Below are 72,089 nucleotides of genomic sequence, written 5' to 3'. Positions count from 1 at the left end.
GAAGGATGAGCTAAAATAAATCCAGTTGTATTATCCAATGCTTCTTTGAAGTGAGGGAGGAGAAGAACAATACCAGCAAAGCAGCAAAAAACCATGTGGGTGATAGTTCCTCTTGTAAAAATACTATTATAAACATATCCAGAGAATGTTAGGGAAAAAAAGTTACCAGTTATTTCTTTAAAAAGACCTAATTATATTTGTTAAAATATCATTATATCTTTGTTACCTGTTATTTACCAAGTTGTTATTGTGTGTAATGCAATACAGTAAGCACATAAGAGCATTACATTAAGCCCCACAAACACTATCTGAAATAGATACCATTACACCCATTTTAAAGATCAGGAACTCAGCCTTAGAAACATTAAAACCGTTGCCAAAGATCACTCAGAATTGAAACCCGTGCTCTTAACCACCATAGTAAGATGATCACATTTCTTCCCATGTTTCTATGTTCTAAGCAGCTACTATTTGTATGGAGCCAGGGGTTGGTTTGTTATTCAATAAAGAATATTAACATGACCTATTCTTTTATTATGTCAAGACAAATGCTGTTCAAATTTACTTGGGAATTTTCACAACAAATTTTTGTTTTTTCTTCTATTTTGTGTTTGCTCCAATAAACATTTCATTTAGGCTCTTCTAGGGGTAAATTACTTGGTTTACTCAGAAATTCTTCAATAGTTCTTCCCTTGTTTTCTTAAGTATTTATAACAGGTGCTCAGAAAACATAAAAGAGACCCTAAGTGTCAACATCATAACAACAATAATTCATTAGGTTTATCCATCCTTCCCATTTCCTCCAGCCAAGTTCTTCCTCCTCTCTGGTTTGTCCTGAGTCCCTCCACCAGAGTAATCTTCCTGAAACATTACTTAACTTGATCACATACTATAGTTCTTGTTTGTTTGTTTGTTTGTTTGTTTGTTAAGTAGACTCCATCCCCAGCATGGAGCCCAACAAGGGGCTTGAACTCACGATGCTGAGATCGAGACCTGAGCTGAAATCAAGAATCAGATGCTTAACCAACTGAGACACCCAAGTACCCTGGTCACACACTGTAGTTAAATTGATATTTTATTACAAAATACCACATAGACAAAGGTAGATAACATATATATTTAGCATTTAAAGAATAAAATGAAACCTAACCAAAAGATCTACGAAATGAGTTAAGAAACAGCACAGCCCTAGTACTTTAGAAGCCCTTATGTAGCCTTCCCAGATCATATTCTGTCACTCCTGAAAGACGTGAACACTGGCCTGCATTTTGTATAATCATTCCATTGCTTCTCAATTGAGTTTTGTCACCTCATATGTGATTTTAAGAAAGATGTTTTTAGTGTTGCCTCTTTTGAACTTTATTCAAATGTGTTCATACCGTCTTCTTTGGTGACCTATTCCTTTTTTTCAACACCATGATTTTGAGATGCATCCATATTTGCTCCTCTAGCTGTGGTTCATCCATGTTCTCTGCTGTATAGTATTTCTTTGTAGGACTCCTTCAAAATAAATTTATCCATGTTATTGGTGACATACATTTGAGATGATTCTCGTATTTTGCTATTATAAACATCCTGATATGATAAGTCCTGCATAGGCCTCCATTGTACATGTGCTGGAGTTACTCTGCATCACATATACAGGAGTGGCTTGTGCAAGGACTCTTCAGTTTATAATTTCAAAACATATACGCCCATGTGATTTCTCTTTTCTCTATATCAGGGGTCAGCAAACTACAGCCCATGAGCCAAATCAAACCAGCTACCTGTTTTGTAAATAAAGATTTATTGGAACATAGCCACCAATTGGTTACTTATTGTCCATGTCAGCTTTCATGAATCAAGAGCAGAGCTGAGTTGTCACAAGAGACCTTATAAACTGCAAAGCCTAAGATATTTACTATCTGTCTCTTTACAGAAAAGTTTGCCAACCCCTGTTCTATATCCTTGTAAACACTTGGAATTTTCTGACTTTTAAAATCCTTGCTAATTTGGTACATATGAAATGTTTCATTGTGGTTTAACATATAAACTAAATTGAATTTTATTTAATTACTAATGATGTTTATCATCTTTTCATATGCTTATGAGCTTTTCCTGTTTCCTCTTATTTGAAATGTTTATTCATGCCTTTTGCCAATTTTTCTATTAGGTTTTGTTGGGTTTTCTTCCCAACTTTCTGAGCCAAAGGAATTCTTTACACATACTAGTTAGCAAACATTTCTCAGTGACATATATTGGAAATATTTTGTCCCAGTCCCTGGCTTATTTTTTACTCTTTTTATTGATGGTATCTTTTGCTAAACAAAATTATTTAATTTAAATGCCTATTAAATATCTTAAGAGATGTTTCCATACCCTAATATCAGAATATAAAAATATCCTGTTATACTATCTTCTCAAAGTATCTGTTTCAAATATTGCATTTCACATTTAAGTCTTTAACCCACCTAGAATTAATTTTTGTGTCTGGGAGGAGACAGGGCTCCAATTTTATTTTTTCCACAGGAATTACCACTTTTCCCAGAATCATGTGTAACATTGTTCCTTCTTTTCCCACTAATTCACAGTGCCTGTTCTTCCAAAGTTCACACTCCAAATAGGAAAGGATCTTTCTAGATCCTTTATTTGGTCCCTTGGTCTAACTGTCTTTCTTCTGTGACAATACACACTGTTATAGCATATGGTTGTACAAGTAACATCACATTGCTCATCTCTGCTCTTCCATGTATATTTTAGAATTAGTTTATTCAAGTCCATGAAAAATCAAGTTGAAATTACTTTGAATTTTAGAAAATTTCAAAAGAATTCACTTCTTTGTAATATAGGACCTGAGAACATGATATATATGTTCCTATTTAGACCTTATTTAATATCTTACATTAAAATATTGTGATTTTCTCCATAAAAGGCATGCATATTTTGATAGGCTTTTTGTTGTTGGTAATGGTGGTTAGTTGTTATCAACTTAGGGGATATTAGAAAGAACATATTTTTCCATTTTATTTTAATTACCTTTCCTGACTTTTATAGGTACACAGATATAGAATTGAGTTTTGTATTTTGATTTTTGTACCCAATAAACTTGTAAAACTCCCTTATTGGCTTAACATTGGTTAGAACCAATGATATGGGCATCTTTGGCTTGTTCTGGATTATTAAAAAAATGCTTCTTACATTTCACATTAAGTATAACACTTTCTGTACACATCTGTGTACAACCTTTTTCAGATTAAGGAAGCTCCATTTTATTCCTAGTTTGCTAAGATCTATGATCATGAATGAATGTTGAATTTTGTCAAACTTTTTTTTACTATTTTCATTAATATAATTAAATACTTTTTCTCATTTAATCTGTTAATGTAGTAAATTACATTTTTTTCTACTATTAAACCATCTTGTATTACTAGTATAAACAATCTAGCTCATTAATTTTTAGCTCACTTCTGTTGTATTTATGGCTATAAAACCCATACCAAAAATTACTTTAGTTTCTACACCAAATTTTTATTATATAGTCTTTTGTTACCAATTAGTTCTAAATACTTATAACTTCAATTATGATTTTTTAAAATCAATTAGTTCTTTGAAAATGTGTTTGTAAGTGTTTTAATTGTTTTTTACTCCTAGATTCATACTTATCAATTTCTAACTTCATTGGATTTAGGAAATATGAGCTCTATTATATCAATATTTTTTTTCCAATTGTGGAGTGTAATGTTCCCAGAAACTTGTTAACTGTACTGCTCAATCTTCTATTGCTTTGCTGATGTTTTTGTCTGCTTTGATGTATCAGTTACTGAGAGATGTATTTATAAGCTCTCTAATACAATTTGAGACTATATTATTAGGTGCATATAAAAATAGAAGTGTGAGGGGTGCCTGGCTGGCTCAGTCAGTAGAGAATGCAACTTTTGATCTCGGGGTCATAAGTTCGAGCCCCATGCTGGGTGTAGAGATTACTTTAAAAAAATAGAACTATTATATCTGAGAGGTGACCTGAAGCCTTCACATTTAGGAATGCTTCTTGACTTTAAGTTTACTTTTTCTGACATAAAATAACTACACCAATTTGTTTAGTTTACCACTAACTGGTAAACAAACTTTTTCTGTCCTTTGACTGTAAATCTTCATTCAAATATTTTAAATATATATCCTATGAACTGAACATGGCCAATTTTCGTATTTGCTCTAAAATTCAATCTGAGATTTGTTTTTTAACTGGAAAGTTTAACTTATTTACATTGATTATGATATGATTACTACACTGTTTGGATTATTCTATAATTTCTTATGTGCTTTCTACTTTTTTCAACTATTTTTTAATCAAGGCAATGGGCATTATTGAAACTTTTAAAAACAAAGAGAAGGGGCATCAGGTGGCTCAGTCGGTTGGGTGTCTGCCTTCGGCTCGGGTGGTGATCCCAGGGTCCTGGGACTGGGCCCAGCGTCAGGCTCCCTGCTCAGTGAGGAGCCTGCTTCTCCCTCTGCCTGCCGCTCCCCCTGCTTGTACCTGCTCTCTCTCTCCGCTCTCTCTCTCAAATAAACAAATAAAAAAAATTTTTTAAAAAAAAGACAAAAAATTTTAAAAATTTTTCCATAGGCAAGATGTACTCATCACAGAAAATAAGAAAACACAGATAAGGAACAAGAATTTTAAAATTCAATTAAACTTTTCATATTCCTTACCTTCGTGTATACCTGTCCAAAATTTTATTATTTTTCATATGTTCACTCAGATTGGGTATGATGATATCTATGTACATATGTAGTGTTAAAGTTTTTAAGGATGAAAATTACACTCTGAAATAATATTTAAGATTTCCTTAACAATATAAGTTAGATAGGAGGAAAGAGATTAACATCATAAAATACAAAATAAAAAGACTGCTGTAGTTTTCTGAGTATAAGATAAAAGCATGGTTAAACGTACATTTGAGCACTCAGCACATACTTATCTTTGATAAATATGTCACTAAAGTAAAAGCCAAAAAGTCACACTACGTTTAAAAGCAAATCTTCATATCCCCACCATTATTAATGTAAGACAGTGTTTTTAGTCATAATTCAAGCAAAGTCATTGAACCTTGGCTCTTCAATGATACCATAAATCTCAGTTGTGCAAAACAGAAATCAGTTCACTTTTGCAACATCTTGACAAGTGATTGGAAGGTGAATTAGTTAATCTAAGGTGTGTTCATCTACATGTCATCAAATTAAATTGTGGCAATAGTTTCACTGAATTAACCAGTTGTTTAAATGTTGCATAAACATAGCCTTAGTTTTAAAATTAAGACCTGGCAGCATTTCTTTTGAGGGTTGCCAAGTCTGGAGCTATTAAAGGCTGTCCCATCCCAAGAACTTTCTACTTGTAGTTGTCAAAGATCTTTTTTCTTAATTAAGCCAAAATAGCTTGATGTCTGAGTTACTTCCTGATTGCAAATTAAGTGTCTTTGGAAACCACTCTACATCTCCCAGGCCTAGAGGCCAACCCACAGTGTTCTTAAGATTTATGTGCACTCTAGTGGGGAAAGTAGGAGGGAATACCACAAGGAAAAAAATGCACTGGGCCATGATGCAAGTGTTGCTGAACAGGACTTAACCACAGGAGGATATGTGCCCATTGCAGGGTCTGTCCCTATCAAGGGCAATTTCTATAAACTGTCAGGCCAGCCCTGTTTCCACACTGTGAGGAGCTTTGAGAAAGGCATTCCGTGTCCTTACCTTGCAGAGTGTACCTTCTTAGTCCTGAACACCCACGCTGGTCCGCACTCTGTTCAACAGCCCAGTTCTTCCAGTTCAGGGATCCATGCAGTTCTCTGAAAATGTCCGCATACCACTTTTTTAGACCCGATGCTCAGCATCCTTTTTATTTTCCCACTTCAAGTTTCTTCCTTTCCCTTTTATTCATTTCAGTACAGCCCTTTGCAGCACATAAAATGTGTTCGGTGCTAGGCACATGGCTAAGTTCAGGGGATATCATGTTAAATAATTTAGAAATAACTTATGCATTCTCAGAGCTCATGCATACATAAGCTCAGAACACAGATAGCAAAGGCATTTTCCACATTCACTTTAAGCCTTCGGCCTTCCTGGATAATCATCCCTCCCCATACAAACCCAACCCAGGAGGCTTTATTTTTGTAATGACTTGAATAAACAGCCTTTCTGCAGAATGTGGCGAACCAGGACTCAGACAGACAGATGTCTTGGGCAAAGGCAGCAATCTGCTCAGGCACATCACATCAGATGTGGGGCATGCAGGTGAAGGACTCTGAACATAAGGAGTGACTTCACTTTCTCTATGCTAAATACAGCTGCTTCTATTCAGCTGCCTGGTGTTGTTTTTCTTTTCCCATTTTGGAAAGCTCTCTCTCTTCAATGAAAATTCAATGGTGAATCATCGAGACCCCACAAGGAGAGAACTGTTCTCCATGGAGGACACCTGGGCAGAGGGCCACCACAGCAGCTGCCCACAGAATGGGTCTGCTGGGCACACAGCCATCCCCCCCAGGCCGGCTCTGACCCAGGTTACAGTAATGCTAACGATTTTCTTTAATCCAACCAAAATAAGAGTAGGCAATCTTAAAGCTTTTAAAGAAAAAAAAAAAATCTAGCTCTACCTTTGACCCAGGCTATTTTTCTTCAAATATTTAAAGTTCAAAGGCACCATGTGCTTATACTTTTATTTCAAACCAGAAAATCACCCTTATTGGACTTGATCACCCTTGTATTTTAATTTGCAGACTTGCTTAATAATAAAGCATGTACTGCACGTTAGCCTAATATATCATGTATATAATAATATCAGAACCTTTTTTGCACTTATTAACTAGGAAATACATAAAATACTGACCTTGTGGGTAAATGTCTTTAGCATCCATTTTTAATCATTATTATTTTACTAAAGAGTTGCAAGAGTGAGGGTTTAACATGGCTCCTGGGAGAATTATACCAGTCTTTATGGAACACATTGCTCACAGCTGTGGTGAAATAGCCATCACTAAAAATCACAGCACTTTTTATTCCATGTCAATGACATCATTGGTATAATTTAAGTGTAATTCACATGTGGGAAGCAGTTGTCCACCAATGTGAAATTATCCTCAAACTGAATTCTAAGCAGGGGGTGGGAGAGACTGTAACATAAAGCAATTTTATTATTTCATTTGCATTAATCATTAATGTTATTTCCAAACACTGTGGATAATATTATCAGAAGCCATACTTCCCCTCCTATTATAGCAGAGGATATTTTTCAGATACTTCTGAAGGTATTAATAGGAAGACACCTTTCCATAAGACCACTATACTGGCTGGGAGTCTTCAGATTTTCAATTATACACGTTCTAAAGTATCCATTCCATAAAGATAGACTTTCTGTTTAGAAATGTGACAGTGAGACAGTTAATGCCTAAAATCTAAACTGGAGTCCTCTGAGAATCTGATGAGAAATCTGAAACATGTAATTGGAAGAATACCAATAACAGGTAGATTATTATACAGAGTATTTAGATCCTTATTGGCATAGAGAAAGAGAGAAACAAGTAACAAAGGCCCATTATTAAGTCTGTTGTCTTATCTCTAATATTGCCTTGCTTCATGATAATCTGAATGTCACCCTATATCCTTTCATTGGGCAAAATTAATTTTTAGATTATTTTATAGGATGAAATGAGCCCCAAATTGCTTTTTATCTAACAATTGTAAATATCTATGCCCCCAAAATGGGAGCAGCCAATTATATAAACCAATTAACCAAAATAAAGAACCATAACTGATAATAATACATTAATAGTAGGAGACCTCAATGCTCCACTCATAGCAACGGACAGATCATCTAAGCAGAAGATCAAGGAAGAAACAAGAGCTTTGAATGACACATTGGACCAGATGGACTTCGTAGATACATACAGAACATTCCATCCTAAAACAACAGAATACTCATTCTTCTTGAGTGCATATGGAACTTTCTCCAGAACAGACCACATACTGAGTCACAAATCAGGTCTCAACTGATAACAGATTGAGATTATCCCCTGCATATTTTCAGACCATAATGATGCTTTTTACTTAATAAGAACTAGCTTCTCTTTGATTTTCTTTCATCTAAACAGGAGAAAACAAACCTGTTCTAATGGAAAAATATGATCAAGGAGACAGAGGAGAGGACCAGGTAAGGGCACTCATCTGCAAGGGGCACATTCTGCTTAAGGGGACTATTTGCAACTGGAAACACAAAGCTTCTAATAGTCATTCAATGAGACATTCAGCCCCATACACAAACCTCTGATATGGGATTGCTCTGGAGATACAGACATCCATTGAAGTTTCACTGATTATTGTGCCATGCCAGACATTGTTCTAGGAGTGGAGTTTTACTGGTAAAACAGGACCAAGTTCCCACTCTGCCAAGGGCCTTACCTTCTGGTGGAAGACATAAGGACAAAGAAAGAAAGAGAGGGGGAGAAAGAAGGAGAGGGAGGGAAAAGAAAAGAGAAAAGAGAAGGGAAAGAAAGGAAAGGAAAGGAAAGGAAAGGAAAGGAAAGGAAAGGAAAGGAAAGGAAAGGAAAGGAAAGGAAAGGAAAGGAAAGGAAAGGAAAGGAAAGGAAAGGAAAGGAAAGGAAGAGAGGATGTAATTTCAGGTAGTGATAATACAAAGCAGTAAAATAATGCAAGAACTAGAGCTTATCTAGGGGTAGGGAGGGAGGAGAGCGAGGTGATTTTGAAGCTGTGGAAGGGAAGTTTCTCTGGGAGGTGAAATTTGAGCAGAGACCTTACTGAGGCGAGAATGAGCTAGGGGGTGAGCAAGGAAGCACAGTCCAGGCCTGGCTGAATGAACAACAACTAAAACTATCCTCAGGTGAGAATAACCTTGGTATGTTCCAGAAACAAGAGGAAAGAGACCAAGCGTGGTGCTGCCAGAGGGAGAGTGACACAAATCAGAGCAGAGGGGTGGGAGATAAGGTCGGGGAAGGAAGCAACTCCTGTGGGGCCTTGCAGACCACATCACGGTGAAAACTCTGGATTTAATATCAAGTGTGGGAGAATCTGCAGATAGATTTTGAGCAGAAGAGTAGAGGAGTCTGGCTTATGTTTAAAAAGATTCGGGCTGCTTTGTGGAGAACTGATGATAGGACTTCAAGAGTGGCATCAAGATTAGGTAAGAGGTTTGTCTATTCATCCAGGAGAAAGACGAAGATAGCTGGAATGGGGTTGTGGGAACGGAGGGGTGGTAACTGGTGAGAATCAGCATATATTTCAAAAACAGAACTGACAGGACTTCCTAATGTGGGAGGCGAGTTGCAAATTGTGAGAGAAAGAGAAGAGTGGAAGGGAAGCCCCAGTGACCAGGTGAGAGGTGGTGCCACCAGCTGAGATGGGGATTTGAGACCGTTCCTGGGCTCAAAGACTCAAGGAGCTCATACGTCATAGGGAAGAAACCAACACACACAATACCTGACAAGTGTTGCAACAGAAATATACTCAGGAATTTCCTGATCTCTGGATTTTTCTATAACTTTAAGTGCTTCTTCCTTTGCCTTTAGCATAAATAGGTCACTGAATAGTTCGTCCTGTTGAGATAGGTGGTATTTTAGTATTGGCTGATTGTATAATTGGTTTGTACAGTAGCATATTATTTATAGTTACATATCATATAAATATCTATTGCTTGGCACCACAGAACATATTCTCCTTGTCCACGTAAATATATGGGAAACTATGCTTCTTTTTTGCCAAATTTCCATACTGGTCCTAGGCAACCATGATTACCTGAGATAGAGTCATAGTATCCTTTTTTGTACTCTGTAAGATTCATCTATATTCCACAGAGCAGGGTAGGAAGAGAGAGGAGCTTCATGCACTCATGGTAAGGGTTTCATCACCCATGGAAAGAAACTATAAGAAAGGCCACATGATAATAGGAGAATTAATCCCCCACGATTCCAGAGTAGCAACTTGGAGATTCTCAAACATTGGAGGGTGTGTTAAAATGCAGATCCCCAGAAACCATCTAGAGAATTTCTGATTCAGTACATTGAGAAAGGGGCCAAATAGTCTTTCTGTTTATTAAGCCTCCCCTGGGTCTGATGCTAAAGTTATACTGATCACCCTTGGAGAAACACTATCTATCATCTATAAGTACTCTTGTTTTATCCTGGGCCTTCTAAATAGTACAAAGATGAATCATATCCAGCATAAAGTTTTAGAACTAAGGATGACAAAAGATGAGAGATGTTTTAAAGATTCTCTGACCTAAACCTTTTATTTTTTTAAATATCAGAGTTTTAAGAAACAGAATGCTCTTAATTTCAGATCTAGTCACACATAAAACACATCTTAAAGAAGTAACTATAGTTACCAAATATGGATCGCCTTAGGATATTTTAGTTATTTTTAATGGAGGCGAGCATGCTACATTTGAGTGATTTTATAAAAGCTGATTTAATTTTTTTTTTTTGCCTAGGGCAAAAATTTTAGAAAGAGTTTTTGTGACTGCAATCAGTATGTTCAAATTATGCATAATTTTGTTTCCAACATTCTTGTCTTGGATCACAAGAAGTCAAGTATAATTACTAACAAGATGGAGAATTCTACCCTCACCTTGAGACACTTAGCATGTACTCTCATTAAAACTATAGGAAAAGATCCAAAGTTACAAGAAAAAAATATAGTACATTTTATTGTTCCCTTTACAGGCATATCAATTTCAGTGAATAATCACAAACTTCAGGAAAATGCTCATCAACTTCTAATGCCATAGAATCCTTTTGGGACAGACCCATCAGCATTTGTTATAATTAATTATTCATGTTTTCATTAACTTCCTACGGTATATTCTCATTAGGTGAAATAAAGATTGTGCCCAAATTCCTGTTCTTCAGATAGGTCTTGGTTTTTAAAAATTTTACCACTGCATTAAATAATTTAATGTTCTAGGAAAAACTGTTCAAATGAACTTTATTTTTAATAACTTACTTAAGAAATACCTGAAAAAATCAATATACTTTATATGAATTATTTTTGTGTACAGACTCATAAAATCATAGACGAGAGCTCTTAATATTGGATGATAATAAAAATTCAAAAATGAATTCACAACTTTTAATACAGGTGAGCCTGTGTCTCTAGCACTTTCTCTTATAATAGAAAATATAGATTTTTATCAGAACTCCAGTAAGTTTGTTTCCATGATGGGTCTTTGAATGTAAGAAACACTCTAACTCAAGCATCACTGGGAGGACTTGCACAGAGTCCCCTAAAGAAAGGAAGCTTCTGAGATGTTCCTAGGGCAAAGGTCTTTGAAGGGCACCCTTTAAAAAAAAAAAAAAAAAGTTGTTTGGGAAACCAAACTAGCCAATTTGGGACACTTTAAGAAAAATTCTCCGTACACTGTACAAGAGTTAGAAAAGCATAAAAACTAGCATTACCTAATAAACCAAGGGCTAAAAGAAAATTCTGCTACCACATGTAAAGCATCTCAACAGCTGAAATATAATCTCTAGTATTAATATTTCATTTCTCTGGGCTTCTTGGACAAATGTATCCCATTCATGGTTCCCTAATTAGGTACAGCCCTAGACAAAATTGTAAAGAAAGCCAAGCCTGTCTCCTTTTCTGCATCTTTACCCTCTTCTGACTAGCAACCACGTAGGTTCTCCTGCAAGCCTTTTGGACTTTTACAGAACACTGATTCTAAAATGCCAACGACACCTTATGTGATACTCCTGGAGGTGAAGGTGTATTGACATTGCAGAAGAGAACTTTAGGGAGACAATCATGTCTGAGCACATAGTTAGTTAATCTCTAACAGTTAGATTTCAATGAGCACTCTGATACTGGGCAGGGATCTTAACCTTTATGAATCAGAAAGTAAGGTGACTAATTTATACATCTACATAAAGACAAGTATTTTTTCCTAAATTTGGACCAATGAAGAAAGGAGGGGAGAAGGAGGAAAAGAAAGGAGAGGCAGTGACTACAGTCAGCCACCTTCAAGAATTACGAGGCAAATTCCATGCAGGCTTCCCCTATTGATTCCAATCTACCAAGGAGAAACCCCTTCTCCGGAAGGCTTTGGAAACTTGCTTCTTCTGACTCTAGTGGAAAGCAGTGTAGCATAGTGGTTAAGAGGGGGCACCATGGAGTAAGCTTGACTGGGTTGCAATCCCAGCTTCGACTTGGGAAAATTCCTTAGCATCTCCATACCTCGGTTTCCTTGTCTGCAACATGGGGATGATAGCATACAGGGTGGTGGTAAGTAATAAATGAGTGAACACACAGCAAATGTTTAGAAAATTGTAAGAATAGTGAAAGCTTGACAGGGGTGGAATATCCAACAAGGCAAATAACCAGAAAAGAGACATTCTTGATCCTCATGAGGGTGTTAGATAGAGGAACAGTAGTGCTTGTGAGAAAGAAAGAATTGCACTTATTTAATTCACAAAGAAGAAAACTAAGGAATATTTCTGGGAACAGCTTCTAGTTTGCCCAGTAGAAGCAGAAAAGCTCAAATGACCAGCAAGAGAGCAGGAGGACTTTATTTATGTGGGCTGTAAGGATGAATGCTCTGACTGAAAAAGGTGTTCAAGTCTGAAAGAATTGTGGGAGCGGAGGAGGTTGCCTGCTGCAGACATGGTTGTGCCAGGGGCAAACGGATAAGCAAGGTACCCTTGAAAGCTTCTGCAAGCTCTATGTCAGTATTTCTGAGGGAATCTTTCTGTATATCCGTATAAACATAATAGAAATGTGTAAAGCTTTGGGCTAAAAACTTAAGATTTTAGAACGAAAGTATTTGTTCTGCCTTTACTACAACAGGAGCACAGAGTCATGTTGAAGCTGACCCGATATAACCAAAATACTTCTTCATTCTCTGTTTGAGAATGATGCATAATGATACAGTAAAAACTGTAGCTTGATAGAAATCCTTATATTTAGGAATAGAAGCAGAGTTTTTAATGCAAGGGACTTGATTCTGAGAATATTCATGACAATTTGATTCATGATAATTTGATAGACTTGGGTAAACATCAAAAGTGTAAGAGGATGAATCCATAAATAAAAGCAATAAATAACTCATTTATGAGTGCTCTCATGGTTTGGAGATGCAAATTAAATCTTAGAATAGTGTATAGGCCAACTGTTCATCCAAGAAGTAGAAGAAAAATACTCTGTAGAAAAGCTCCCAGGAGGAATATATGAGTCTTTCTAGTAAGTATGCCTAATGATTCTTTTTGACCTCATGGCATAAATCATAACAAATTGAGTTATGCAGTAACTTTTTGAGATGGCATAATAAAAGACCTATTAAAAATCTCAGGATATGTATAGTATGTTGTCATAACACATAGATTAAGGATCTTATATTAAGGTTATAAAATGCTTTTGTTTGTTTTCTATTTTAAGATTAAATATTATTTTCCTCAGGACAAATAGTTGAGGGTTTCCTTAATTCCAACATTCCACTGGTCAAAAATCCCAGCAGCAGAATGTTTCTGTAGTGAACTCACTTTATCTCCCTGAAACATGAAAAGAAAACAGCAATGTGGGCGTTAAGTAACAGGAACTAGAATCTACACAGGACTTTGCAGTCACGCAATACTACTGTTCAGCACTGTGTCAGTCTTCATCTGTTTTACTGACCAACACCATGAGGTAATGTGCGCCAAAGCTATGGCGCGTATGACCTCCCTGTCAGACTTCTAACTACCTTGCATCCTCCATAACAAACTCTCAATCATTTGGATTTCTGCATTTCTGACAGGGTGGGCTATTTTTTATGTGTTGAGATTCCCAGTAGGGTCTTAGTAATACCGCTGGCTACAGAAAAAGCAGGGAACAGACATTGAAAGAAGAGAATGTGCCCTGAAGTCCTTAAAGGAATGGAGAAACTGGAGACCATTGAAAGGATCTTTTGCTGGGAAAGGATACACTACTGAGGAGAATCTGGAGGAGGTCAGAGCCCTGAGCCTTCACCCTTTCTTCCCCAGTCCACCTCAGGGCTCCCACCTCCCAGTGGCTCCCAGCTACACCTAGGTGATTTCTAGGGTATCCAGTTGTGTTCACAATATGAATTCTCCTCAGAGCACATATTATTCCTAGTGGGTGACTTGAGAAATGGGTAAAATAAAAGATAGCATATGTGTAATTTGTGGTTAAATGAATAGAATGTTCAGATAACATTGTTTGTTTTCAATTACAGTAATATCGCACAGTTGGCCAACTTGAGAGACACAGATGGGTGGTTATCTTCATTTTTCTAACTATTTTCTAAAGAGTTAGGACATGTTCATAGCAGGGCGTTTATAAAGAAAGATTCTACTCTCCTGTTCTCTAAGTAAAACATTACACTTTTTGTGAGAAAGGCGGGTTATCTATATCTTCTAAAATGCCTTAATGAATGTGAAAAGATATGGTTAGGTTACAGAGTATGGCAACATTTGCTTTTGGCACCATTATCTGGGGATTTTTGTGCTTTTCTTCCTCCTTTGCCTTATCTCTTTTCCCTTTTCACAGTTCACACTTACACAAACTGTGTCATTCATTGTAATGATAAAGCAAGTACTGAGTGTTTAGCTTTCATTCTTGCCCTGGGATGTTAAAACTGACAGCTTAGCACCTCTATTACTTTTTATCGGTGAGTCATTGCCCTTGCCAACACTCAAGATAAGAAAGTCTCACACTTGCCAGAGGGAGGAAAAAAAAAAAAAAAAACAGGAAAACTGAAAAGAGAACTGGGGCTGGGTTACACTAACCACAAAATGGGCGATAGGAGGCTGTTTTAAAAATCAATGGGAATTGTCATTCACCAGGACAAAGTTATTAATGAGAAACTGTCTGGTGTGATTTAGGTCATTTCCAATAGAGTCAATTTTCAACTACCCAGTTAACCAGTGTAAACCTCTGAAGGAGTACAGAAATCCAGCACTTGATCTCATTTTAATTCAAATGTTAAAAGACCTCCACTCAAAATGAATCTGGCTCCTTCACACTACATCCTTATTTATGAGAGATTAGCCACAAGAACAGAGAATCAACATTTGATACTAATAGATTTGTGTGGGTGTGTATGTGTGTACACAGATAAACTACCTCATAAGAAGATCAGAGAATTCAATGACACATTAAAACTGTTCCTGGACCACTGTTATTCACTGACAAATCTGAGGAGATTAAAAGATTTTTATGTTCTTTTTCCTCCTCTATTACAGACCATCATTTCTGGGACTCTGCCTCCATTCCTACTGTCTACATACATACAAAAGAAGCTGCACAGGGGTGTGAGGAACCTGGCTCATTCAGTAGCCACTCCATGGAAGTTCTGTCCTATGGTTCATAAAGGGTTTGAGAAGTCAGGGAAAATAGTAAAGTGATTTAAAGTTCCCATGTAGAACTAGTTCCTCTTTCTATTGACTGAATGGTTGAGGTCATATTGAGATGGAGAATAGCCATATTTAATGTGTGCTAAAACCATTTCATGTCTTCATAGTTTGCTCCCTCAATGACCATGTGAAGCTCTGAGCAAGTATAAGCCACATCCATAAAACATCCTCTGCTGATTGATTTCCACTTACAATTACTTTGAAGTGAAATAAGAATTTCGAGATGCTTGCAAAGCAATCTGTGTGAAGAAGTCTCCTAATCTATAATTTCTCCCCAGTTATTCAACTGTCTTGCCCATATCTAATCTGATAGCATTGTTTTAGTAATTACCTTTTAAGAATCTCTCCCAAGTTTCACATTCATCATTAGCTTTCATTAAGCTATCAAATTCATTATTCATTACAAGGAATAAAGCTACTTTCTGGTTGCACTCGGATTCATTTGGTTAACATAATATTTAATTCATTTGTGTAATTATAGATATAAACAAGCCTGGAACTACTATGGATCAACATCCTATTAGAAGGAGCAAACATGTGAAGGATGTACTGGGGAGGGGCTGATAGCCTCTAGATTTCAACTACTTGTAGGTATTAGTCAATAAATCTTACAGAAGGAAGAGAGAGTGACAGCTAATCCAGTGAACTCGTAATGGAAATCAAATTTTTAAATTTAAATTTTTTATTGTATTCCCAACTTACAGATGGAGAGACTGAGGTACTGAAATTTTAAGTAACTTAATTAACATCACAAATCTGCTAAAATCCTTAAAGGATATGCAGGAAACATGATTATATGGAAATTCTAAGCATTATCTAGGAAGTAGCAGAGGAAAATGGCCAATTACATTCCAGTGAACAGTGGATGTGCTCAAAGTGTGAGGGATAGTTAAAAGGGGATTCAAGGAAGCCTTCTTCAAAAAGAGGAATGCTTAAGTTGAAGTGCAAACCAACCAGACAGAAGAGAGACAGAGGCCCATGGGGATGAAAGAGAGACAAAGGCAATGAGGGCAGCATGGGAAAAGAATTGCCAGTAGTTCCTAGAATAGAAGGAACATGATTAAATAAAATGAATTAAAGAGGCGAGTAGAAGCCCAATACAAAGACTATGTTATGCTAGAGAATTTAAACTTTGCTCTGAGAACAGTAGGAATTAGGCTTTTGAGTCACAGGCTCAGATTTGAGCTTTTGGCTTATCACGTTGAGTGCACTATGGAGAAAGGACTGCAATGCCAGCTAGGAAGGAGGCTGTAGCAGTAATCCAACCAAGAGCTGATGGTGGTCTGAGTTTGCATTGCATCTATGGAGACGGAGAGGAGATATATATTTAGTTGCTAGTTTCATTAGGACTTGCTAATTGATTGAATGTAGAGGTGATGGTGACAATGAGGAAATATTAAGGGTGAATGAAGTTTCTGGAGTAGTTGACATCTGGATAGAGGGAGGTATCATTCCTCGAAATAAGAAACTCACGAGGAAAAGGAGTAAGGCTCAGGGATGAGGAAATTTAATTCTAGACATGGTATATTTGAATATCCAGTTAGAGAGTGGTTGAATATATAAGTCTAGAGCTTAGGGGAAAGATGTGGGCTAGAAATACGGATATGGTCAATATCAGCACAGAGGTGTGAACAAAATTCACAGAAAATGAAATAAAGGAAGTGGAAAATGGGGAAAGAAACTGAGCCAAACGTCCTCAAAATGGTAGCCCATTTCTGACTATCTCTGTCATATGGGTGATATGTCAATTAGTAAGTCACCACACTTATACATAAAGGCATTTACTTTTTAAAAACTCCAATGCACTAAGCCTGACTTTCCTTACATGAAACAGATGGAGAAGACTGAGCTGGAAATTCCATAGCATGACTGTGGTATTTCTTGACCACTCCAAGTAGGCAGAATGATCATTCAAAACCAAGGTGCCATCATTATAAATATTTCCTAGTTGTACATCATCAAAAAAAAAAAAAGTGGTGGAGTTAACACCAATGGTAGCTTTTACAGGTGATTTGCTACAGTGGAAATTAAAAAGCACTGGAATTGGAGTTAAAGTCTCCACTCTACAAAATATCTCCACTCCTCAATAATGAACAGGTTTAAACAGCCCCTAAGGAATGCTTTGGCAGGGGGAAAAAAAAAAAAGAAAGGAATGCTTTGGCAGACAGCATAAGAAACAATCACTGCAGAAGTTGAATTTTAAAATAAGCTTCCTCTTTTTACCACAACAGGTTAGTTACTTTCTCTGGGTATATATCCTCACCTAGAGGTGCACGGTATTCACAGATGAACTCTGGGGTTTAATCACCTATAAGAGTTAAGTTAGAACACAGACTTCACTGGGGAAGTCCCATATGCCTGAATCCACTCCCCACGCCGACCCCACGCAGGTAGACAAGTACTTCTAGCCTGGTAGCGTTCTCAATCAGAATTTGTCATCACTCAAAGCCCAGGTAGACCACGGTGCCTATGTTAATCTTTTCCTTAAAGGCCCTACTTTTCATTTTGCCTTGAAATAACTGTGACTGTTTTTATTATTTCTAGCTATTGCATACACTCTATGATTGCCATCACAACTTATTAGAAGGTAATTTCCCATAATTTGCCCCCAGCTCTATCCAGTGCACTAAAGCTGGCTATTTGTAACGCAATATACCATTTCCAAAAACTTTTACATTTTACTGTTTTTATTTTTTGAGCCGATATGTACGGGAAAAATCGACCAATACTAATGTTAGAACAACTGTATTTTCACTGAAACCACTGTTTCATCTGTGGACGGTAGGATAATTTCTAATTTTTAAAAAAAATTTGGAATTTAAAGTTTTCCTGATAACTGAGCTAACTTTACTCCCCTCACGTTTGCCAAAATACCTCCAACTCCGAAAGCTGGCCTAATAGTTGTTCAGTTGTTTGCACACTCCCTTTTTCTCTTCAACTCCATTTGATATATGTTTCCCAAGACGTAGTGGAGACTGCTGGCCAGAGAGGCTGGAAAATATAACTCCAAATTTCCTACAATCTCAGCTCCACTTTCTCCCGCGCTCCCGCCGGGGTCTGGAACCCTGTTGTTGTCACGTGGACTCGGGGCGACGGGGCCCGGCCGGCCAATGGACGCGCGGCAGCCCCGCAAGCCCCACCTCCCGACTCCACCGCGCCGGGACTTTGCGCACTAACGCAGGGAGGAGGCGAAAAAGTTTCTTTGCGGGCGAGAGGGACTTCGGTGCGCCGACGCCACTCGGGCTGCAGGGCAGCCGCAGCTGGCCGTCCTCTCTGGTTTCCCTCTCGCTGCTCCGGGGCATGAAAGGGCTTAGCTGCTGGGCGTAAAAGAAAGGAGTTTGCCGGCGACCGCAAGAAAAGGGCGCCTGCACGCGGCTCCAAGCGCGGGCGGCCACTCGCGGCTGCAAGTTTGTGCCGGGCCGCCAGCGCGCGCCGGCTGCGGAGCGCCGGGCAGAGCGAGAGGCCGCAAGAGCGCGATGGGCGCACCGAGGCTCTGCGCGCCGTCGGTGGCACTGGGACTGCTGCTGGGTGCGGTGCTGGGACGCCTGGGCCCGGCCGAGGGCAGCGGTCGCGGCGGCCCGGGGGCGCTGGGGCAGCCTTCCGGGGTCGCCGCCGAGCGCCTGTGTCCCGCTCCCTGCCGCTGCCTCGGGGACCTCCTGGACTGCAGCCGCCAGCGGCTGGCGCGCCTTCCCGAGTCGCTCCCACCCTGGGTCGCTCGCCTGTAAGTATTCTCCTTGAGGGCAGAGGGGGGAGCCGCTCGAGATTCGCGAGGGGCCGGGGCGCTGGGCGCGCGGTTGCCTTTTCTGGGGCAGTTACTCCTGACCCAGGCCTCAAACGGCGCTCGGTGGAGATGGAAAAGGAGCCGTCGAGGCCTCAGTCGCCCTGCCCTAGTGCCTAGCGGGCCGCGCAGTGGGCCCTGGGCTTGCCCCTCGCTGGCCGCAGGTGGGCGAGGGAAGGGAGCCACTGACAACTCGGAGGAGTAGAGTCAACGTCCTGAGCCCAGAGCCTGCCAAGTGGATTCAAATGCGCGCCCCTGCGAGGGCGGGACAGGAGAGGTGGCAGTCTGTGGGTTACAAGAGTTCGCAGTTCTCCCAGAGTGTAAGGTCCTGTGGCTCAACTACAGTTTCTAACTGGTTCAGGCCCCCTTTCCTGTTCCCAACCAGTAATTGAATGAGCTCCTTTCGTTTGAGAAGGCTCCTCAACAAAGGTCCGTCACTGTCCAAGCTATAGTAGGCATCGTTTTGTTGTTCTCTCCCCCGTGCTTAATGTCGCTATAGGAAGTTCCGTAAAGCCTCAACCACACTGTAACACATCCTCGTTCCAGTAAGAAGTTGGCGAAATTAATCAGTAGATGTGGAAGGAAAGGAGCTAGAGGTTTCAGAACGAAGGGCGTGATTTCTGTAGTTTCTCAGCAGTTTAGGAGGACTGGGCGCTGTTATGCAAGTTTTTGGATGCTAGATGTGAAGTCTGAAAACCTGAATCACTGCCAACTGCATGGAAGAACAAGGAAGAAAATGTAGTTTAGTTAGAAAGGCTGATTCTTTCCAAACGTCGTCTCCTTATTCTCTCCCAGCCCTAGTTTTTTAAAATTGGCAGACTATTGTAAAATGTAAACAATTACAACTTGTGTTTCTTTAGAAAAAAAAGTTATCTTGTCTAAAAGAAATTAAAGTGAAGTCCATCCTTAACCCTTAGATTTGGGCCTAGCAGAATTGCAATGGAAATTCTACATTCTTAAAACAATTCTACTAGAGTATCCTAACATCCTGCTAATAGTAGTAGGAAGTTTGGTTCCATAGTTAAAGAAATTGTGTTTTTAAATCATTGTGCTAATCAAAATCTTTGTGAATTATGGGATGGTTAGCCATCAAAATCATATTCTTTGTGTTAATAAACCTTAGTTTAATAAAAAAAGTGGAATTAGAGTTTTAGATTTTCTAATCTCTTATCATGGGATGTCTTGTTTAGTAGTTTTTTGGTTTTGTTTTATAATTGAAGGAGATAAGGGCTTTAACCTGAAGCAGGAAGACTTTCAATTAGTTGTGGCTAATTCTGTTCAATTGCCTCTTGTGGAGGTCATGCTGCCTTATTCATGAAATGTGAATGGCTCTATTGACAACATATGGAACTGAACATTTGAATGACTGGAGGTGAACATGTGTGAATAATAGAGAGATGAGAAAAAGAAAATGAATAGCTCTTCCTGGGGTGTGTTTAGAAATGCTTGAATGATTCACCAAATTTAGCTTATATTAGTAGTTTCTCATGTCAAGTAGCCTATTAGGTCATGCCAGTGTACAATATATATTTTTTGTGTGAATTTGGATGTCTTTAAAAAAATAACTATTGGTATTGATTAAAAGTTAAGTTAAACCGAAAGGGTTTTGATACCTATTTAAATATTGTCTTAAAAGTAGCTGACCTAATTAGGATTTTGTTTTGCAGATAATTTGGTGGCACACTAAAAACAAATTACAGTTTATTTGATTAGCACAATCTTTAATTACATTTCCGCCAGCAGTAAATTGTCTCAATACAAGTCCACATTCCTTAAATATATGTGAAAATAAGTTCCACTTGTATAAATAAGCACTAGGTCTGTTGTCAGAAGCCCCACTGTGATCACTCATTGGACAGCTCTGTCATTCTTGTACTTGTGTGACTTTTAACCAACTTTGTAGTTGTCACCAAACCATGTGGTCTAAATTCTTTATTGTAAATGTTTCTTTTGTTTGTGCCTAAAGCTCTAGAGGTCTCCTCTCTCCACCTTTGAAAGCAGAAAAACACGTGGAATTGGGCTTTTAATTCTCTGTTACTCGGTGTTTGGAACAAGAGGCATAAGATAGCTGTTTCTTAAATTTTACATAATTATAAAAGTGTTTAGGTAGACTGGTTAAGAGTTCAGAAATAAGTAGAAAAATACATATTGTTCTTTCCCATATCCTAACTTTTTCTTGGGTAATTAAGATAGTAAACATTTGCCTTAGGGCTAATTTATGAGAGCACCATTTAAGCAAACTTTATCTTTTGTGTCATTTGTTGAATTTGCAAATTAAAAAAAAATTTCTCTACATGTGTATTTTTTTCACTTTTAGTTGTAATTTATTGCCTTAATCTCACATGTGAAAAATTGAATAGTTTGAGCTGTAAAATAATAATGTAGTTCTCTTTTCAAAAAGTGACTTGTAATACTTTGATGAAAGTGGCTTTTAAAACAGTAACTATTTGAAGCTTTGCTTACAACTGCCGTTAAAGGCAGACTTGAGTTTACATCTAGAGTTTGTGCTTACAAAGAGTTCTGAACCCAAAGAGGAGTTGCTTGTTGGAATATGTTACTTAGCCAAAAGAGGGGAAAGTTGCTCAATTGCCAGTGAGAGCTTAATGTATTAAAACTTCACTGGAATTTCAGAATTATTTATCTTATCACGTAGAAATGTTTGCATGAGCTGGGCTGAGGCGAAAGTCCGAAAGGTACTTTCTGCTGCTGTGCCTTCTTTAGCGTTCTCCTGTTATAAATCGTCTGGTCGGTACCAGAATTGGGGCTGGGGTGGGGGGTCATGGTCCTTATGGTTTTCACAGCTGTTTTTCTATATTTTCCAGACTAAAACTTGAACATAGCAGGCTGATTTATGAGTCACTTTGGATCAGTGTCTTAAAACAGCTACAGCCTGGCTTTTTGTTTTTCAGCTTTCCAGATTTCTGCTGAATTAGCAGCTCTGCAGGCCCCAGTGGGATTGATTAAGGAGCTGTGCTGGATTTGCATTTTAAAATTTGACTTGGAAGTCAGATTTCCAAATGTGAAAAGGAGCAAAATGGTGGCTGGAACTAAATGTTATAAATTAATTATTTTCACATATATTTATTCACTTGCTAATGTGCAGGAGGAGAGACTTTTTTTTCTACCTTGTAGAGTTTGATTTTCTAGCATTTGGCCAGCTGAGTTCTAGGTAAATCGTTAACACCTCCCCGCCTTACCACTTATCCCATTTATTAACCTCACTACACAAAGTTTTTTGGAAAGGTTTCCTGGGGAAGATGTTCATTAATGGAACTCTGAAAATGAAGAATCTGCTTTTCTTACTGAACGTTCTCATGGGTTTGAGAAAATACCGACATTGTACAACTTGTATTTGTTTTTAATGTGGTCTAGCCATAAAAACAATATAGGGAAGATTTAGGAAAATGTGACATCCTTTAACTGGAAAGTAATCATTTCTGAAACATAAACTGTATTAAATCTAAATTTAGACACATTAAAAGTTTCATGGCTTTAAGTATTTAGCAGTAAAAGTCACTTAAGGGGTGATTTTTTTTTCTCCTACATATAATGTGGTTTTAATAGTACACAAAACTCAGGAATGGAAGTGTGTTGCAATAACTAAAATATTTAAGGTTGCCAGCTCCCACTTCTGGATCAGAAATGAGTGGTCTCCAGCACGTGCACATTTCTCGGAAGGCAGTTTCTCATTTTAAAAGTCTTTTGTTGGAGATCTCATCCCATTACTGGTTGGAAAAAAGTTAAACACTCTCTTTTCTCATAGGATTGCCCTATGAAATAATCCTCAAAATGAAGTGTGGTTTTCGTTTTTTTCTAATTAAAAAGAAAACCACCTGTATTAAATGTAAATGCCAGATCGGTTCCCCTTTTCCCTTTAAACATTGAAACAATAGGGGATGCAGTTTTCTGCTTGTTCAATGTTCTTTAGTTAAGTGGATCCAAATGAGACTTTCTGTTGATTCAGGCAACCTCCCAGGTGAAGGACTCTTTTCGCTGGTTGTTTTTGAAACCCTGTGGGAAATCTGTGACTGTCTGTGGTGCTAAAAGCACACAGGTTTTGTTTGAATCCTAACATGAGCTGTTGGGCTCACGGGTTCCTTGATGAACTCCAGACAGACGTGAGCTGGGCTGTGAGGGAAAGTGTCTGGCTCCAGCGTGGTGAGCATGCACAGCGGTGGTTGTAATTGCAGGATTTTTATAGTTTAAAGACTGTGCCAGATTTTTTTCATGTTATAACTCTACCAGAACAAATCTACTCATGTCTGTTACTGTCTGGTAGGTCTTTAGGCAAACATGTTTCAAATAAAACCTTTGCAGATTTTTTTTTTTTAGGTGAAATAGAGAAATCCAGGTTTATTCTCAAAACAAGCATGCAAAGATTGAAAGGATCCCTGATTTCTAATTGTTAACTTCAGAGACTAGATGAAGTTACACTGTTTCTCTGGGTGTTATTTTTCTGCCTTTCATTTTTGGTTCATGCTGTGTGCCAATCCAGTTTGGTTCTCTAAAACGCTGGTTAGTTAAAAGCCTTCATTTTTAAACACTGAGAGAATTCATTTGGTAGGCGTTGGTGAACCTCTTTGGGGGGGAGAGCTTTCAGCCGTACTGTTTGTAAGTCTGTTTTTCAGTAGCTGTTCTAGCCATTTCACTTTCAATTCACCACATGGCAGGCCCACACTGAGTGTGTCCATGCAGAAAGAAATGTAAGCAAATATTTACCAGGCTTTCTTTAACATTGTGGAGTCTTAAATGCCAAGATGATGGCCTAGTCTAGGATATTGTATATGTAGGAGTTTTGTTTTGCTTTTTTTTTTAAATAACGATGTCTTAGGGAAATTGTTAATAAGTTAGATGAAGTCTCTAAGAAGCAGATTTATTTAATGATTGCAAAGAAATCTGATCATAGGTTCCTAGATAGCCTACTTTGTAGGTGGTTTATGTGGTTTAAATTATACATTATATTATCTGATACTCAGATTTGGAGAATGCAGGAAAGCAGAATTGTTGATTTTGACTCTCTCAACACATACACACACCATGATACCTTAAGTAATTTGGTGCCTGAACCCAGAGAAACAAATATGTATGAAGAGCAATTTCTATTTTGTTTGCCTGTAATAAAAACACTGATGCTTAATTTTATGATAATAAAAAGGTTTCTTTAGACGTTAGAGTTTCAGCAGCCTTCCTAATTAGCCACTTTTCATAGGACATGACTTCATCATATCAGGTTGGAAGTGAGGAGATGGTAGGAGATGGGAAGGGTGAGGCAAAACAGCCAGTTCACAAGAGATCTGTTCACCCTGTGCCAAAACACATCTCCTGAAAATCTGTGGGCTTAAAGCCCTTGAATCTGCCAGTTTCCTGAACTAATTTTGTCCTCAGAATTTGTATTTTTGATTTTGGCAGTTTCGTTGCCATCTAGTTTGGGGATAGGATGAACCAATTATTTCTTACATTGTCACTAGTGTCGTAGAGGAATTTCATAAACCCATTCTGTCTTGCACATCATTAAGCACTATTAGTGATTTTTGGAAACTACTTACAACTTGACTTTTGTTTTCTTGTAGGGACTTGAGTCACAACAGATTGTCTTTCATCAAGGCAAATTCCATGAGCCACCTTCAAAACCTTCGAGAAGTGTGAGTTTTACTTTCTATTTGAGATTTGAATAAAATATGCTATTTAACCGTAAAGAACATTTGGATTACAATAAATTATTTAAAAACTTGGGAGGTATTTTTAAATAACTTTATAAAGTTTTCACCTCTGTGATTTACAGATGACCTAATCAGCCTTTTTCTGTGTTTTTGTTTTTGTTTTTTTTTTTTGGCACTTAAAGGAAACTGAACAACAATGAATTGGAGACCATTCCAAATCTAGGACCAGTCTCAGCAAATATTACACTTCTGTCCTTGTAAGTGAATGTTAGCAGGATTTTGCATGTATGTTTGCAGGGACCATGGGTAGCAGTTCCATATGGGCTAGAGTAAAGGTCTTACAAGCAAAAATATGAATACTTCCTTCTGTAGATAATGGAGAAGCGTTTTTTAAATTGGTTGACTTGTTTCCCAGCCTCTTTCTTTCCTAAATTTTAAGTAGCATTGTAACAACAAACTTTCCATATTGCTGTCATTGCTGACCTGGTATCCCAGGTTCAGAGACACTGCCTTCACTTCATAGAGACATGTGTTTGATTATGTCCTGCAGACTAGGACTAATTCTGCTTATTACTCAGTGGCTGGCATGGGATCTGTGGGTTAGGTATTACACAGTTCCTAGTGGAGGGTGATCGGGGCTGTTTTGTGAGAGAAAGTGGGAGTTGGTAATAAGGCACTGGAGTATTCTCTTTTAAGTGTGGCACCTGTAATAAAAACCGAGGCTCAGAAACATCAAAAATATCAACTTTATACCGTTAAAATTAGGTATGTGATTGAAGTTATAAGTACCATTGCATGTTGTTTTGCAAAGATGAGTTTTCAAATAAAATTAAAATTCTGCTAAATTTTCTGTATTTTTAGGACAGATAACATGTTTAGTGTCACACATTGAAGATGTTTTGGAATAATTTTGACTTTCGGCACTTAAGGGTAGCATTTAGAATGTGCAGTATTTGATTTCTAAAATTTAAGAAGCTTGCCACCTTAATCTTGAATAATTTAAAAATATATCTAAGCCACCGAGGTTAAAATGTTTTCCTTCCTTAAACAAGAAAAGCCCACCATTGTTGGTTGCTTCTGGGAAAGGTGTCGTGGGGGTTAAAATTATATAGTAAATTTCAGGAAAGCTGTTCAATTAATTAAAGTGATCACTACCCAATTGCTTACATCTGGTGATTTATAGAGGGTGGTTTTTACGGAGGGCCCAGGTCACCTAAGTCATGGGTGCAGCCGCTGTGTCTGCTTTCCTCTGTTTGAATAAGAACTAAGTGACATTTGATACTGATGTGGTTTTTCCAAAGATCAGACACAGAAAGGAATGAAAGAAAAAGGAGTTGGTATTTGACAAATAAACACTAAATTTAAAAAACATTTTTATGCTAGCATTAATACCTGTTTTGTCTTTCACATTTGCTTAAGAATTTAGAGTCTAAGTGGAGTACTGGTTTTGGTATCTTAAACAGCTTTAGCTATTCTCATTTGACCAGTGGAGCCTTTCTAAATCCCAGGGAATGCTGCTTCCCCCTGCTGTTCTTGCCCTAAGTATTATTGGCAGATTCTGTCAGCATGTTCAAGAGAGTCTTGAGTTGAGGGTCATTGCGTGCTTCATGGCTGAGAGGGTCCACAGTGGAGTTTTGGAATCTGGGTGGGGTGGAGAAAACAGTCTTCCCCTTGGCTTGGTATAGAGTTGAAATCCTAAGAACTTGTAAGGAAATTAGAAACTTCCATTGGAAATAAATAACCTAGTGATTTTACACTTCCAAGCTTTTGTATATAATTAGAAAACCGAAATGCAGTCTGGAAAGATGGAAACCTTCAAAATTTGAACCGTTCTCCCTATTTTCATTTGTTTCACTTTAGTGAGTGCTAAGTAATCTTTACTGACCTTGAATAATCTCACTTTTCTTTCTCCTTAATCTGTTGCATTGCGTCTGACCAGGGATTATTTTGTTCATTTTATGTAATGGTAGATCCTATTTATTACCTAGACTGCATAGCATCTGCAGAGGGTTATTTATGTGATGGGACTGCTTATTCAATATAGGTAGTGAAAAATTGTCTTCATACCTATGAAATATGTTGAAAATGTATTTCTCTGGCTGTTTTCTTCTACAAATGTGTTTTCTCCTGTAGGCCTCTTTGGATATTGCAATACACAGTCATTGTTTCTAAAGCACCATTAATTTCTGTCTTGTGTTATATAGGGTAGAACATTTTCTTTTATGTAGAAGCACTTGAACATCAGAGCTAAAAATCAGTACTTATATTTCTGAAATTTCAAAAGAAATCGTTAAACTACATACCATGGCTTAGGTTAGAAAATTGCTATGGCACCACGGTTAAACACCATGTCTTTCCAAGCAGCTCTCAGGACTGTTTGACTTTTATTTGATCAAGGGTTTTTTTGTTTAGTTTTGTTTTTCACATTTCGTGGAGGAGACAGATTTTTGGGGTCATTTTCACAAGTTAAATCATTTGAAAATATGTTAAAGGAAAATCAGTTGGAGTCTTAAGCAAAAGATTTAATGTTGGTGCTCCATCCGGTTGCTGGTCTGTGCTGTGGGGACCCTTCCCAGCTGGAGGCAGGGACGTTCACCTGGTGAGACCTTCTTCTTTGCTCATCTTCAGGAGCATATGACACCCCATATCCAGAGAAGAACATCTGATAATGTGCAGACCATTTCTGATAATGTCAGGGAAGCCTGGTAAAATACCAGGGTCTTGGGATGGTGGTTGAGTGAGCATTGAACTCCCCCATTAACATAAGTAAGTTGATTTTATCAGATGTGGTAGTTTTGGCTTCCTGTGAGGTGGCATGAACCATGCAAGCATTGGACAGTTTTGAAAACTGTGACTTGAATTAGGACAGGTTTGACTCCACGAGTCCTATAACATTATTGTTGAACAAGAGAGTTCTCACTGTTCATTAAAGAAAGCTGGTTAGGGTCTTCGTCTTGACATTGATGGTTTATATAATATTGCCCAACATGTAAGTACTTGCCTGTAAGTTAGAATTGAAAGGATTTAGGTCCCCGAATGTCAAAGGAGTACCCAGATTACTAGTTAAAAAATGTAGATCTCCTGACCCTATCCCTAGAGATTCTGAATTAATGGGATCAGGTGGGACCCAGGAATATCCATTTTAACACATCTACCTTACCGGTTCTGATTAGATATTGCATAAATATTTCTGGAACTACTGATAGACTCCAGTTTGTTATAATCAAATAAGCCTTTTCTCATTATTTCTTATCTCAACGGTAGAGCATTTCCCCCACATCCATCATGTTCTTCATCGTCTCTAATTTTTCTGGAAATGGCAATGTCATCTTCCAGAGTGGTTATTATAAATATTGATCACTTTGCTGGAGCGACCCCAAAATGTGTGCTCTACCAATGGACAGCCAGTGAAGAGATTTAAAGCTGAGTGAGGTGATCAGTTTTGCTATTTGACAGTGTCATTCTGGCTTTAGTGTGGAGGATGTCCTAGCGGTGCCCGAGGGTGGTGTAGAGAGGGCAGATGACTGTGGTTGGTGGGGTGGGGGACCACTACAGGAGCCCAGAGTGAACAGCATTGTGTCACAGCAGTGGAACAGTGATTAAAGCAAAGCTCAAGTTGGATGGCTTGGAATTATTTGCTGGGTCTTCCCTTTGCTAGGTTTGAGATCTTGGGCAAGTTACTGTCTGTGTTTCTTCATCTACAAAATGAGACAACGTAACAGGGTCCACCTCATAGGTTGTTGTGAGGATTTGGAAAGAGAATGCAGATAAAACCATCTGGCATATGCTGAGTGCTCAGTGACTATGAGCTGTGATCATGATGATGATGATCACACACTCAAGTGAAAATCATTGAATAAATGAGCAGTGCCAGGCTCTGTTTTAAGGGCTGGGGACACTGCAGTAAATAAAGCAGACAACTCACTCTTGTGAAGTTTCCATTCTAGTGAGGAGTAAAAGAACAATAAGTAACAAATTTTTTTAAAAAGATGATTTCAGGTTCTTGATAAATGTTGTCAAGGAAAAGCGAGGAGGACTAGAAGAGCCCTGGCAGTTGCCCTTTAATGTGGTCCAGGAAGGCTTCTGAGTATTTACCAAATCCTACTATGTGCTGGGCACTGGTCTAAGGTTGAGATTCAGCAGTGAACAGAGACGAAATCCCTGCCCTCACAGAGCTGCCTTCTCATGGAAGGAGAAAGACAAAAAGTCAAATAAATAAGAGATGTGGTCAGAAGGTGGTGAGTGCTAGGGTGGAAAAAGCAGAGAGGAGGCAGAGGAGTGTGTGGCAGAATGGGGTTTGACAGTTTTAAATGGGGATGCAGGGAGGGGCTTGCTAGGAAGGTGACACTTGAATCAGGGAAGGGGGAGGGAAGGGTCATGTGCAGCATCTTGGGGGTGAAGGTCATCTCCTTAAGCCTCCCCTGCCCTGTCCAGGCCCATCCTGCCTATTAGTGTCCAACTCTTACATGGTAATGAAATGGTTTTGTTTGTATTTTTCTCCCATGCTATACTTTAGGGCTTGTGGCTGCCTCTCCTTTTCCCCAGCACTTAATGCAGGTGTATGGCATATAGTTGGTGCTAGGTATAACAATTAAGGAATATTTACGGAAAGCCACACGCACTTAGCATTATTCAGGTAGCTCTCCTCTTAAGTTTGTGCTAGTGGCTAAAACTTACAGTGGAAACAGAGCATGCCTACATTTTACTTATGTTCAGCTCTCCATGCTTGGTAAATAATAATAATAAATTTTAACAACAGCAACAATAATAAGTAAAAGAAGTAGTTTTAAGTAGGGAAGGGATTCAGCTCACCACTCTCACCAGTGAGCACGTACACACCTTGCAGTGTGTTTGCAATGCAAGTGTGTGGGAAATAAAAGTCCCCTTTTGTATTTCCCTTTTTTAAAAGCTTGAGTATCTCAACCCACCAGGGATGACTTTGGTCTTCAGAGATACGGGTTTTTCATTGACCCTGTGCCCAGCACACATGTGAACTACTTCCATCGGGTCCTGAACTAAAAATTCAAAATAAAAAAAAAATAACACAAAATCGATCTGTTCCAACACTTAAGTCAAAACTGGCCCTGTAGGACTCAGAGAGGGAGAGGGAAGGAGAATATGTTTGCATAAGAATATTTTGCTGGTGTTATAAGGGATCTTCAAGGGTGATTTGTGATAGATGTTTTCCCCTTGTGCGCTGGCTTCATGCGGTGTGAGATGTGGTCCGTCACATCACGTGTCTTCCTGTATTGGGGATGCTCTGGGATACAGGGAAGTATGGGAGTTATGTCCTTTCCTGAGGTCCAGTGTGATTTACATGCTACAGAGAAAAGTCCTGGGTGGCAGAGAATGTTGGCAGCTTGTGTGGCCTGAACAATATTGTAGAATTCTGAGAAGAGTGGTGACTTTTTGCCTTCAGTTTTGAAACTCCTGCAGGTTCTTCAGTGGCATTTGTCACATGTCTCATTCCAGGGTAGAACTAAGGTCTTACTGAGCTGTCCATCCCCTCAGCGGCCCAGGCCAGAATCTGGCCCATAGGAGGTTCCATTAAGTATGTGAGTGGACGAGGGAGAGACCCGAGCTGGAAACAGGGCATACATGTTGTTGTCTTGTCTCTCACTAGTGACTTGTCTGACCTCAGGCATACTTCATTACCTCCTCTTTGTTAATCTGTAAGAACAGTGTGAGATGTCTGCGCCTCTATCTCAGGTAGTTCTGTCACAGAATCGAATGGCATAATGCACAGGTGAGGACTCTGAGAAGTGTGAGCCACAGCAGTTGGGGCAAAGGAGGAAGGCGCGATTTAGAAACCTTCTCCTGGCAGCAGTAGACGAGGGAGGGAGAACGAACTTGCATCTGGAGTGGGTTATCTGGAAAACTTTTGCTCTCTCCAGATAGTTCAGAGAGTTGGTGAACACTCAGTTATAATTAATAACTGAGCAGCATTTCTAGCCCAAGGGCTCGTGCATCTATAAGGTGGATTTTGAGCTGTTTTAGGTGCCCAGCAACACCACCTACTATGTGCTAAGTGCTGGGGAACAAAGAAAAGTAGAGCTTGGCCTCTGCCCTCAGGTGGCTTTGAATAATGAATAACGGGAAAATAGACAACAAAGACATGCTCCACCTCCATGTAGGGTGATGGGGAGACAGACACCTGGCTGGGCCAGTGCAGAAGAGGGCTGCAGCTTCCGAGTATGCAGAGGGCAAGGGTGTGTGAGGTCTAGAGAAGGAAAGGACATGGGGGTACATTGTAGTGATGCACTTAGGTGTTTTAAAGGTTTGGGGGACGTTTTTGTTAAGCAGGGGAATGAAATGAGTACATTTCATTGAAGCATAGAATCCTCATCTCTCCTTGTTTTCAAGTAGTCTTTAAACAATGTTCATTTTCAAAATCAAATGCCATGAAGACAAATAACGTGCTTTTTTGATCATAAACAATTAGGACTTGCCAAATACCGGCTATCCATTCATCCTTAGAACAGTCCTGAGCTCTGAGCCTTGCTGTATGTTAGGGCCACACCTTTCTTTGTCCCCACAAAAGGAAATTGACCATAGGGTGGGTGTCGTATAAGCATTGACTTATGTATGATGAAAAGAGTGGAGTTGAGCGTGTGATTAGAAATCAGATCTGCAGTATTCTGTTATCAGTATATTGACCCCAGCACCATATTAGGTGGGAACTTCATCCGTAAGCATGCATTTTTCATTGAACATTTCAAAAATCAGCCTAATAAAAAAATCATCTTGGGAGACAGTGGTTTAAGAGACTATTGCTTGGTTGTATGGCAGAGTTTATTTAAATAATTCATCAAACTTACTTTGTGATTTTTAAAGCATTTTTAAAGCATTGATATTTTAGTAGTTCACAGCTCAGAGACACAGCTTCATATAAGGAAGATAAATGTTACGTAGGTTTTCAAGTGATGATGTAGCTACGTAATTTTGTTAACTATGTGGTAAAGTTCAAATAGTTGTTTGTTTTTAAACCAAACCTATCTAAATTAGCATTTGAAAGGAGGTTACCAGTGTGTCATATTGAGTAGGGAAGTGAGGAGAAGGTTTAGTCAAAATTAGAATTTAAGTTTCTGGGGAATCAGGGAGCTTTGTTCTGATTAAGTGGACATAAACCATATCTCCTCTTTACCCATTTGTGGGTATAGAGGATCCCATAGAATTTGACCCCCTTAACTAAAAAATTCATTCCCGAATGTATGCGCTGCTGATGTGGATGAATGGACTAGCGTCTTTGTGTTTAAAGGACATTGCATCAGAGGGTTGCAGCCTTCACCAGTATAAACAAACCAGATGTTATTGTGTTTAATGGAAATAAGCTCATAAAGCTCGTCTTACAAAATAAACACATAAGCATCGTAATATAAGTTGTATTCTCTTATTGGATTTTAAAGTGTTTATACGTGATTTGCACATAAAAGAGTTTATACACAGAGGTGTATTCTTTACCCTCTATGTTTATCTTCACAATTAATCATAAACTGGTCCCCACAATACAAGTTTGCTAGGTGTACAAATTGTCAGTTTAATTGAAACATAAATTTGTGATCCTGTCGTGGCTCTTAGGTTAAGAGCAGAATCCTTGACAAGACCTATAATGCTCTGGATGATCAGAATCCTCTTTCCCCACTGAGCCTCCTCTGGACTCATTTCTCACTTCTAGCAGTGTGTCAGCTTGCTCTGTGTCAGGTCCCGTTACAGACTTTTCTCTCTGCCTACAGTACTTAGCCTTGCACAGCGTTTGCTAGCCAGACTTCGTGTCACCTGACACATTTTCCTATCACCCTTATGTACAGTGTCCACATTATTATCATACACGCAGTGACATTTGTCAGTTGTATATTTGTGATTCTTTAATGTCCATTTCCCCCACCAGAATGAAACTTCCTAAAGGCTGAGCGCATGTGTGGTTTCATCCCCACTGCAACGCTAGCCTGTAGCTCAGTGTCTGGCACCTGGGAGGGAGTGTGTGGTTATTGAGTGAATGACTGGGTAGCCCAGTCCCAATTAATACTGTATATAGTTAATTGTAGAAAAAACTGTTCAGCTAACCTTTCTGTTCAAGCCTCTCCACATGCACTGAAAATCTTTTTCATTACTAAAACTTGTTTTTTCCAAGGTAGCAACATTGTTAGATATGACATAGCAACCCAGCAGACAACTTTGTGCAGCGGCGGTTCCCAGAGCCCATAAACTTGACCCCCACTCCCTTGAACTTGACCGTCCAGCATAGCTTGCCACAAAGTCTTCTGTATTACCAGTGTTTGTCCTGAACCTGCACCATTTTCTCATCTCTCCCCTCAACGTCATGCTAGCCATTTTGATTGCTGCTTTGAAGTATCTAGTGCAACTTCTGCCGGAGACGTTTCTGTGCTGAGCAAGCCTTGTGCTGCCAAGACAGACAAAACCATAAAGTTACAGCCAGTTGCTTTTCATGATGGGGTAGCAAGAGTCAACATGTCTCTCCCCTGGCCCAGGTTCCTTTTCCTCCGCCTCGTCCTCATTTTAGTATCTCTGCCATCTTCCATAGATGAGAGGCTCTGGGCTCTAGTTGGGTAGAGAGACCAAAACAATGAAACAGGCTGCTAACCAGTAGCACCACTTCTTTCCTTGGCTGAAAGTTGCTTAAGTACTAAATTCAAAACATGAAAGGAAAGGCAGTTAAAAGTATAAGCGCTTCCTTTCTAAAATCACCTGCCTGACAGTCTCCCGTCCTCCCTGTGAAGCTTTAGCTGGCAAATAGAGCAGTCTCTAGAACGAGGCAGAAGGCAAAATGAAATATCAAGGTAATATGCTGCAAGTACACTACAGCACAGGATAAACATGGTGTACATTCTTGGACTGTCAATTTTACTGTGCATGAGCAATTTTAAATGTTTTTTTTCAAAACAAACATTGGAATAGAATCAAAATGAGCATTTCTTTTTTAGAAAAAAAATAAGATGCTTTTTGAAGTTAATCACTAATTGCCATGTAATCCTGCACAAGGCACTGGCCTACGAATAGAAGCAGTACTTTTTAAAGATGAATGGATGTTTACAAAATCAGGAAATGTAGTCAATTGTATAAATCCTTCTTTCTCTTATTCTCCTCCTCTTTTTTGCTTTCACTTCCTCACCATCATCCCCATTTAAGTATCAGCTAAAGGATGAGAGGAATTAGAAATGGTTTGGTAGATTGTATAACTGGCCAAAACCAATTTTTTTTGTTGGTAGTGGTTTTGAGTGCATGCAATCCTGGTAGCTTAGAATGGGAAGGTACATTTCTCCCTATGGAGAGATCTCTGGAAAAAAGAGGTTATCCAGCCTTCCCTTGAGCACTTTCAGGGACAAAGCTTACTTCTTGGTGATAAACCGTTCCATTGTGAATAGTCCTAATTACTAGGACTTTTTGTTAAGCTGAACTCTTCCCCTACCTTTACCTCTTGTCTTAGTTCTGTGTGTTGGAGAGAACAACTTTGTTCTCTTTTCTGCAGATTAATACCTGTAAGTCTTAAAATACAAGGTTTTCTTAAAGCCCTCTCTTTTTCCTGGCTCAAATCCCAATTACCCTTTTCTATATGATACTCAGTCTAGACCAGGGTTATGTAGTGGCACTTTCCGCAGTGATGGAAATGTTCTATATCTGTGCTGTTCGCTGTGGTAGCTATTAGACACATAGATATTGAACACTTGAAATGTGGCTAGTGTACTGAAGAATTCCGTTTTTAATTTTATTTCATTTAAATTTAAGTAGCTACACATGGCCAGTGGCTATTGTCCTGAGCAATGCAGGTCTAGACTCTTAAGGTTCTCCCATATACACTTCATCTAGCATGGCAGTGTAAAATATGGTACCCAAACAAGATACGCTAAGCAAAATAAGTCAGAGAAAGACAAATACCCTATGATTTCACTCATATGTGGAATTTAAGAAACAAAACAGATGAACAGGGGGAAGGGAAGGAAAAATAAAATAAGATAAAAACAGAGGGAGGCAAACCATAAAAGACTCTTAACAATAAAGAACAAACTGAAGGTTGCTGGAGGGGAGGGGCTAACTGGGGGATGGGCATGAAGGAGGGCAGTTGATATAATGAGCACTGGGTGTTACATGCAACTGATGAATCACTGAATTCTGCCCCTGAAACTAATAATACACTATATGTTAACTAAATTGAATTTAAATTAAAAAAAAATATATGGTGGGACCATGCCTGTTCACCAGAATACTGGACATTAATGAAGCTTAAAATTATGTTAGCCTTTAAGGACCGTGTTGTATTATTGGCTCCTGTTGAGTTGTCATCCAAGCTCCCCAGGTCTATTGTCATTTTCATAAGAATTGCTTTCACATAGGCCTTTTAAAAATGACTGATTAAAAATTCAAAACACTGCCTTATCCCAAATTAATTTCTCTGGTTGCTTCTAGACCATCATTTTAGTACATCGAGAGGTTTGGGATCCTGATTGATTGAATAGATGAGCTAGCTAGGCATGTAGTTCTGTGACATTTGCACTTCATTATGCCCACCTCTGTCCATGCCCCAGCACAAGGGCCACAGACGCAGCCGCACCCACTAGCAGCTTCCTTTTCTTTTTTTTTAATTTTAATTCCAGCGTAGTTAGCAGTGTTATATTAGTTTCAGTTGTGATATATTATCACAATTTAGTGATTCAGCAATTCCATATTACCCAGTACACATCAAGATAAGTGTACTTTTAATCCCCATCACCTATTTGCCCTTCCCCCACCCACATCCTCTCTGATAACCAGCAGTTTGTTCTCTGTAGTTATGAATCTGTTTCTTGGTTTGTGTCTCTTTCTTTCTTTCCTTTGCTCATTTGTTTTTTAAATTCCACATGTAAGTTAAATTATGGTATTTGTCTTTCTCTGACTGACTTATTTCCCTTAGCATAATACTCTCTAGCTCCATCCATGTCATTGCAAATGGCAAAATTTCATTCTTTTTTTGGCTGAGTAATATTCCACCTTGTGTGTGTACGTACGTGTACACACCATCTCTTTATCCATCTATCGATGGACATTTGGGCTGCTTCTGTAGTTTGGCTATTGTAAATAATGCTGCAATAAACAGGAGTGCGTGTATCCCTTTGAATTAGTGTTTTCATATTCTTTGGGTAAATATCCAGCAGTACGATTAATTAGTGGATTGTAGGGTAGCTCTATTTTTAACTTTTTGTGGAACCTCTGTACTGTTTTCCATAGTGGCTGCCTAGTGTGCATTCCCACCAACAGTGCACAAGGGTTCCTTTTTCTCCTCATCCTCACCAGCCTTGTTATTTCTTGCATTTCTGATTTTAGCCATTCTGACAGGTGTGAGATGATATCTCGTTGTAGTTTTGATTTGCGTTTCTGGATGATCAGTGATGTTGAGCATCTTTTCATGGGTCTGTTGGCCATCTGGATGTCCTCTTTGGGGAAATGTCTGTTCATGTCTTCTGCTCATTTTTTAATTGGATCATCTGGTTTTTGGATGTTGAGTTATATAAGTTGTTAATATATTTTGGATGCTAATCCTTTATCAGATATGTTGTTTGCAAATACCTTCTCCCATTCGGTAGGTTGTCTTTAATTGCGTTGATTGTTTCCTCCCCTGTGCAGAAGCCTTTTATTTTTCATGTAGTCCCAATAGTTTATTTTTGCTGCTGCTTCCCTTGCCTCAGGAGACCCATATAGATGTTGCTATGGTCAGTGTCAGAGAATTACTGCCTGTGTTCTAGGATTTTTATGATTTCAGGTCTCTCATTTAGATCTTTAATCCATTTTGAATTTGTTTTTGTGTATGGTATAAGAAAGTGGTCCAGTTTCATTCTTTTGCATGTCATCTGTCCAGTTTTCCCAACACCATTTGTTGAAGAGACTTTTTCCTGTTACTTATACTTACCTCCTTTTTTGAAGATTAATTGACCATATAATTGGGGTTTATTTCTGGGCTTTCTGTTCGGTTCCATTGATCTATGTCTCTTTTTGGGCCAGTACCACACTATTTTGATGACTGTAGCTTTGTAGTATATCTTGAACTCTGGGATTGTGATACCTCTAGTTTTGTTTTCCTTTTTTAAGATTGCTTTGGCTATTCAGGGTCTTTGTAGTTCCATATAAATTTTAGGATGTTTGCTCAGTTCTGTGAAAAATGCTGTTGGTATTTTCAGAAGGGTAATATTAAACCTGTAGATTCCTTTCAGTAGTATAGCTATTTTAACAATGTTTTTCCAGTCCGTGAGCTGAGAATATCTTTCCATGTCTTCAATTTCTTTCATCAGTGTTTTATGGTTTTCAGAGTATAGTTCTTTCAACTCTTTGGTTAATTTATTCCTAGGCATTTTATTATTTCTGGTGCAATTGCAAATGGGATTGTTTTCTTAATTTCTTTTTTTGCTGTTTCATTATTAGCTTGTAATGCATCAGATTTTGTACAGTGATTTGTATCTTAGCAACTTCCTTTAAAGGTTCGTGTCAGTCTACAGATAAAGATAAGGGATATGAGCTTGCCTGCCTTTTTGGTCATCATCACCATATTATCTATGTTTTATTCACAAGAACAATTTAAATACTTGGTTAAATGTGATGTTCTTAGTCCATTGGTCTGTGAACCATATCAGAAAATAAAATAACATTAATTTAACCTGATGTGTTCACATAAAGAATTAATCTTCTGTATGAGAACTGTTTATTACTTTGAGGTTCAGAATAATAAAGTCATGTTTTCTGGGTTGTACTGTAATCTTAAATGAAAATCCTATATATAGGCTAATTTTTCATTAAAATATACAAAGCTTAAGTTGGGTGAATTTTGGGGTAAAAAATTATAGGAGCTCTTCTGAGGGAAGGTTTTGTGGTTTATTTTGCTTTTTAGAGAAAAGGCATTTTTATTCATTAATTTGATATCTATTGAAGACTTCCTATTAAGCATAGTGGACTGAATGTATTCATTTCACTCTGCTCTTTCTTAAAACTCCCTTAAAATGTAAGTAAGTTCTAAAAAAACTGCACACAGACAGGAACAAAGATAAAATAGGTAAGAAGACAGTCCAGATAAGAAATGTCATAAACATTTTGCAAGCAAATGGACAAATTGCAACTGACTTAAAAGAAAATGGAGTGGATCCCAAAAGCAGCATATTGTTTTTTCTGCAGAACCATTCTGAGTTCGGAAATTCAAAGCCCATAAGGGTAGGGGTGCAGAGTAGGACTGAAAATGGGGGAAAGGTTAAAACTCTTTTATAAGAAGCAATGAGACCTCCAGGTTTCTCCTCCATACTCATCCTCCAAAACTCAAATCCTAGTGACTGTCATAGGCAGACGACTAGAAGTTACCCTCTGGAGAGTTGAAACAGTCTCTAGAATTTGGGACACAAGCCCAGCTGGGCAAGGAAGGGGTGGGGATTGAGGGTAGCATATTCTGCAATCACAGAAATTAAATCTTATCTGAACCCTGAGGATGACACTCCCTTGCCCCAGCTTGTTCACCTGTGAGCCCTCCCAGATATTAGCAGTCATGCTTAGACCCACCAGACCAGAGACTGGAAGATTGGAGCAATAAGACATGTGGAGATCCCATCATGAAATAGGTCCCCTCTCTGCCGTCTGTGGTGGGACTCGCCAGTCAACAAGTCTATTCTGCACACAGTCCTCAGTAAGCTTTTGAGTGCTTTTTATTAAATATGAATGGTTAGCCCAGTGATCACCAGACTTCTGTAGAAGTTTCAAATAAGATCAAGTGTCTACGGGGCACCTGGGTGGCTCAGTCAGTTAAGCGTCCGACTCTTGATTTCATCTTAGGTCATGATCTCAGGGTTGGGAGATCGAGCCCCACGTCAGGCTCCCCACTGGGTGTGGAGCCTGCTTAAGATTCTCTCTCTCCCTCTGCCCCCGCTCCTCCTCTCCCCCTCTCTAAAATTAAAAAAATAAATAAGATCAGTGTCTGAAATAAATGGAAAAAGAGAACCAGAGACAGTGGAAGGAAAAGGGAACCTCTGAACCACATATGTGCAGAAAGAAAAGAGATGTGATATCCATAAAACAAGTAAAGAATGGTAAATCAGTAGTAGTAATAATAATAAGGAATATTATTCCTTATTATATAAGGAATAATATATAATGTATATATAATATATATAGAAAAGGATGAACTCTTGGAAGTTAAAAATATAACAGATGCTTTAAAAGGTAATAGAAGTGTTGGAAGAAAGTTGAAAAGTTTCTCCAAAACAAGAACCAAAAACAAAGGGATGGAAAATGGGAGAGGAAAAAATGAGAAAATAGGAAGATCAGGCAGAAGTCTAAAACCTATCTAATTGGAATTCCACAGAGACGTCTGTGGAACTAGAAGGGAGGACATTATCAGACATACAAAAAAAAGTATCCCAGAACTGAGAAACACACGTCTCTAGGTTGAAGGGCCCTACTGAGTGCCAGCAATTGAAACAGGACCCACACTGGAGACATCACTGGACAGTTTCAGAATATCAGGAGTAAAGAGAAGCTCTGAGAGGAGGAAAAAAAAATAGAACACAACACAGGTCACCTGTAGGGGTTGACGGTGGTTCTCCTCGTTGTGCTGCCAGCGACATCTGCATCACCTGGGAACTTGGTAGAAATGCAGATTCTCAGGTTCCATCTAACCTGCTGGAAGAGAAGCCCCCGCCCCCCGGCTCCTATGCCTGCCCACGTTTGAGAAACACGGGGAGAGAGAATCAGAATGGCCTCTGGCTCCTCAGTCAGTACTTCCATGAGTGCTGTGGATAGAGCAAAACAGTGTCTTCAAAATCCCAAGGGAGAATGGCTTCTAAATTCTATATGCACTCAAACTGTCAATCCTATAAAGACATTTCCAAACACTGAGGGACGTACCTCTGCTTATGGTTTCTTGGAACGCTAGTGGAGGATATGCTCCAGGAAAATGAGGGAGGAAACCAAGGATGAAGATGGGCAGCCAGGCAGTGGGACTTCCAACAGAGGTGAAGTCCCCCCAGAGCAAGGCGGGTTCTGGAAGACACTCCATTTTCTACATAATGGTTGCCTGAGCCATTGTAGCAAATCTGGTCTTCTGCAGGGCTTGTCATCCAAATCCAGAATCACAGCTCCTTAGGCGTGCCTGAGATCATTCCATTCAATGTCCCCCTGCTTGACAGGTGAGAAAATCAAGGTCCACAAAGTCTAGTAAATCAAAATACAACCGAGAAGAGAATCAAAATCCCCTTGCTAGGGAACTGTGATTGGAATTGCTCTTTCAACAAGATCCTACTTTTAACTGGTCGGTTAATGTCTGGAATGGCAGTTTTACCTTCTTTTGGCCGGTAGCTGTAATGGTCGTACCATTTTCTGATGTACATGTACATCTTGAACCACACTTCGGATAAATCCTTACTAGCCATTCTAAAGCTTGATCTAGAATTTCTGGATGAAGCACTGGTCACAGTTAATTTTTATTGTACATAATTAAATCATTTCAGATTAAAATACTTGTTCAGTAAGTATCTTTGGCATCTTAAATTTTAAGGGATTCACCCTTAAATTTGTGTTTACATAAAGAACTAAATTGAATTCACACTTGGGGATCCAAAAGTGTTGTTTTCTACGTGGTGAAAATGGGCTTTTGACCCCTCTTTCTTTTTTCATTTTTAACATGTATTATAATTGGCACATAAATATGGCCCTGATGGTTGTAGGATGTCTGTATTAAAATATTACGACCATCTTTATTCATGTTGTTGATCCAAAGGGCAATTATATTTTATGTTGACCTGGCTTTTAGCTGAAAGAACGGACTCTTTGCTCCTTACAGTGGCCCATTTGCTGCTTAGTATCATTAGTTCTTAATCAAGAATCTTTCTCCTTGCAAAAGTTCCCTCAGTTGGCTTTATTCTTTGATGCCACAGTGCCAATGGACCAGTCTGAACATGTGTTCTTTTAATGAAACTTCTTAATTATCTTTTTAGAAAAAAGATGAGCAGAGACAGTTTATTTTTATCTGCATGGGAGAGGTTCTTTTGCTTGCCAAGTCTCTCTGTTAAAAGAAGCCTAACATTATCGGGTGTTAGTTATTCCAGCCACGGTGGTTTTCAAGGAAGCATTTAGTTGGGGGATGAAGAAGTTATTGTTGGAAATGTAAGTGACCTTTTCTTTTTTAATGTATTTGCAAAAATGTAGTGTTTTCTTTAACAACTTGTAATTCTTTTATAAATGGGTGCTAACATGTTTGCTTGCAAGTTATATATAGAAATCAGTATTTCCTGGGAGCCAGGCTGACTGTCCCAGTCAATACAGTTAATATGCTTTCTCTATGGCTGTGTAGAATGACCACAGCTTCAGCCATTTGTTAGCTACACTAACTGAATTGGACTCAAGGGGTGTGGTTAGAGTGATGCATTCTAAGAAGAGAGGGCATTGCAACATATAAAAAATGGTTTCAAAGTAAGCTTCGCTGTGCACACCTTCTCTAAAAGGTCAATGCCACACGCACATAACTTTCTCTTACATAGCTAAGATTACACGTCTTTCTTCACACATCACAGTGGCAAAGCTTTAAGCTGCCTGTTAACATCTATAATAGGTAGGAGACAGTTGAAACTATTGACAGATATTTCTTATTCATCAAGAGGCTGCAGTTTAATTGGTTCAGGAATTCCAGTAGGAAAAAACCCGATATTCTGGTTCCTCACAAAGAATATTCCACTCTCCTTTTAGACTCTGGAAATAAACTGACACCGTTTATATCCACTTTAGGGTCCATGAAATTCTTTTGAGACTCCTAGGCTTTGTGGAGATAGGAGTGAGTCAGACAGTAAAACCAATCATCATCTTACCGAGTGATACGTCACTAACCTCATAACTTTTATTTTACTGTTATAATTTAGTCTGGGTTTACATTCAGTGCAGGCGTTCAGAGGATCAGAACAAATGAGCACAATCTTGTGTATGGGAATAACACACTTGTCCATTTTCCCAGTGACAACAGACATTAAAATGGTCAGTAGCATCTCACACCTGAGCCAGCTGGAATCCCAGTCTGCACCACACACTTTAGAAGGCCTTCCACGTCAGCAACACACACAGAAGCGGTAATGGAGAGTGGATGGGAACTCTAGTAGTGCCGAACTGGGTTTCAGTGTCCAGAGGCTGCAGAGCTGGAAACCTGAGCCTCTGTGTCAAGCAGGGAGAAGAGCACAGCCTGTGCTCTGGGGAACCAGATGCAGAGTGGTGCTTCACCCCCAAAGTGGATCGCTAGGCAGAAGGTCATTGTTGTCCCAACAAATTGTCATTGGTCCCCTGCACCTGCTGGTGCTCCTGCACCTGGTCATGCCTGTCCCCCACCAGTGTTTCTACCCACTACTGCCAGAGCACACTTTCTAAACTGCGTGTCTGATATTGTCACCCCATATCTGAAATCTTCTGCCCTGCTCCCCCCAAGATAAAGGCCCAGTGCCTGCGAGGTTTACAGAGTCCCACTTAACCTACATTCCTCTCTCAGCTACCTCACCCATGGACTTCATCTTCTCCCCAGTCTTAACCCATGAACTCTCTACTCCAGGCATCAAGGCTTTCTTCCATTTCCTCAAAGGGAAGCCTTCCCTTCCGCACACTTGCTTCTGCTTGGAACACTAGCCTGTCTCCTTGCTGTAGTAAGTTTTGCTGACCCCTCCCACCACTTTTTGGGAGGCTGTTGTTTCTTCTTCCACTGCCCCCATAGCACGGCACTTATCACCGTGGTGACCGCTTCCATCTGCCGGCCTCTTCTTCCCACTAGAACATAAGCTCCCTGAGGTCAGGGACCGTATCCATCTTGTTCCTCATTAGCTCTCCAGCACTCTCAGAGCAAATACCACCATAAGAAAATGGCAGGCTCTGATTGGTTCTGCATTTTAAAGGTATTTGGCAAAGTGGGTTGAAAGGGGAAATTAGCAGCAAAGTGAAACCGTTACGGTTGAGCCTGAGAAGCGAAGGCTGAGTGAACTACCTGGGACTCCTGTTTTTCCTGTGGCCTCTTGGATGCCTGAGGGAACCATCTGTGCTCCCACAGACCAAGCCCCCAGGTGTGTGTGTGCCCATAAGGGACTAATTCTACTTGACCTCGGCAGTGATTTGACCCTGGAACACCTTGTACTGTCAACAGACACAGATGACCAAAATGTTCGGTGTCCTTTTGAGGTGGATTTGCACAAGGTTGCAATGCCTTCCAATACTTACACGACTTACATACTGTGATTTTTGAACAATGGAAAGATGGTACTTCCACATCAAGTCATGGAAAAAGGTATTCACACAGTTTGTTTGTTTTCTTAAAGCATTGTACATCCTGCCAAAAATATTAATTAACCGCAGTGCTTTCAGTGTGTTCGTCAGTTTTGGCATTTATCCGTATTTGGAGAAAAATTAAAGCTGGAGTTGAATTGAATCTTTGTCTTTTAGAAGCGGCTATTCATGACCAACTCTATTAGAATTATGTTTATTTTGAGGGTTTTAGGTGATTAAAAAGATTTTTCAATCTAGTTTTAATGGCGTTGTCTCCTTTTTTAAAAACTTTTGCATGATATAGAGCAAGTTTGTTTTGTTAACTGGGACAAATCAGGTGGTTATTTGTCAGTTAGTCTGAGAGCTAATATGAAGCTGGTATTTGGATATAATTCAGTTCCATTAGCACAGAGTTAAAATTCTGTGATACAGGGACTATTGTCCTGGCAGTTGTAAGGGATTTTTGTGCAAGGAAGCAGGTCTGACAAAGAGGGCACTGTGCACGCTCCATCTGTAACTGAGCACTTTCACACTGCAATTTAGGAAGTGTGCAGTTCAGGAAATTGCTGGCTTTGGCTGGAGCATACTTTAACTGCAAGGAAAATTTTATTCGTCACTCAAGTAATTGGCAGTTTTAATACCTTGTTCATAATTACTTAATAAACAAACGAACATATAAACCAAAGATTGTATGGCCTGTTATCTAACTCGTAGCCTTATTTGACCAACGTGATAGACACCTGTGGGTCTCCCTCTCTCTCCCACAAAAAACCAGTTTGTTCCATTTACTGCAAAAATCTCTAGCTGAGCACTTTCTTTGTGTTGCTAAATGTTGAGTGTGGCTGTACAAGCCTCAGACAGCCTGGGGGCCACAACCAGATGCAGAGTTTGATGGGAGGCAGTGACTAGGCACAGGGGAGGGCATTGGAGAGAGGGGAGCATTTCAGGGTTACTCTGCTGTTTGTGGGAGGATATCCTGGTAATGCAAACATTTGGGTTATGTGTTTAAGAGAGCATTTTTGTCCCCTAAAGTGTGGTTTTGTTTAACCCACACACCCTGACCCTAAGGCCCCGTGGCTTCTCTCTTGGACTAAATCCATCTCCGGGATCTAGAAACTGACTAATTGTCTCGCTTGCATTACCCTGTACCTCACAACTAGATCAAGGAGTTTATACACTGGCAAATCCAGATGTGGGAAATGGTCAAAATCAGAGGTCATGGCTGACTTGACTCTAAACAAAGTCTGTAAGACTTTATGGGAGACTAAGGGGTTTGATATTTGTTACTTGTAAATAGTACTGTTAAATCCCCTCCCCCCCTTTTTTTAACCTTACTGTAATCACAAATTCAGCTTTTAAGATATATCACCTATGCCTGTTACCTTGTATAGGATAACTTCAGAATGTAGAGTTAGATTCCCTGATGACTTGGATCAAAACACATGATTCCCTGCAGTCCTTAAAAATAACATATTGGAGGATTTTAACAATGTTTTGAGAAGTTTTGTTTGTTGTTTAAATAGAAAAGGTCCAACCTGTTTTCTCCCTTTATTGTTCGTTCTTGTGGGGAAATCAGCACCTGACATTGGCACGTATTCAGGAAGTTGGTCTTCTCCTCTGGTGGATGACAAACATATGCACACCCCTGGGTAGTCTTCCTGGGGTGCAAGCAAGACTGGGGAGACCCTATTTCCAGGGCATCCTTAGCGTTGGCATGGTGATGGCTCCATGAGCCAGTGTTGATTCCCACATTAGTTTGAAACCAGAAGTTCAGCATTTCTGCAAGGGTGAGAAGTTGTGGCCCTTTCTGGGGGTGCATCTCCAATAAGAACTTAATTGCCAAAATATATTTGACAGTGTATTCTATGAAACAAGCCTTCAGCAATTGCTTTGGGACCAATATGCCTTCGTAGGTTAAAAGCTCTAGTTTCCTAATTTTACAATTATCTATAATTACTAGAGAGACATTTCTGTGATTAAATGGCATACTATATGAACAGTGCTTAGCCTCAGCTTGACATTTGAGGTGTTCTCAACATTCTTAGGTTTCATATGCAGTCCAGAACAGAGGGGTAGAGACCTATCCCCCTACTTCAGAGGAGCTCAGAGTATGACAGAGAAGACCAGCAGCGTGAAAGTGCTGTGTCAGAACGCAGCATAGGATTTTTGTGAAAAATACACGAGGTACTCTTAACTCAAGGACCTTCTGAGATGGTGAGAGGCCTGTGTGTTATAATGAAACTCTCAAAGCACTATAGAAATACGGTATTGGTAGAAAGACACACACATGAGATGTATTTCCTAAGTTTTCTCATTAAATGAGGCTTACCCATAGACTATGTATAAAAACAGCAGTGTGTGACATATCACGTATAGAGTTCTGCCTAGAGCCTTCAGGTTGTTTCATCGTTCCATGGGTTTGTAAAGAGACCTTCTTTGGAAGTGGACTTTGTTTTCCTCCTGGCCTTGCCACGTTGACATGTTGTTTTCCCCTGCCAAATGATGGTCTAAAAAGTCCAGGCTCCCTGATCTAATATGACAAATAAGATGGCTTGCACATCAGTTTGATTCCTGTTTTCTCGCAAGATTGTCATTTAGTGTTGAATTTCCCCCTGAAAGCTGTTGTACTGTTGACCTTTTAAGAGATTTGACTTGGCCTCTTTTGTTTTGTTTTGTTTTTCATCTGTGGTGTAGTATAGGGCTCACCAATGGAACTTTCAGTGATGAAATGTTCTGTATGTGCACTGACCCATTTGACAGCCACCAAGCACATGTGGGTGTTGAGAACCTGAAATGTGGCTACTGTGATTAAGGAACTGAATTTTAACCTTTAATTTTAATTTTTAAAGTGCTACCTGTGGCTACCATATTGGTCATCATGGTCTGGTGTTTAAGACTGTTAATGTCAAACTGTATTAATCTAATTAAATAGAGATTATTTAGACTGGTGTGCTTTTATGTAATAACCTTTATAATATTCAAAGCCCTGGAGCATATCCACTGGTTTCGAAGACTATGGCAATACCTTGAAACTTGCTATTTCTTGAAGAGAGAGCTCTCTCGCACGGCTTAAGAAAAGAAAAAACCCAATCTGATGAGTATTTTAAGTTCGTTGGTACCTGTCATATGGGTACTGTTCAGGAGAAGAAGTAGAAATAGATTAGGAATCAAGAAAAAGAATAGGGAACTAACACATCAGTGCCTGGAATACCAACTCAGTGTTAGTCAATTTATATACCACTTAATAAAATGATAAGGAAGATGGACTGGTGACCATAAAAAAAAATATATATATAAAAATCAGACGGTTTTTAAGTGCTTAGCGTTTGGATAACCACAGCTGTTAAACACACCCAGATTTATATGGGATTGCTTTCATACATTCTAATATGATTTACTATTTAAGGTGAAATTAAAGTGACAAAAATTGCTGTTTAACTTCTAAAAGTACAGTTTTAGAACTGTAGTTTTCCATTCTGAAGAACAAATTAGGAATAGAAAATATTTCTCACCTTTCAGATTGTTGTATTATTATTAACCCTGTCACCTGTGCCATCCTTAAATTCCAGAGCTGGAAACAGAATTGTTGAAATATTACCTGAACATCTGAAACAATTTCAGTCCCTCGAAACTTTGGACCTGAGCAGCAATAATATTACAGAGCTTAAAACTCCCCTTCTGCCTCTACAACTCAAATATCTGTAAGTCAAGTCTTCTTTATTTATTTATTTATTTATTTATTTATTTGACAGAGAGAAACACAGAGAAGGAACACAAGCAGGGGGAGTGGGAGAGGGAGAAGCAGGCCTCCCCCCTGAGCAGGGAGCCTGATGTGGGACTCGATCCCAGGACCCTGGGATCATGACCTGAGCCGAAGGCAGACGCTTAACGACTGAGCCACCCAGGCGCCCAAGTCAAGTCTTCTTTAACAAAAATACTCACCTATGATGAAAATACCATGTCATAATAATAAAAAAAAATCAACTTTAAGATGTAACAAAATCTGCCTTTTTCTTTAACTGCTGGTTATCAGTAACATAACTTTCTTATTGACGTGTAATTTGCCATAAACCCAAATAACCACAGTCTTTATTTTGTTGTTGCACTTTTCGGATTACAAAAAATTAGGCATCCTTTGTTAGAAAAACCATGTGGAATTAAAAGTGCTTCTTTAAAAAATTAAACCACTCCGTTTCACTAATAAGTGAATTTTCTAAAAGTTGGATAAGCGTCTGTAACAAATTCTTACACCTTTCAAGTACTCCAGTCACCCTTTCCTTAGCAGTATGCGTGAATCGTAGTCAACGTTGGTCCACAAGGACCCAAAGACTTAATTTTTAAGTGTCCATTGATACAAATGATGGTTAGGTCCTCTGGAGATTATAACACAGAGAATGTATGTGTTTTAACTTTCCAAAGAGCCAGAAGGAGAAGCTCATCTTCACCCTTTTAACAGGTATCTCAACAGCAACCGAGTCACTTTAATGGAACCCGGGTATTTTGACCATCTGGCCAGCACACTCCTGGTGTTGAAACTGAACAGGAACCGCATCTCAGCTATCCCACCGAAGATGTTTAAACTGCCCCGACTGCAGCACCTGTAAGTAAGATGTTCTCCTAGACAGTGTTTCTTCATCTCCTCTAAACCCTTGGGGTCTGTTGCCTAAAATCCACAACGTGACCGAAGGAGTTTAGAAGCAAGGTGTGGCTCTCTTCCCTGTGAGAACTAGAGTGGCCGAATTTCTGAATCGGAAAGAGCCTTCACAGTCACCTAGTGCAAACTCCTGCCTGACGGGGCAGGTTCGATTGGTACTGAAGGAATGAACAGTGTCATCATTGAACGATCTCCATACAAAGGCATCATTGTGGCACTGGCGAAATCATGGTGACGCCCAACAGCTGCGGTTCATGAAAATAACACCGGCAGCTCCAGGAGGCTCTCATAGCTTAAGTGGCTGCAAAGAGCTGTCTCGTTAATAGTGGTGGAATGATCTGTGAACAGGCTCCTACGATATAGTGGTTTTCAACCTCGGCTTCACATTATAGGCACTGGGGAGCTTTTAAAAATTCCAATGTCCAGGCCACACCCTAGACCAATTATATGAGAACCTCGGGGGGTAAGATCCAGGCTTCGGTAATTTTTAAAACTCTCCAGGTGATTTCAGTGTGCACCCAAGGTTGAAAATGACTGCCTTGAAGAGAAAGCATTAAACAGAAAAAGAACCGTGAAAGAGAGAGTAACCAACTTTTGTAAGCAGAATAAGCCCTGCCCCTGAATAGACTTCATGTTTTAACATAATATTCAGTATACTCCCTCTGGATAATCTAAAAACAAATACACTGAGTTGATAAGCATTTTAGAAAGTAAAGCGTAGTCTAGTTTCAATATTTCACTATTCCAAAAATATATCACACATTTCAGGAGGAAATTCACTCCCTGCTAATAAATCCAAATTCTTCTCAATAAAAATGTTTAGAAATTTAAAACCTTCTATGTAATTTAATACGGGCTGGTTTACCTATATTGTAGTAATGTCACGTTTTATTACCACCTCCAGAATTTTGTCATACAAGCTGTTTAACTGTTCTATCCAATGCAGTGAACTGAACCGGAACAAGATTAAAAACGTAGATGGGCTCACATTCCAAGGGCTCGGTGCTCTGAAGTCTCTGAAAATGCAAAGAAATGGAGTAACAAAACTTATGGATGGAGCTTTTTGGGGGCTGAGCAACATGGAGATCTTGTAAGTGTGGCTTATCACAATTCCTGCTTCGGTAGTATGATCGTGGAGTGCTCAGTGAACATGCACTAGCTTTATTTGAAATCCTATGTTAAAATCTCATAATTTACAATCTTATAATTTAATACTCAGTTTTGTTTCAGGTAACATGACCAAGAATTTATAAGCCCGTGGTATTTTTTGCTGAGGTCTTTATATAGCAAAAGCTAAACATCTTGTAACAATAGGAATATGTAATAGGTTGTAATCATATGTCTCCTTTGAAGAGACTAGATAATGAACTTTTGATCCTGCTTTTGATTCTTATTGTAAATGTAGGCAGCTGGACCATAACAACCTAACAGAGATTACCAAAGGCTGGCTTTACGGCTTGCTGATGCTGCAGGAACTTCATCTCAGCCAAAATGCCATCAACAGGATCAGCCCTGATGCCTGGGAGTTCTGCCAGAAACTCAGTGAGCTGTGAGTTGCCTTTTATTCTCCTCAGGTTCGAAAGCAGGGATCATGCCAGAGCATGAGCTTCTTACCACTGATCTGTGAAATTTTCATAACAAAGTTTCCAAGGTGACAGCTTTTTTCACATGCAACCTAGTCATATTTTTGTTGTGATAAGTTGAAGCCAACTGTGCTACTTGAGTTCTAGGGCACATGGGCTAAATCAGTGATGGTTATTTTCAAATAAAGAGAATTTTTTTAATTACTAGTATTAGAAATAATGTTTACCTGAGTATTATTAAGAAGGCAGAGTGTTAAAATAAGGCTTATTGTGGTTACATATATTACCTGTTATTTGAAAACAAATCATTGTGTTGAATAGGAAAATAAAGGCTATTATTTGTTTTTGTTTTTCGTTTTTTGTTTTTACAGGGACCTAACTTTCAATCACTTGTCGAGGTTGGATGATTCAAGCTTCCTGGGCCTAAGCTTACTAAATACACTGCACATTGGGAATAACAAAGTCAGCTACATTGCTGATTGTGCCTTCCGGGGGCTTTCCAGTTTAAAGACTTTGTAAGTACACATTTTGTTCTCCATACATGAACCTAATTGGTTCCTAAACGTGCCCACTTTTCTCCAAGCAGATTTCCTTTGTTGTGAAGGAAATATGTACAGACTCAGAAAGTAGTGTCTTAATCTTTCCCAGATCAGTTTGATTAGAATCAGTCCATTTCATCCATATGTGTTTCTTAGAGGGATTAAAAAGGACAATGATCAGATTGGTTTGGTGATTACACTTAGCCTTCTCAGGATCTCCAGGAAGTTGGTAACTGCTCAAAAGGGAAACGATTTCAAATCCACTGATTTTTCTTTATAAAAATGCAGATTAAGAAAAAGTACACAGAACATAAAAGATATACAAAGGGCAGCAAAAGAAGATGCCTGTTTATCATATCCAGACTTGATTTCTGTCCTAAGAGGAAGAAGACAGAGTTAGATTAATTGACCTTTGAAGAATCTCTGAAATGTTCATTTTAATGTTGTGCAACGGGCTTTTTGTTTTTGCACTGTCAGAAACTTTTGCTCTGTTCACTATTTGAAGCATTACATAATTGAAAGACAAGCTGTGTGCTTTGGCCAGCTCCTACTTGTGTGGTTGGAGCAGTGGTTTTTAAAGTTTAATGTATTTTTCAGATTGTTCAGGTCTTTCAGAATTGAGTCATCTTGATAGAGGAATTAATGGGACAGAATCAACTGTCCTGATTTGGGGCAAAAACTTAGTGTTGGGAGAGGGAAGGCGTTTCCTGTTGTTTTGAAACGGTGGAGATGATGGGGATTATGAGGAATTTATTACGAATTACATGCCACCTGGGTGGCAATCTTAGCTTTCTGAGCATCTCTTTAAGGAGAATGCTTATATCTTTTGTTAAGCGCCTGGTACCAGTTTCAGTAACATTTCTTCTTATAATTAGGGATCTGAAGAACAATGAAATTTCTTGGACTATTGAAGACATGAACGGTGCTTTCTCTGGGCTTGACAAACTGAGGCGGCTGTGAGTAGGATTTGCTTCATGGTTGCCTCCCTGTCTGACCTACACCCATTGAAGTCCATTCTGCAGGCTGAGATTTGAGAGAGTTTAGAACTAGAGGCTGAATCTGGTCGCTTCCCTTGGTCATCTCCCCAGATGAGTGTTGTTATACAAGATGGGTATTAATTAGCTTTTCTTCCTTGGTATGGCGGTTTTCTTCAACACTTTGGTGAGTTGTGACTTCTTTTAATATCCAGCCCAGAATGTTAAATTGTTTCAAGTGCTTAGAATCTTGGGATTATCGTTGTGTGGAAGGACACTCCTGATCTCACCATTTTGGAACTTTCGGTGTTGCATTCTGCTCGCAGAGTCTGTAAGTGGCAAGCCCCAGTGCCCACTGGTAACACTGCAGTAGGCTCCAGGCAGTACAGGCAGAAACCTGCTTCTGTTCACCTTACAGTGGCCCTGTCCGTGGCCAGACCCTGTGTCTTAAGTTTTCAAATCGAGTTCCATATAGCCCTAAACTTCCGTGGATGATGAAACTGTCTATGGGGAGGGAGCGTAAGGAGAAGACCTCCACTATTGTCTGTTTTACTAATTACACTTCTGAGACCATTTACCTGGAAGGAAGTTTCTACCTCTTCCTAAGAAGACTTTGAAAATCACGTCTTTAGTTTAACCGCCGGACTAACTTACTGAATACCTATATTTGCTGGTTCTCTGTTGAATGCTTTGAGACCATGCTGAATTATATTACTGAAATAGATGGCATGAATACGTTTGTACAGGGTATATCATTTAATTGAAGAAAATAGAATTGTTCACAATGATTTTTTTTCCCCTGTTGATTTTAAAAGAAATTCTTTTGATGAGAATTCCACCCCCAAATGGAGCTTTAACTCTTCCATTGTAACTTTTTTCCCCCCCCTCAGAATACTCCAGGGAAACCGGATTCGATCTATTACCAAAAAAGCCTTTACCGGTTTGGACGCATTAGAACATCTGTGAGTGACTGGAATTTCGTTACCCTAAAGGAGCCTAAGATGGTTATCTATCTATGTGTCATGAAAGATAAACTAGAATCTAATTTTGTTGGCATTCTCTCTGTACCATAAAGTATATTTACACATCTGCTTATTCTCTACCAGTTTATCTATGTATCTATATGAAAGTATATAGGTAAACATTTTCCTTTGCATTTGAGGACATCACTATACATTATTGGGTTTTCTTTGAGTTAGTTATTTTTCTTAAGTAGTGATATATGTAATTTTCAAAAACCTACCATTTATTGTGCACTTACTATACATCAGGCATTATGCCAGGTATTTATATATAGTCTCATTTAATCCTCATACGAAAATTATCCAGTAGCTCCTGTTACCTTTACTTTTAAGAAGTGGAAGTTTTGAGTATCCATTGATTCTGCTGAACAGTTAAGATGGTGACTTGCATTTTAAAGATTAAAAAAGCAATTTCCCATGGTCCTTAGGGGTGACATTAGGAGAGTAGTGACACTACTTTGAGACTTTTATGAGTCATTGCTGTTGTTTAATTATAAAACATAAAACCTGTTTTTCCACCTTTGTTCTTTCTCTTATTTGGTTTTGCTACCAGCCCATCGTCTCGCAGTTGCCCGAGGCAGGACTCACACCAGGGCTGCCTCTACTGTCCGTGTGTGTCCTTGTGCCACACTGGCTCTTGTCTTCGTAGTCTCTGCGCCACCCCCTCACGTTTTTGAAATGACATTTAGGGACGCAGATATTTCCACCCACTAGGAGGGCAAGCTAGCCAGCCTTGATAGGAGTCAAAACCTGCATGAGCACGCAACCAACCAGCTTCTTAAAACCATGGGATTATTTCCACTTGTACAGAAAAAGTACAAAGTGATGTAAAGTATCTCCACTCTAGTAGGGAATGTTTATAGCCAAAAGTTTTAATATCTATTAACTTGGACAAAAGTTCGGAACACATTTGGGCAAACCCACATTTGCACTGTGTGTTGAGAGACAATTTCGCCGTTGTCTGTGACCACCTTGTTGTCTTCTGACTCATTTATTAGTTTGAGGGGGGTTTGGATTGCTAGTCATGCTGACAGAAGCAATTCAGGCTGGAGTCAGATGATTCTGCAAAGCAGAATTTGGAAGGGCGGACCAGTGTTGCTGGACTTCTTGAAACAAATTATTTTCAAAGGGAAACTAGCCAAAGGGTTTGTCATCTGACCCATTCCATTTCTGGGAAAGTGGAATTAGTGGATCATTGGAGTATTAACCTCTGCTGCAGTTTTTTAAACCGTCTTGACTCTCCCAGCCTCTTTCTCTGCCCATGTTTGGTACCTTTGTCCTCTGTTACCTTTCATCTCATTCAGAATCCTTTATGTATACTCTGACCCCATAAAGAGAAACAGAGTAGTAATCATTGTGGAGAGTGCTTTAATTCAAACTGCCTGTAAGCACTAGTTAAAAATAAAGTCAGCCTAGAATATTCTCTGGTTTTATAAATGTCCTACCCAGAGTGTGTTTTAGTGAGTACATCTTGTCTGAAGGCCTTACTCTCTCTACGGGTGAGTTGCGTGTGGCAGAATGGGCTCCTGACCAAGAGCGTAGGTTTTGAAATGGAAAATAATTGAGTTCACATCTTCCCCTTTCATGGTGAGCAAGGTAGTAAAACCATATTCTTTTGGGTTGCTATGAGGAGTAAATGTAATACTATGTAAATGTGTAAATCATTTAACGCAGTGCATGTCATAGAATTTTATACATGATGGGTTTTTTAAAAAGCGTAACTATGAGAAATTTTACTTGTGTATTTAAAAGTTACTATTGGTTACTAATTTGAATATTGAGAAACACAATAAAATAATACTGCAGAACAAACCATAAAACTATAAAAAAAAATACAGAACAGCTTAGGCCTCCATGAGTCAAATAACCTGGACATGATGATATAAAGCAAATCTTTTTTACTATAACAGAACCTGCCTCTGATACAAATATTCGTATTCTTTGATCCAAGCTTCCTAATGGGTTCTTCTGGAGTTGCCCAGTTGGTGCATTTCAGCACACGGAGTAGTTTGTTGAATGGGGTGGACAGTGTGGGCCCAGCTTTTGCCTGAGGCAGGCAGTGACCATGATTCCCTCTAATGTATTCAATTTGGTTGTTTTCAGAGATCTGAGTGACAACGCAATCATGTCATTACAAGGCAATGCATTTTCACAAATGAAGAAACTACAGCAATTGTAAGCTTTCCTTTTCTTTCCAAGAGTTTCAAATGAAACGTGGTGTCAGGGAAGCTGTCAGGGGGCATGTCAGCCGAGATCACGTGTCTATAAATCGTATCTATTGCGTTCTTAGCATTACTTAATTTTCATACCAGAAAGCAAAGGGAGTTGGTGATTTGTTCCTTTTGTTGAGAAGTTTCTTTTTGTTTCTGTTATGAATTTGCAATTTAAATTTGTGGGACCTGATCATGATAGCAAGCCTTTAGGAGTGAGGTGTTTTCAATATATCAGCATTTCTCCCTCATAGTAGGTCAGTAAGAACAACAACATGGTGCTAATACATTTCGTACATTTTAAGATGGACTAGAGAATATTTATTGCATGGGGTGTGTGTGTATTTTGTTTCCACATTCATTGCTTTGTTAATATTTACTTGAGTTAGTTTACTCGTAGAATCTGCATTTCATATAAAACAAATTGAACGTAATTACTCTCCTCAGGCATTTAAATACATCAAGCCTTTTGTGCGATTGCCAACTAAAATGGCTCCCACAGTGGGTGGCAGAAAACAACTTTCAGAGCTTTGTAAATGCCAGTTGTGCCCATCCTCAGCTGCTAAAAGGAAGAAGTATTTTTGCTGTTAGCCCAGATGGCTTTGTGTGTGGTGAGTGTAACTGTTGCCTCTGCCTTCATTCTTTTTTTCCCTCCAGTGAATGGTCTTGAATAAGCTTATGTTCTCTTAATGAAGCTTTTATATCTGCTGAGGTAGATGAAAATGGATCTATAGCATGCTGATGATTTTAATGTTACAGATGAGAAAGAGTTTCCTTAAATGTCTTTGTTTGGACATCAGGGGGTTGGGTGGAACGGGAGGACCTTAGATCTTGGGAGAACTGATGGGCAGTTGCAACCCCACCTCCTCCCTAAATCTCAGTATCTGCGTCTGTGAAGTGGGAAGTCTGCTGACTGGCTTGTGGAGACACTGAACTAACCCGTATCAATGCTGCATGTTGGGGTACAGGGAGAAAATTATCAGCCTGATTTACAGGCTGCTAAAAATTTTGCTCCTAGTGGTTAAAGCATTACATGTAATAGATAGTTTGAATTTGTTATCAGTCAGCATAAGGTCCATTGTTTTAGCGTCTAAGAATCTCAGCGCTAGAAATTTCAAACCTCACGTAGCTAGTCAGCAGATCCAGATCGAAACCCCAGGTTCTCCTCTTCCTGGTGCAGGCTTCTGTGGACTACACTACACTGCTGTTTACTCTTCACTGCCATGGAGACCTTTGTAAAAATAAATGTGCATATAGAACACAAAATCAAAGTTAGCTTAAATTTTAGCATGTGTGTTAAGATATTACAGAACCTGATTTTACGTTGGCCTTTAAAAATTTATTTGAAACTGCTTTGCCTACGATTGTTTAGTCAAGTACAAGAAAAATACTTTTTTTTTAGGTTGCAGCATTAAACAGTGCCAACAGTTTCTGGAAATAAAATGTCTGATGGAGCTTTTGGATCTAAATAAGCTTTTGGCATTTGTCTAGAAGGGCCTGAGCCATGCCTTTCCCATGGTGCTTATTTCGCAGTTCTCTAGTCCCAAGATAAGAACTCTATTATATGGGGACGTGTATATGGTATCTTTAGATTTTTCTTTCAGTCCCTCCATTGTGAATCTAAACATTGATTTATCAGATGAGAATTCTAGAATAATCATACAGAAGAAAAAACCATCTTGATGACAACATGTTATTGGAAGTGAGCAGCATTGGAGTTTCCAGAGCATTCCCAAAGCCCGTTTGTTCAGACGCATGCATGCGCGCACGCACACACAGAGGCATGCGAGTGTCCTTTTTCCAGAGCACCCAGATAATACATTTTGGTAGATGTAAGCTGTTTCCTTTTGGGTTTAGACCATCTCCAAGAAACTGCAGTTCAAAAAAGGTAACTTCTCCGAAAAGTCACAGAGAACTAAAAATAACCGTTAGGAATGAAAGACTTGCCCAGCTCTAATTATCATGCAGCTCTGACAGTGCCTGATTGATGGTCCACCCGCAACCCCATGCTGAAGCCAGGGTCTCAACAGGGAGTTTGAGAGATGGTTTTTCTTTTGCTGAGGACTGTTTCAACTCTATCTAAAAAATTACTGCTCTTTAATATGGGTTCTGTTTTTGGTAAATGGGGTGTTAATTGCTGTCTTTAGTGATATTGATTTCTTAATTTTGCTGCTGCTTATTTGTGGGTAACATGGGAAAAATTGCACTTCCTACCGGTAGCGTTTAAGGATGATGCATGAGCCTAAAAGTTTCTTAGCTGATTTTTTCTTGTGTTTATATTTTAAAAAGCATAAGGGGCCTAGGATAAACTATAAACTAATTTGTTCACTTCAAATAGAGACCAACACCTATTTATCAATCATTAACTGAGATGAGACTATTATTTTTGAATATAAACACTGTCCCAGGCCATCATTTCAACATGAGGACTGTTAGCCCATCTATGAAACATACACAAAGGGTAAAACCTAAGCCCTCACTTGTTTTGAGTTTCTTGGTATTAAAAACTGAGTAGTGTTTGGACTCCTAGGCCTTAAAATTGTCCTGTTTCCTCCTCTCCATCTTGAACAGATGATTTTCCTAAACCCCAGATCACTGTCCAGCCAGAAACACAGTCGGCAATAAAAGGTTCCAATTTGAGTTTTATCTGCTCAGCCGCCAGCAGCAGCGACTCCCCGATGACTTTTGCTTGGAAAAAAGACAATGAACTGCTGCATGATGCCGAAATGGAAAACTATGCACACCTGCGGGCCCAAGGTGGCGAGGTGATGGAGTATACTACCATTCTCCGGCTCCGCAACGTGGAATTTACCAGTGAAGGGAAATATCAGTGTGTCATCTCCAATCACTTCGGTTCATCCTACTCTGTCAAAGCCAAGCTTACAGTAAACAGTATGTGATCTAACTTTTCCATTTGCATTTAAAGACACCTTTTAGGTTTGGTTTTCTCTCTTTCTCTTATTCCTAACTCATCTTCTGTTCACAGCTACCCACCTCATCCTCCCTTTCTCTGCCTCTCTCTCTCCACAAAACTAAGATTCTTGGTATCTACGTGAGCAGTTGCTTGCATTTAGGACCCCATTGTGGCGGGTAGCACAGAGATGAGCCGCCCATGGGTTGTGCTCTTTGGGAGTTCACAATATATTAGTCGGATGTGGGAGGCCGTGAAGCATTCCAGCACACCACCTTTAATTCAGAGATCTGGGTTTGATTCCTGCCACTCCTGCTTATAGCTGTGTGACTCTTATCAAGTTACTTAACCTTCATGTGCCTCCATTTCCACATCTATCTATTAGGAACAATAGTACCTACCTTACAGAGATACGATAATTAGATAAAATAATTGGTGTAAAGGACTTAGCCTGGAATACAGTGAATGCTCACCCAATGCAATAAGTATTAGCTGCTGTTAATAAAAATATGTAATTGTTTGCTCTGTGTGACCCGAATACATTTTTTTATGACAGGAACCTCACCACTGTATAATTTAATCATTTGTACCTTCCATGGTAGAAGATTTTTGTATATGATTCATTAATGCATTCATTTTATAAATGATTGCTGAGGCCTGATGCATAGAACAATTTTGAGTTTAAAATTGTAGGACAAAACACAGATCTAAAGTCATAGAATGTTAGAGCCAGGAGGGACTTAAAAAAAAGATGATGATGATGATGATGAAGTGAGTGGTCAGGGTACAAAGAGATTAATTGATTTGCCCAAGATCTCACAGATAATTACTGAGGAAACTAAAAAGTAACTGGAAAATAGGAGAAAGACCTTCAGTCTGTACAGGAGGTGACCTGTGTCTCGGCCTGACTTCATCATTTCTGTACCTGTGTGTAACCTTGAGGGGATCTCTTCATCTCAACTTCAGATTCCTTGTCTTGCAATCAGAAATAACCCCAGCCTGACCTATGGCAGGGGCATTTGTAAGTATATATTAAAAAAAAAACAAAAAACAAAAACAATGAAAATGAACCTCTAAAACTCTATAGTGCTAATGCCCACATTCTTTCTCTGATTGCAGTGCTCCCTTCCTTCACCAAGACCCCCATGGACCTTACCATCCGCGCCGGGGCCATGGCGCGCTTGGAGTGCGCTGCCCTGGGACATCCAGCCCCGCAGATAGCCTGGCAAAAGGATGGGGGCACAGACTTCCCCGCCGCGAGGGAGAGACGCATGCATGTTATGCCTGAGGATGATGTGTTCTTTATCGTGGATGTGAAGATCGAGGACATCGGGGTTTATAGCTGCACAGCTCAGAACAGTGCAGGAAGCATTTCTGCAAATGCAACTCTGACTGTCCTAGGTGAGTGGCTACTGTCTGATTCTGTGATAGAAATTAAAGATACTAGCTCACCCAAAGGCCCTAAGTGTCAGGAGTTGTAAGGGTGAGAGGTAATCCATAGGACACTGCCCTTCCCTAGAGAGAACAGAGGGCTTCTCAGGAGCTTTGAAGTCGGGAGTGCATTACATCTTTAAGTCTGTGGCCGGTGAGATGAATCCGCTTCCTCTTTTCCAAGGGGCAGGGAAAAGTAAATGCTTTGTTGCCTCCCCCTTCCTCTACTCTGCTACCAGTAGTCTTCACACTATAAAACACATCCAAGAATCTAAAACATGTGAGCAGATTGGGAAAAATCTACTCTTTTCTTGGCCTACCCTTCCATTCAGGAAATCAGAGTTTGTCTTTTATCTTTTGCCCGAACAGGAGCTTTTTAAAAAATGTGAACATGTTCATCATATGTGTATCTTTGGAAGAGTTGAGCAAAGTAACCTATGAACACCAAATTAATAAAAGTACTTTCAGAATTTATGTATAGGTTTGGTCATCTAGCACTAGAAAGTTTCCCTTTAAAAATTTAAACATTCTGACTTTTTTTTATCCATCAACATACCCCCATGCTTGAAATTACTTTTATACATTTTCTATTTCTAAGAAATGTCTAGAATTTTTGCATTGCCCCTCTTCCACCATTCCCAATCTTGTCAAGAGTGAGAGAGATTGAGGTTTAAAAAACAGTAAACCTTATCCTTAACAGGTGTTACAGCAAATGACAGGCAAATAATGAAATGAAATTCTGAATGTTGTATACATGTTTGGGCTTATAGAAGCATACACATGAAGCCGTGGAAGAATACGATGTTGGGTTCCAATTTTAGTAAATTCAAGTGGTAGGTCTTACCATATGCAAAACCTAATTTCATTCAGGAGATTCAGGACATAACTTGTCATTTCAGAAACACCATCATTTTTGCGGCCCCTGTTGGACCGAACCGTAACCAAGGGAGAAACGGCTGTCCTGCAGTGCATCGCTGGAGGCAGCCCTCCTCCCAGATTGAACTGGACCAAGGATGACAGCCCCTTGGTGGTCACCGAAAGGCACTTTTTTGCAGCAGGCAATCAGCTGCTGATCATTGTGGACTCTGATGTCAGTGATGCCGGGAAATACACATGTGAAATGTCTAACACCCTCGGCACTGAGAGAGGCAACGTGCGTCTCAGTGTAATGCCCACTCCCACCTGTGACTCCCCTCAGATGACCGCCTCGTCCTTAGACGATGACGGATGGGCCACCGTGGGTGTCGTGATCATAGCGGTGGTTTGCTGTGTGGTGGGCACATCGCTCGTTTGGGTGGTCATCATATACCACACAAGGCGGAGGAATGAAGATTGCAGCATTACCAACACAGGTGTGTAAACAGAAGCTTGGCGCGGGGTGCCATAGTCATGTGTGTTTGTGGTCCTGTGGTAATTTTCGTCCAGAATGTGTGTCTCACAGCCCGAGGCCCTGTGAGAAGGGTGACTCATTTGCTTCAAGCTGCAGGAATATGGTTAGCTAAAAATAACACCCCGGCCCAAAATAAAGCCGATGTTTAAAGATTAATCCTTTTTTGTTAAAACCTTATCAGGAGATCCTGTTGGCTGTAGGATATAGTCCAAAACACGGAGTAAAACAGCCTCACTCCTTCACACACAGGTGATAGAGAATAGGAGCAGCCCTTCATTTACGAGGTTACTCTCTGACGTAGCTCACTCTTGTCACGTGTGTACCCGTGTGCATATGTGTGTGCAGGCGTCTAGGGAGGATTCTGTTACTAGTGGGAGGGGGCTGTGACTTGACTAATATGTGCAAACTCCTATATCGATAGATATTAAGTCAGAAATATGGCAGAAATCAAGCTTAATTCAAGAGCTTAGATACTACCCCATGAAAATTCCTAAGGCTCTATCTTTTGAATCATCTGTTTTTGATATTTGGGAGGGGCATCCAATAGAAGATAAGATAGAGAAGTGGCTTGTGCTTCCCAGAGCAGCAGAGCCCTCATCTTCCTTACCTGAAGACGAGACAGTCAAGGTGGGTTTTCAGGAGTAGATTTATTTGATTGGTACAGAAGCCAAAACAGTACACACTGTTCATCAGGGAAGGCTGTCGGGTATGTATGGTCATTCGTGGTTAACAGAATGCTGTTGTTGGATTTTAGATGAGACCAACTTGCCAGCAGATATCCCTAGTTACTTGTCATCTCAGGGAACCTTAGCCGACAGACAGGATGGGTACATCTCCTCAGAAAGTGGAAGCCACCACCAGTTTGTCACGTCTTCAGGAGGCGGGTTTTTCTTACCACAACATGACAGCAGTGGTAAGTGTTTAAAATGAACACAGGCTGTGGTTGTCTCAAAATAATCTGATGGAAGGCTCAAATACAGTATTAATTTTCACGAGCAATCGATACACTCGTCTATTAAGGAACTGGCCTAAGACCATTGGCAAAGCTGAAATTAAATACTGTTATGCCTTTTTCTTAAATACCAGAAAAATCTTTGTTTCTGATAATAAGAGAAGACAAGTGGGAGAATTAAGGTTTAATTTCTCCATGCAATGTGATACTTTCTTTATGCTATAAATGTTCTTTGGCCCTGAATGTTCCCCTTTCTTAAATGACATTAACTGGTTTCATGTATGGTCTTAAAAGTCAAATGATTTAAAATTCTATTAGAGAAATCAAATTCTGACTCTTGCTTTAAGAACTGCATGGTTTAAGAATAATCATGGAGGCACCGTAATACACGCACACAAGCTTGGTTCAAGACCTGCTTCTGACACTTAACTGTGTATCCTTGGGCAATTACATAGTACTTCCTTATTAGGTTGTGAAATTAAATAAAATGATGTTGGAAAACTGCATGGTGCTTGGCACATATTAAGGGCTCCAAAAGAGGAAACTATTGACATTCTCTTCAAGCATTTTACCATCTTTTTCCACAAGCATTTATTGAATATCTGCTCCATGGTGGACCCTGTAGTTGAGAGGGAAGAATATTTGTTTTCAGTCTCATAGTGTGGGCAGTAGTGAGATGAAAATTGCAACAAATAGTCACAAAGTGTTTGGCAAGGCAGTGACAGAGGGTGTATAGATAGAAGATTTGCACATACAGGTGGGTGTTCTGGTTAGGCTCATTTGGTTGCAAGCTTGTTCAAATGTAGCAGGGTTTACTGAAAAGACATTTGGGAAAGTTTAAAGTGACAGAACTGGAACATAATAATGTGTTGTTTGGACGCTGGGCCTGGGGATCTGTCAGCTGTGAGCAGCTCTAGGGGCCACCAGCCCTAGTGATCACGTCTTGCACAGCCCTTCTGGGACTGCCCGGTTCCCCTGCTTCCCAGGCACATGGCCCATCGCGGCATCTCTCACCTGCACTGCATCTCTCACCCTTCAACTGCTGTGGCCACTCCTACCTGGCACATCATTTCTGGGTTGTTTGGCTTACTCACAATAGTGGTTTTTTGTTTTTTGGGGGTTTTTTTTGTTTTTTGTTTTTTGTTTTTTTGGCCAAGCTCATCTTTGAGCTGGGCATTCAGAGATGATTTGTTGAATGCCACTTCCTGGTCCTGCTCATCTGAAGGGAGCAGTGCTGATGGCATTGTGTGTTTCGGACCATGGCCGCTTTGGCTGCAGTGTGCATATACAGATCAGTTTCTCTTGGAAGCCACTGGGGGGCAGCGCCCAGGTGAACGCATCCAGTACAATGGTTCATCGAGTCCCCTCTGTAAGATGGCACAGATTTAGTCAGTTACTAATCCATAGGCCTCAGTAAATGTTTAAAAACCCTACGATAAATTTCTCCAGTTTTTTCTTTTATATACTATTCTATCCAAAATTTTTATCTATAAATATGGGAAATCCCCCAAGTGGAGAGAATGTTGAAGGGTACTTGAATCAAATCCATTCAGTGACTGAGATACCTGTTTTACAGGGACATGCCATATTGACAATAGTAGTGAAGCCGACGTGGAAGTTGCCACAGATCCGTTCCTTTGTCCCTTTTTGGGGTCCTCAGGCCCGGTGTATTTGAAGGGGAATATGTACGGCTCAGATCCGTTTGAAGCCTATCATACAGGTATGTGGTTTTCTTACCCGAGTTCTGTTCTGTTCCCTGGAGGGACTTCCAGAAGCCCTAAATGTCTCTTTCTGATATTGTCCCCAAATTTAAAAGGTTGTGGCCCTGACCTGAGAACAGCCTTAATGGACCACTGTGAGCCCAGTTACATAAAGAAAAAGGAGTGCTACCCAAGTCCTTATCCTTCAGAAGAATCCTGTGAACAGAGTGTCAGTGACATAGGATGGCCTTCACACATGAGGAAGTTAATCAGCTCTACTTACTCTCAAAATGAAGGACCTGGAATGAGAAGTTTGTGTCTAAACAAGTCCTCTTTAGATTTTAGTCCAAGTCCAGAGCCAGCATCGGTTCCTTTAAGTAATTCTTTCATGGGTAAGTTTATTAAATTATTAGACACCTTGACTCAGGATTCCTATTCCAAGTTGCATGTGGGAGAGCAATGAGTATAAAATGCCAAACTTGTGAAAAATGTTTGTTGTGTTTTTTTTTTTTTAATCATGTTGTCATGACATCCTATGAGTTAGCATACGTGTTCCTAAATGCAAAGTCAGACATGGGGGATTTTACTTGATTATGTGTTTAATCCGAAACTAAGCCTTAGGAGCTTTCTGGTTAGCTCTGTGTGTGGCATCATCTAGAAGAAAAGTTTTGGGAGTGACTTAGGAGCTCCATTTGTCAGCCATGTGGAAAAAGTGGTTTTGGTCTACAGCAGCTTTTGGGGTGGAGTTGTATGCGCTGCATGATTGTGGTTTGGGATGTCTGGTGGGTCACCCTTCGACCAGAGTCCAAGGGTGGACAGTGTCCCACCTGGCAACAACCTCTTGTCAGCCAAGCTGGACGGCTTTGGTGGAGGAGACTGCCAGAGCCTTAAAGCCCAAGTTGGTGGTAGTTAGACGCTGGCTCGCGCCAAGACTCGTCTGTGAATTTTTTTTGTCTAGTGCATGGGGATAACGGATGGAAGAACTGAGATCATCTTTTCACTGAATGGAGATATGGGAAAATGAACCACAAATTGGTTAAAAAAAGGGAATTTTAAAATATTTTATGCAGCTTTTACGAAATTTTGTCACAGTATAATTATTTATATTCCCTTTTTTAAAAAATGAAAATATCTTTTATATGACTGTGACAAGAATTTGAGTCAGTTAAATAATATTTTGCCAGTAAAGAAGAAAGGGCAAGACAAGGATTCTTTGGAAAGAAAGTTTCCATATCCAGGCACAATTTACTTGGAACCAACAATCCAGATCTCCTTCGTAGAGAATTGTGGACTGTCAAGAACTAAAGCCAGGATTTGGAAGAAGTAATATTGGGGAACTTCATTGCTCAATGATTACTATTACTCTAGGTGATGAAATATGATAAAGAATGGGACATATGTATTCATTCCCCAGCTCCATTCCGTAAGTTCTTTCTCCGTAACATGGATGCACATACACCCGATACCATAAGTGACCTGTAGAAAACACTTAATCGTGCTTACAGGCTAAGGTGCTTCTTCATTTGAAATGTGTTTTGATTTACATGCTAGCCAAAGGACCCATATGCTCAAGGGGTTTCTTTCTTACAGGAACATTTGGAAAGCCGCTGAAGAGAGCTCATCTGGATGCCTTTTCAAGCTTTGGACAGCCAGCGGATTGTCAGCCAAGAGCATTTCACCTGCAAGCTCGTTCTTCCCCAGACTTGGACTCTGAGTCAGAGGAATATGGGAAAGAAAGGACAGATTTTCAGCAAGAAAATCACACGTGTACCTATAAACAGACTTTAGAAAACCACAGGACTCCACATTTTCAGTCTTATGACTTGGACACATAGACTGAATGGGAGCAAAGAAGAGCTCGAACATACTACCTCAAGTGGACTTTTATTTAAAAGAGAGAATCCTATGTTTTTAAATGGAGTTATGAATTTTAAAAGGATACAGTGTCTTATTTATATAGATGGACCAAAATTACAAAAAATTATAAAAATTTTATACTGGGAGTAACTTTCATATAAGAATACCTTTTTAAACTATTTTAACTTTGTTTTATGCAAAAAAAAATCTTATGTAAATTAATGGTATGAATCCATGACTATTTTATGTATTTTTATAATGCCAGATTTTTATTGAAAACGAGTACTAAAGCATTTTAAATAATACCTGTCTTGTACCCTTTTTGAATAGAGTTCACTTAATTTTATTTTGCACATTGCATTTAATAAAATGTGTCATTTTGATCCCAAGCCCCATCTATACAATTACAGTTATTATTGTTTTCAACACATTTTAGGCTTAATAATTTCATATTATCATGTCTCAAATTGATGGAAATTATACTCAGCACATTAAAATACGAGTGAAAAAATGACCTTTCTGCCTAACACACAGGGTTGAGGTAATACGGACTCAAATCAGATGAGTATATGTGAAAGCACATTGCAAATGAAGAGCTACAAAGATTAGAGGTGCGTTAATTTATCCCTAACTTTACAAATAAGATTTGTTGGTATAATCTGGTATAATGTAGCACAGCCACCATTGCTTAAATCACTGTTCAAAGCATCTTTCTTTAATTATAATAATGCCTATGTGGTCTAACGCCTTGTGCTTTTCCAAATAGTTTCACATTCACCATCCCTTTAATTATAACAAGAGCGTGGTTTATTGCACATTTCTATAGTTAAAATGGCTATAACAGGTGCATTTTCATCTGTTGCAGGTGATAATGGGATGTTGATGGAATTCTTGGCTATTCTTACTGATTTTCTGCTAGATGAGCAGTTCTAATAGAAAAGATACTTTTAAACTATTCTGCAACATTCTTTAAGAATCAAAATATTTTTTGAATTTGGTCGTCCTGCTCTACTTGTTAAAAACTAAGTACCAAATCTGTTACTTAAGCTATTTAAAATATTTGTTTTAAACAATATTTAGATGAAATTGGCATTACATGACTGGCATATATACACACAGAAAATGAGTACAGTCATTTTTAAAATGAAGTGACATTGTTTCAAGTAATAGACATAAACAAGTTTAATAATTCAACTGTTTTGTTTTTTTTAAGCAAATTCTTGTCTACATCTGTAGTTTAAAGACAAATCTTCTTGGCCAAGAGAAATTAAATATGAGTGGGAAGAGTTAACATCGCACATTAAGCTTTAAAATCTAACGTGATGAAGGTGTGAATTTATGCCATTGTCAGTTCTTTGAACTAAAGTGAAAGCAGATATTAGAAAAGCAGGTTCCTCTCAGGTGTCGTTTTCCTGCTTTGTGAGTGTACGGCCTTGTTGTTTGTGAACCAGAAACCTGGAACCCAGATTGCAGTAAGATTTTCCTCCTTTGATATGGACACCAGAGTCCAGGAAGTTGATCCTTCCCTGAACCACAAGTGACTAAGTGCAGAGAAATGATTTTGTATGCTGTGGCTTTATCATCTTGCCAGATTTTCAAAATCTTACTGTTAATTTGTCTTCATTATTGCCAGATGTGATGCAAGCATTGATAGGGTTCTATTCAATGATTTTGAACCTATTTTGAAGAATTTAATTTTTCCGGACTTAGCCACAAAGGTTTAAATCATTAGCACTTGAAATTCAAAAATTAGATTCACCCTACATTAATACGACGTTTCCCTTTCACTCTGTGTGCTGAAACCTATGGATTACATAGAATTTTAGCTGTATGGAGAAACAGGAGGAGCTCAATTTTTCACTGACGTTTGCAGGAAAATAATATATATATGATATTGAGACTCCATATTAAAATGGAGTCTACTCCATTTTATCTAGTAGGTATTAAAATAACAATATGGACTTCAGAAAAAATATCAAATCATTTGGCTTATTTATGAGAAGAAATGCTTAAAATTTTCAATTTAATCTTTCTATGCTTTCTGATAAAAACCAATTCATGTACAATGTATCTTAATAGATATTCGCCCAACTTTGGCACTGTTTTTTCTTCATTACTAACGCTAATGATAACATTGTTACTAGGTATAATCTTGTCTGCTTTTTAAGATATTGGGAGATGAATATTCCTTAATTGTGGCAGGCAGAATTTTATAAAATATAATCTCTGGAACATTAACAAACGTATTTTCACAGTCTTCTTACAGAAAGAAACCAAAAGGTATTTCTCAGAATAAAGCCAATGGTACTATTTTTAAAAACTTGATACAAAAAAAAGTGCCTTGGTGTTTGTACACACCTGAGGGGTTTTGGTCTTTTTGATTTAATGTGATAGGAAGTAATTCATAACCAATATTACAATAGATGTGGTATTTTTCAAAGTGAATGAGAACCAAATGTTACCGCAGAGCGCCCTTTCTGTGCCTCCCACTCTTGGAATCTGCAGTGGTCAGACTTGTGTAATACGATAATTTAGAACTCATTATTTTTTAAGACAGCATTCTATTAACACATTGAATAACTCAGTGTCCTGCCAAAAAAACTATTAGAGTCTTCAAAGAGGGGTACAGTTTCCTCATGAATTGAATAATTTCAATATTCTAGAAATATCCAGTTACCAGAATTTATCTTTTCCATGAGGTATTTCTTAAACTAATGTATAAAAAGAAAGTTCTGAAAGAATCTCAAGAGGTTTTAGATTTGTCCAAAAATGGCACAGAGGTACTTCAGTTGGGATTTTCTTTTAAGAGAAAAGAGGGTTTGCCAACATATATTTACTGAGTTATCCCAATATTTGGGGTAATTTGTTGGGGTTTTTTTTTTGAGAAATCTGATAGTGATGGGTGTCTTTTAATAAAGATGTTTGATTTTACTTGAAATATATTACCAAGATAAAAAACATGAAAGTCTATATTATAGATTGAAATGTGTACAATTTCTCAAATTCTCACTGCTATAAAAATTGCAAGTTAATTTCTTATTCTTATTTAGTGTCAAGGGTCTGAATTCTGTATCCTCCCATATGATGATTGATATCCATGAACACAGAAATTATAACCAGTATTCACTTGTAGCTTTTTATTAGAATTAGATTTTTTAATTAAAGAATTTTTGAGAATTCCTTTTAAGGAATAAGGCAAAGCAATTCACAACTTACAATTTCACTCTTGTATTGCTATAATTTTCTCATATCTTTATTGGGTTTAATGGTTGATTTTGGCTTTCGACAAGTTTAACTTTTTTTAAATCCTGTTTGAACATAACACCTAATGCCTTCATGAGATTATTGCCATTGTTTGGGTAGTCACTTTGATGCTTCTACATACGGTTTGTTTTGATCTATCTACTGCTCAGAACTGACATATGATAGCACACTATCAGTTGTCAAACATTTCATATATACTTAGTTGTATATTTTGAATAGGTGATACAGGAACAAGTAAAATGATCCTTGTCCTAATGATCAGTGGGACAGGAAGCAGGCTCATAAATATTTATAGTACACTGTGTTAAGTGCTATAGCTTAGTAGGGCCCCTGAAACTGACACTAATTTTGTCTCTAATTCTAATTGAACTACCTAGAAGTGTTACATGCACTTCACTCCGCATGTCCTAGAACAAGTCGATTATCTGGATTTTTCCATCTGCATCCCAGAACAGTTGCCATTCTGGTACTCCCTTCCATGCTTAATTATGAGTAACCACCACTCCTGTGGATTTGGCACCTGAATGTCCTCAAGATTGTTTATGCCCCCCTTCTTAGCCCATTGCCACAGATAAGTTCAGACCCTTATCTGTCTCTTGCACCAGAGTCTTGTCCTTTGTCTCTCTCTTACCCAATTCATTGTTTCACAGAATTATTTTTCTAAAATAGATCTGAATTTGTCACTTTCCTGTTTAAAAACCACTGATGGCTACGATTTAAATCCCAGTTTGGTGTATAGGACCTTTCACTCATTGATCCAGCCCACCCTTCAAGCCATACCCCATATGTAACCCCCAACCCCCCAACTTTTCACCGTACAGAACAGTACCTCTGACCAGCCCCTATGCACCTCTGTGACTTTATGCTGACCTATGTGCAGCTCAAAGTTGAAATTTGGCAAAAGCACACTTGTCCTTGTGCATATTTTCTCATTTTTGTTTTAGCAAACACTTTTTTGAGTATCTACTGTGCTAGATCCTCTTAGATGTTTGGGCTATTAAGAAATACTAAAATATTCTTAAATTTTCTTCCCCAAAGAAACTCCTAGACACATGACAAATTATTGCCCTGAAATGTTTTTTTTTTCTTTGTTAGAATCCAGAAACTTGGAAAAGCAAACTTTTCTTTTTTGCCCCGCACATAGCAATGATTTCCCATAGAACTTTATATGAACTGTCATGAGAAAATCAGAGGGAAGCTGTTAGGTACAAAGCCAGCTGAGATGTCACTGTATGAGAAATACTAAGAACGGTTAACCTGTATGTCAATAGGACATCTAGGAAGAAATAAAGGAAGTCAAAAGATCTGTATTTTTTTTTAAACGATCACCAGATGATATGGCCTAACAGTCAGTAGGAATATCAATTCCTGTTCAGTTTACTAAAAGTAAACAGACGGCCAGGTGTGTCAACAGATTTTTTTTTTTTTTTTTTTTGGTTGGTTGGAACTGCATGTATCGCTGCCCAGCTACCAGGTATTTCTCAGTCACCTTGCATTTAGGTGCATCTGTAGCCATGTGACTTCTTGCCCCAGTGGAATGTGAACAGAGGTGTAAAGTGCTGCGTTCAAGCCCGGTCCACAAAACCTTTACACACACCCTTCCATGTCCTTTTCCTGCAGCTACCTGATTGGAAAGCCATAGCCCAGAGCTACTCTTTCTTGACCTCACTTGAAGAGACTGGGTCTCTGAACAACTATATGGAATATGGTCTCCCCCCTAAACCCAGAGTATTTGCTTTGAAGCCTAACTTAATGTAAGTGAGGAAAAATTGTTTATTGCACTTGAACATTGTATTTTGAGTGTACTTAAAACAGCTTGTCCCGCCCCAACTTGAAATAGTAATTTTATTGTGAAGAACTGCCCAAGATTCTTATTGACTTTGTTCTTCATTAATTTCTAAAGCTCCCTTTTAAAAATGAACGGTTTGGCCTCAATGAGCAGCCCCAACACAGATGCCAGGACCTGGGTTCCACTGTTGCTGTAGTTCACTAAGCCTTTGACTCCACTAGCATTTATTGAATATCCTCTTGCAGTAGTACATCCTGCAGCTGTTACAATATCCTATTTCCATCCCAACTGTGGATACAGTTTTAAAAGAGGCTTATTGAGTATACTTGGTTATCCAGATTTTTGCAACTGTGTTTCAATGTCTCTTAGCACCTAACAATATATGAGTACCAGCAATGTGATAGGCTCTTGGGATATCAAAAATGAATGAGACATGGCCTGGATCCCTGAAGAATTCTTCTCTTGAGAAAGTCATACCCTGATAAAATGATGATTTTCTTATGGTAAAATTCACAATGAAAGTAGATATTAATATAATAAATCAGTGGATGTGATTTGCCTTTCTCAGGACACAACTGGTTATAATCTGATCACTACCAGAAAATAAAGGACCGTTGTCCACACAGCATAGCTCCTTTGAGTGGCCTTATAGTTTACATATTATATTACATGGATGCTAATATCCAAAAAGCTCTATGCTAATAATAATAGCTGTACAGGAAAAGAAAAGCCATTAAATCTATGCAAAATCTCATTGTGATTCAAAGTTAGAATTTAACCGGTAATGTTTAAGTTTATAGCTATGCATTTATAATTTTAAAAACTTTACTGTTGACAGTTTTTTTATTTACTTTTTTTTTAAGATTTTATTTATTTGACAGCACAAGCAGAAGGAGAGAGAGGGAGAAGCAGGCTCCCTGCTGAGCAAGGAGCCTGATGTGGGACTCGATCCCAGAACTCTGGGATCATGACCCGGGCCGAAGGCAGCCACTTAACGAACTGAGCCACCCAGGCATCCCGATTTACAGTTTTTTTAATCTGAAAACCATGCTCCTAGCTTTCCTATTTTTTTCCTCATTGAAACATACTGATTATTGAAACAATCATTTTCAGACATTAGACATTGGGAATCACAAAGGCAATGGACCCTAAGAAAATAAAAATTAATGAGGTGAACCCTATAATACCAGGCCATGGCTCAGGAAGAAAGGGCCAAATGGAGCCCAGCCATCTATCTGAGTCAAGGAGACATAGCTGGGAGTCTAGGGTACTACACAAGAGAGGACTACACAGAGAATTCCAGAGATCTGCAGAGCATCTCCCTTGAGTCTTTAGTTGAACACCCATTAGCACATGCATGTGAGGCAACTACCCAAGGCCAGGGAAAGAAGAACCATCTGAAAGGATTAGAAGGAACAGTTCCTGAGGTTCCCACAGGGCCAGTAGTTGGTCCTACTAACCAGAGTGGAAAACCTCATAATTCATTGGACATCACGTAGAGTACTCAGGACATTGCCTCAGTAATGGGACAAAATTAGCCCTAAAGACTGCTCTGGTCCCACCTAAAAGGATCAAGGCTCAAAAGGATCAAGCTACTTCCAAGTAACTTATCTGTCTTTGAAAACAAAACTCAAGAATATTTACAGAAATACCAAACTATCCAGCACTCAACAATTTCAAATTCATAATATTTGATATAGAATAAAAAATTACCAAGTGTGTAAAGAAGCAGAAAAAATATGACTTGTAAAAGGGGGGTGGAATTCCATGCTTAAAATCATACCTAAAAATGACATAGATAATAGAACTTATAGATACGGTGTTTAAAAACTTATTATAACCATATTCCATATATATATAACATATTTATCTTATTATCATATTATCAATGAATACAATGGAATGAGGGTTTGGTTCCCGTAGAAGAGTCAGAGAAGATTTAACAAAGGAGGGAATATTTGAGCTAAGTCTAAGGAGATGAGTAGGAAGCAGCAAAAGAGGGAAAGGAAATTTTAGGCCCTGGAAACAGTAACTGTTATCAAAGAAAGGTGAAGGTATGGGGCTGTTCAGGGACCAGTGAAGGGCCCCCTCTTAAAGAAAATGTAATCTATGTGGGGGCTAATGAGATGCAGCTGGAGAGACAAGTTGCCACCCCTCCATCTTAATCCCTTTGCCCTCAATCTATCGATACAGTTATATGAGTCCTATAAAGCAATATTTATCTTCCCTCAGCCTCACCTCTAGATTATCATCTCTCCTATTTTTCTCCAACTTCTCAAAAGCATAATTCCTTTTCAATCTAAGAGAGAGGAATTTGCTCAAATTCAATTGAAATTGCTCTTGCCAAGATCACCAATAGAGATCACCAGTACTCCAAACTTCCAAATTTCCTCATGTGTTTAGGTCCTCACTGGATTGACCTAATATATTGTTGCATAACCCTTACTTTCTGAATCTCTACATTCTTCTTATTCTACTCCTTTTCTACCAATCATTTTTTTCTTGGTCTCCTCCATGGATACTTCTTCCACGCCCCACTCCTTAAAAAGCAGTGTTGCTCAAGGCTTAAGCTGATTGGAGTGTCCAATATTTATCTATTCTACACCAATTAATTTTCTATTTGCTTAGTGTATCTTTTCCAACCCTGTCATTTTCCAATTTTCTGTGTGATTTTAAAAGTATAATTTCATTTATCTGATGTATCCAAAGTAATCAAATTCATAGAAACAGAAAGTAGAATGAT

General features: G+C 39.1%; 1 protein-coding gene across 2 annotated transcripts; it reads left to right on the top strand.

Annotated features, from left to right (window-relative positions):
* The first annotated feature begins 18,859 nt into the window (after positions 1 to 18,859).
* On the top strand, positions 18,860 to 64,271 carry LRIG3 (leucine rich repeats and immunoglobulin like domains 3). 2 transcript variants are annotated; one of them, XM_028110920.2, is made up of 19 exons: positions 18,860 to 19,104; positions 24,732 to 24,803; positions 25,004 to 25,078; positions 46,640 to 46,771; positions 47,527 to 47,670; positions 48,671 to 48,814; positions 49,130 to 49,273; positions 49,679 to 49,822; positions 50,722 to 50,802; positions 51,711 to 51,782; positions 53,946 to 54,017; positions 54,500 to 54,663; positions 56,624 to 56,944; positions 58,083 to 58,364; positions 59,294 to 59,746; positions 60,539 to 60,697; positions 62,313 to 62,456; positions 62,553 to 62,828; positions 64,027 to 64,271. In XM_028110920.2, the coding sequence occupies exons 1-19, from the start codon at positions 18,860 to 18,862 to the stop codon at positions 64,269 to 64,271; spliced, it is 3,369 nt and encodes a 1,122-aa protein (XP_027966721.1). The 2 variants fall into 2 exon arrangements, with proteins under 2 accessions (XP_027966721.1, XP_087881753.1); XM_088025627.1 differs by lacking the exon at positions 18,860 to 19,104 and adding an exon at positions 22,257 to 22,330.
* Positions 64,272 to 72,089: the final 7,818 nt, after the last annotated feature.

This window comes from Eumetopias jubatus, unplaced genomic scaffold (genome assembly GCF_037043125.1).
Source record: "Eumetopias jubatus isolate StellerSeaLion01/CBP00866 unplaced genomic scaffold, mEumJub1_p1.0 scaffold_8, whole genome shotgun sequence".
Lineage (NCBI taxonomy): Eukaryota > Metazoa > Chordata > Mammalia > Carnivora > Otariidae > Eumetopias > Eumetopias jubatus.
This window is presented reverse-complemented; position numbering and strand designations above follow the sequence as displayed.

Coding starts and splice junctions, on each gene's coding strand:
- LRIG3 (XM_028110920.2), top strand. CDS start 18,860: ATGGGCGCACCGAGGCTCTGCGCGCCGTCGGTGGCACTGGGACTGCTG. Junction 47,671..48,670: donor CTGCCCCGACTGCAGCACCT/GTAAGTAAGATG, acceptor TATCCAATGCAG/TGAACTGAACCGGAACAAGA. Junction 60,698..62,312: donor ACCACAACATGACAGCAGTG/GTAAGTGTTTAA, acceptor CCTGTTTTACAG/GGACATGCCATATTGACAAT.